General features: G+C 44.6%; 1 long non-coding RNA gene across 1 annotated transcript; it reads left to right on the top strand.

The window, feature by feature from the left end:
- The first annotated feature begins 33,922 nt into the window (after positions 1-33,922).
- LOC132665140 (uncharacterized) lies at positions 33,923-58,455 on the top strand. The gene is made up of 3 exons (XR_009603999.3): positions 33,923-34,034; positions 42,687-42,819; positions 58,243-58,455. It is a non-coding gene; the product is annotated as an uncharacterized LOC132665140 (long non-coding RNA).
- Positions 58,456-72,089: the final 13,634 nt, after the last annotated feature.

Raw genomic sequence — 72,089 nt, 5'->3', positions numbered from 1 at the left:
GAGGAATTTTGATTAGGACGTGGAAAGAGTGGGAGCATTCGGTGAAGCCAGCATGGTGGGTCCCCATCACCACTGCCATCTCTGCGGAGTGCGAGGCTTGCCCAAGAAGGCAGAAGACCCGGGCCAGCCCTGCCAAGGGCACAGGACTGAAGAGCGTCTTTCCCGCTGGGGACAGGTGATCATCTCAAGGGGTGTTCGCGGCTTCAGCAAAGCGAGGAAAGAAACGAGACAGCATCCATAAAATGGAGTGCAGATTAGTGGCGAGGAGAAGTCAGGTTACCTGCGGAATTGGAAAACCCTGAACAGAGGTTCTGACCGCTCACTCTAGGAAAAAAACGTGTCTCCCACTGTCCCTAATGTCCTGAACACAGGCTCTCCTTGCCAACAGAAAAAGTCCAAACCATTCAAAATCCATACATAACCCATGACTAAACCGTTCCCTTCAACGTTTCCTGAAAAATCTCCCCCGTGCTCAGCAACCCCCTGTCCCGCTCTGTAGATGTTGCAGGAGGCTGGGGACCTGACCCTGTGGCATCCTTTAGCTGCTGTGCTGCTGACCGATTCTTGTATTTGTGTCTCTTACGCAAAAGATCCATTTCCCCCCCTCAAACACAGAGTTCCATGAACGCAGCCTCGGTCACTGATTTTATGGAGGGTCTACCTGTTTCTGTGGGTCGTGGGGCACAGTTCCACCTTTTGGAAGGATCGAAGAACTCACCGCCTCCCGATTCTCTCCCGGGGAAGGAAGGGATTTGACTGACTACTTACCTTCAGGGCTAATACTGCGTGAGTTTTCAAACACAGCTCGTTCCTAGCTACATAGGTATTTCATTCCTCCTTCCTAATGGTAAGACACAAGCACTGTTGTGTTGCAGAAGTCTTGTGTGTGGTTCTCTAACCACAGGTAAGAAAAGTCTCCAGTAACCACAATTAACATCACTGTCTTTTTTTTTTAAATATTTTTTTTACATGTATTTATTTTTGAAAAACAGAGTGAGACAAAGCGTGAGCGGGGGAGGGGCAGAGACAAAAGGAGACACAGAATCCGAAGCAGGCTCCAGGCTCTGAGCAAGCAGTCAGCACAGAGCCCGACGCAGGGCTCGAACCCATGAACTGTGAGATCGTGACCTGAGCCGAAGTCGGACGCTCAACCGACTGAGCCACCCAGGCACCCCTTGTCTTTTAAAAAATTTTTTTAATGTTTGTTTATCTCTGAGAGAGAGAGAGAGAGACAGAGTGCGAGTGGGGGAGGGGCAGAGAGCATTTGACCACAAAGAGATGCTAAAATCCGCAGTTCTCTTCCTTCTGATCCCTCGGCTGCCTTTCCTCCTCCAGAGCACATCGTCACGCTCTGCTGTCCACGCGTGTGTCCACACGGACTTCTGCAAAGATTCTCGTGGCGCAGTTAGTTGAGTGTTTTTAAGAACCATTGGAGAGATTGCTAGAAAACATCCCTTTCAGACAACATCCAACTGCAGACGGTGGAAACATGTTCTATGTGGAAAACACCAAGTTCATCTTCGCCAGTTCACTGGGCTCACAGGCCGACGAGAAGCACGCGTACCCACAGGCTCGGGCCCACGGCCCCCAGCCCGGCAGCGGTGTCCCCACGAGAGGCCTGCGGCTGCCTGACAAATGGCACAGGCCCCGTGGCCGGCCCAGCGGAAATCTACTCTCCCACAGTTCAGGAGGCCAGACGTCTGCCATCAAGGTGTCCAAAGGGCTGGTTCCTCCTGGGGGCTCCGAGGGAGAATCCAGCCTGCCCCGGGACCTGCGTCCGTCTCCCCTGCCATGTGTCTGTGTGTCTTCTCTGGTGAGGACACCAGCCATTGGAATCGGGCCCACCCTAATCTCAGCTACATCCGCAGGGATCCTACTGCCAAATGATGCCACCTTCCAGCCTTCCGGGTGGACACGAATCCGGAGGCCCCGTGTGCCCCGGGACAGGCCACCAAAACTTCCATGCGATCGTTCCCAGGGCCGTGGCCCTCTCTTCTTTGTGCAGCACTTACTCAGAAATTTCTGCTGGTGTCTTTCACTCGTGTGGGTTTTTTAAGTTCCCTCGCCTGTGCCTTTACGGTCCAGTTCCCGCGGAATGAGGCAAGCATCTTGCCACCCCCCAGCCAAAGTCCGTGAGGTTTACAGCGTTTCCGTGGGGTGACCTTGTTTGAAATTCTTTAATGGGATCCACGCGAACTGTTACATATTGCAGATAAAATGTCCCAGAGGAGCCCATTAAAACGAGGAATGAATAATGCAGACTATGTCTCTCCATTATTGTGCCATATTGGCAAGTTTTAGCCCCAACCGCATCAAGAAATGTCCCGCTGTAGACTTTCACTTGTAACGCAGATTTAACTTATCAGAAAGACATTTGTTTTTGTTACGTTAGGGTAGGTCTGAATTTTACCCTGTGTTCTCCAGAGGAAGAAACGGAGCATCTGAATTCAGTGAGAACGCTCTCCCTTTTACGAACAGTTTACATCCGCTATGTCTTAACCGGTCTAAAACCCCTGTGATATGACCTCCTGTCTGGAAGGCATGGGCATTAGGAAGTTCCGTACCCTTGAGAGAGATGACGGGGTTACAGTCAGCAAAGCCCACCCTTGTCAGGCTCCTGGCTTGAGACAGTTCCTCCTCCCTGGACGTCTACCATTCGTCACAGTATTTGTTTGGAGAGGGGACAGGGGAGCCGTTTGATGGGTGTCTGCCCACCATGGAAACCAAGCTCTGTATTGTTAAACTTAAGAAATAAGAAACAGGGACGCCTGGGCGGCTTAGTCAGTTAAGCCTCTGACTTCAGCTCAGGTCACGGTCTCACGGTTCATGGGTTCGAGCCCCGCGTCAGGCCCTGTGCTGACAGCTCAGAGCCCGGAGCCTGCTTCGGATTCCGTGTCTCCTCTCTCTGCCCCTCCCCTGCTCGTGCTCTGTCTCTCTCAAAATTGAATAAAAATACATACATACACAACATAAAAATCAGCTTCAACAGTAAAGATCCGGAAGAGGTGCGGAAGACAGAACACATTTTAAGAGAGTTACCTGTGCTGAAGTCACACCTGATTTTTATTTTCTTCTTCCGGCTGGCCTCCGTGTTCCAAAGCTTCTACGCTGAGTCACCAGGACCCAGAGTCAAAAACAAACAGGAACTCCAGAACACCCCGGGGACCTTCCCTACCTCGTGGGGCCTGCAGGTGGCTCATGGTTTCCACGTGCGCCCCGCCCCCGACCCCGCACGCCTGACCCCTTGGCCCATCCACCTGCCGCCAGCCTTCTGGAAGACCTGGGCCAGCGCCCCGGTGCACCTGGACCACACACGCGTGCGCACCAGCAGCAGCGGCGGGCTGACCCCCTCCCTGGGGCCTGTGACTGGGTCAGGTCTCCATAGCTGGACGCGCGCGGCCAGGGCACATCGGGCTTTTTCCGCGGAGTCTGACGATTGCAGAAACACCAGTGATAACTATGAACGAGTAACTCCGCCAGAGCCCTGGGAAAACGAAGTGAGCATTCTGCAGCTTTCCTAATACCCTCCTGTCCCTGCTGGCAGTGGTCGCGGCCCAGTGCAGGAGCAGGGACAGAGGGGACAGGCCTCTCCAGGAGCTTTCCGTGCCTGATTGCCAGGCACACCTGGGCTTCTTTATTTAGCCCTGCGCCTCCCTTCGCTTCCTTCTGCCTCTGTATTTAGGTGGCTCCGAGTGGGGAAACAGCATTTATAAGCCTCCATCAAACACATGCATATACCGTTCCTGGGAAAATATCAATTTGTGGGGTTTTTCTTAACTCTTTACAGAAATCAGTACATACAAAAATAATTTTATACCAAAAAATGCAAATGTAACTTTTTTCCTCTACATGCACCTTTATCAAAAAAAAAAAAAAAAAAAATTGAAGCTGGTATTTAGTAGCCCCTATTCAAACTTGTTTAAAAAAATAGGGAATTATGGTAATTTCGGGCTTCGAAACTATGCGTACCTGCTCCTTGGCGAAGATCACTGTAAATTCTCCAAAGTATTTAAACGCTTCCAGGTTTGAATCCTCCCTCCTCTTATCTTGGGTCTAGTGCCCTCTGGTGGTAGGTCCCTGAAGTGCAGCTCCAGGCCTCTGCACGCAGGGGTCTGGGCTGGAAGTTTTGCCCTCCGCTGGCCTTCGCTCTGAGCTCTCTCATCTCTCTCTAGATGTAGAGGTTGGGTTCATCTTCTTTTCTTACACGGACTAGGTGCTATGGAAACCATATAGAAAATACTGCCTTTCAGCTGCGAGTCCTCAAGCATGGTACCCCGATTGTATTAAGATCATTTTCTCCGCAAAAGAATCATTCTCGTATGCTACATAAACTATATTTAATACAACATATTAAATATTGTATTTAATATTTACTGGGGAAAATATTAAAAGGCAATCCAAGGTGACCTCCAAAAAAGTCAATCAAAATTGTTCATTAAAAATGTTGAAAGAGATATACACCGGGAATATGGCACATTGCAAACCCATTCCCCAGTCTGATGATTCCAACTCTTCCTTGGAAACACTTTCTTGGCGGTAATTCCTACGGAAGATTAGACAAAGACAATTGCTTAAGGAAGAGAGCCGAGAACCTCTCAGGCCACTGGGGTTCTGGCCACTTTATTGCTAAGAGGAGAGCAAAGGAGACAAGGCCCAGAAGATCTGGGCTCAGAGAAGGAGAAGAAACAAAAGATCCATATTTAAAGGGACTTGTGTGCCCAGACTCGCACATGGGGAATTTGAGGGACCTCTTGCACAGAATCTGTCTCGGTAAGCACTAATTAAACGGACAAGTTAATCCATGCGATCTTTTGAAACTCTGCTAAAGAAGATGGGGCTCCAGGACTCAACTTTTTTTAAATTTTTTTTTTAATGTTTATTTATTCTTGAGACAGAGACAGAGTGTGAGCGGGGGAGGGGCAGAGACAGAGGGAGACACAGAATCCGAAACAGGCTCCAGGCTCTGAGCCATCAACACAGAGCCCGATACAGGGCTAGAACTCATGAACTGGGAGATCATGACCTGAGCCGAAGTCGGACGCTTAACTGACTGAGCCACCCAGGTGCCCCATCCAGGACTCAACTCTTGATTCAGCTCTGAAGGTGCTAATCCAGGCATGGCCCATGGAGGGAGCCGCTCCTGTGGACGATCGGGATCTGGACTCTTCCGTTGTCAGTGGGCACAGTTTGGAAATGAACGCATGAAATGGCACTGGCTCTCACTGCACCTCACGTTACGGAGTCTGAGAACCTTTCACCCCTGAGGGCAAATTAGACTTGATGGCTCACTGCCTTGTGTGGCGGCCTGGTTAGAGACGTTGCCAAGATGAGGGCTCTGGGGGGGGGGGGGGGGGGAGGGGGCGGCCTGAGGTCTGAGACGTGTGAAACGACATTGACCAGCACCAACCATAGGCTATGGAGTCGGAATAAGTTCCCATGATGATTAAATTACATGCTGCAAACAGAGAGCCTGGCGAAGCCAAGGAATCGTGGTGAGTTCTCAATAAATTCTAGACCTTCTTTTCCTGTTTTCAGGATTTGATTCAGAATTCCACATTCTTTCCTCCACCAGCTCTTGTGCTGTGCGTCTGTTCACCCATCCACATCCAACCCTAGTCTTGTTGAGCTATGTGACATCCACCGCTGCTCCCTCATTCATCTTCCGGGCCATCAACTTGCTGCCCTTGCTCCTACCAGGACTTGTGGTGTCTACATGCAGTTCCCAAGTCCACTCAGGTCAGCCTCACCCGGGGAGTCCTCCATGTGGCCTGTGCACTCCTCCCTGGCTGCCCCAGCACCCGGGCTTCTCTGGTGGCACTTTGGAAATCAGGCACCTCTCTCACCAGCTCGTAATCCTTCAAGGGCAGTGTTTGTGTTCCTGTTGGTTTTTACGTACCTTGAGATTAGACCAACGCCTTGCCATGGTAGGAAGCACAGTAAAAACACACATTAAGGACCCGACAAATGGGCAGACTAGATATATATCCTAGATATAGCTGTATATGTGCATTAGGATATATATTTATGTATTTATGTATAGTTGTGTGTTTGTATGTGGATATTTCCATAGGTAGACAATAGATAGATAGATAGATAGATAGATGATAGATAGATAGATAGATAGATAGATAGATAGATAGGGTTTAACTTTAATGACAGAATTGTTTGTAAGAGCCAAGGATCAAAACAATTCAAAAGTTTAAATGCAGACATATCAGAGAATAGATATGTAATTTGTGCGATAACAATTTCATACTCTAGAAACATAGGCGTAAATAAACTGGAATCTAGATCTATCCATAACAACATAGATGAGCCTGAAAAACAGTATTTGCAAACTAAGAAAGGCACCAAATAATACAGTATAATTCTGCTCATGTCAAGTTAAGAAACAGGTGAAAAGCACATTATACACGGTTCAGTAAACACGGACATGTGAGGAGATTATAAAGGAGAGCCAGGAAATGGTGGTCCAGGCCCAAGGACTGGCCAGGGCCCCATCTGGGAGATGAAGGCACTGGGGACACCGATGAGGACGTACTTCTTCACCCAGACTTGGATGGATGTTTATTTTAGGTCTTGGAGAACTGATGCTATTGCTAGTATGTGCTTTCTGTATCCCTGAGAATGTTCCTTGGCCCCTGGTCTCCTCTGATATTAAAAGCACTACCCTGCTTTCTTTTGTGTTTGCAAGACCTGTCTTTCTCCTCATTTTTCTTTCAACTGCCTTTGTCTTTATGTTTTATGTTTATTTATTTATTTACTTTGAGAGAGAGGGAGGGAGCGAGAGAATTCCAAGCAAGCTCTGTGCTGTCAGCACTGAGCCCAGGGCGGGGCTCGATCCCACAAACCCTGAGATCATGACCTGAGCTGAAATCAAGAGTCGGACACAAACAACTATGCCCCCCCAGGCGCCCCATCAGCTTGTTTCCATCTTTATACTTAGGGTGTGTTTCTTGTGGGTGCAGGGAGCCAGGCTCTGTAGTACAAGCTCATGATCGTAGTCTGGAGCGTTCTGGCAAGGAGTTCACATCTGAGGTGATGAGTAATTTGACCGACATCTACGATCTTGCCATTTGTTTCTTTCCCTCTGTTCTCTTCTCCCGGCGTGAGGTCTTCCCGGCAAAGTCAGAGCCCGAGTTGCAAACGTTGGTGGAGAGTGTGTAAATTCAGTCCTGGGACGTTCTTATTCTTAACTATCGAGTGGCTCTGATGGAATAATTTTTGTTGCGGAGAAACAAATGATCGCTCTTCACCTACAAGATGCCAGTGTCCGCGTCAAGGTAGCAAATTTATCAGAGTTTCTATGTCCTTAATCGCTTTTCTTCCCGAAAGGTATGGATCCCTGGAATTCTGCCCGCACTGGCACGTGATGAGCAGGTACAACAAGGCGGCCGTGCGCCTCCACGTCGATATCGATAGCATTTCCCCTTCCAGATGTGTGGTCGCTTCTTGCATCAGAAGCAAAAGGCAAAATTAGCTCCCCACACAAAGCAGCTTCTTGATTGTGTGCAATTTAAAGTCAGTTTGACAGTTAAACATCAGTGTTAAAATGTTTCTCTCTCAGGACGCATCCTTCTGCCTACATACTTCATTTATGGTCAATTTGGTAATTTGGGGCCAGTTCATCTTTTCTTAGCTGTTCCTACTTCTGTGTTTTGTTTATGCTAATTTCCTTGTTCACTTGAACAGCACTTGCTAAAATTCCAGAGCCACTCACGGAATGACACCATTGTGCACAGCCTCATTGTTTTCCACGTTCATTACCTCCACTGTATGATGCCTTTTCGGTGTTCACCCTTTTTATAAATTTATGCTGCTTATTTTTTTCGGTCGACTTTTGAGCAGTACTTGTGTGTTTACACCATCATTATGATATCATTGCCTTATTAGTTAATTGTGACTTCAAAGCTTTACGGGAGTCGGAGTTGCTAGTTTTATTTTAGAAAGACCCCGTGAGACAGCAGTGAGTCCCTGTTCACACATTTAATAGCTTGTAAGATGACACCAAGGTTTACGCGACTCATCACACAGTGAGAACCGTCAGTTCAGATTCCCAAATTAGAACCCACGGCACAAGTTTCCAGATCGTCGTTACATCGTGCGATGGAATACAGGTTATGTAACTGTATCGTATCTATCATCCGTCCGTGTCATATGCACGTAAAATATATATGGCAATGAACATAACCAGTGCCACTAGGATCTGTATTCTGCATGATCTCAGAGTCTCCTTCAGTGGATGAGAAGAGAAGCAGCACCCGACTTTCTGCCGTGGGGTTAACTCAGGAACCTTCATGTGCTTACAACATTTACATCCGGGCACCTGGCTGGCTCAGCTGGTAGAGTATGTGACTCGTGACTCATAATCTCAGGGTTATGGGTTCAAGCCCCGTGTTGGGCGTGGAGCCGACTTTTAAAGAACGAAAATAAAACAAACAAACAAACAAAAACAGAAAAACCATTTGCATCACAGCACAGCAGCGAAAGCCATTTTTATTCCAGCTCTTTGCTTTGACAGGGTCAGAGCCAAACCCTCAGCAGCTCAGCATTGTATCATTGTTTGAAAACTCCAAGGAAGGAGATTCTAGAATATCCTTCAATAAACCACTCCAGTGACCGTCAATGTCTTATTCATATTCCAACTGGAAGCCCTCACACTATTAACCAAAGACGTTCTCCTGTTGTCTTCATGGGCACTAAATTACTTTGAAGTCTTTAAAAAAATGTGTCATTTTAAACCACCGAACTCCCCTTCCAGTGTCAGTCAGACCAGTCCCCGCCCTGAATTTTGGTCCCTTTTGTTTCCCATTGTGCAGGTGTTTCCACAGTTGATTGGAGGGAACGTGATCCTTCTTTTCCAGCACTCAGGCTGAGTGGGTCAACGCGGGGCTGTTTCCAACTTTGTTGGAATTTTGAGGAAGTCTCACCGAGAGCCTTGCAGATTTCAGAGAAAGGACTCCATGAACTCACAATGGTCCAGATTCCTGTTAGATACTCTGTGTTAACGGAGTTATGTAACCTGTAGACCACAAGTTCATACGGGCATAATCAGCGTCTTTATTCAGTTAACGAAGGTGAATACTAGAAAGAATCTTCCTTGTTTCTGTTTTCCAAATTCTCATGTCTTTTAATGACAATTTCAACTAAGTGTAAGTTTTATCATTATTTCAGTTGGTTTAGGTCCCTATAATTGACTTTTTTTGTCCCCCCAAACAACATTAAAGGTCAGCTTCAAAATGTATGTCCGTTTAAGGATACTGTGACTCTATTCTCTAGCGTTTTCTGAATTCGGTTAAGCCTACTTTGTCTAACATGGAGCATTCTCGCACATTACTTTAAATAACTTTGATGAAAGCAATAAAGAAGATACAATAACCATACAATGCAGAAAACACGATAAGACACACCCCAAAACGTCCATGATATCTTAAGCTTACATGTTTAAGGTTTGGGTGTTTTAGTTCAATGAACTGGAAAATATGTAGATCTTACTATAGTTTCACCGATCACTTCTCAAGTGATTTTAAGAAAGTCAAGACTCAACTACGTACCAATGACATTTTTCATAAAAGGGGAAAATCTTTTTTCTAGGCAACAGAATGCTCCAGCAAACTATTTTCCTTCAATTTTTCTCATTGAAAATCATTGCATTTTTATAGCTTAAAATGGAAGCCATCTATGATGGGCCCCTTTAGCTACTTTGAGGATAATGCGATTCTGTTTTATTTATGTTCTTTCAACTTGTTGATGGGGAAAAATGTCTATGTCACAAAAATCCGATATAAAATCGGTCCAAATCAAAAACTCTATTTTAATTTTTTTTTAATGTTTATTTATTTTTGACAGAGAGAGAGAAACAGAGCATGAGCGGGGAAGGGGCCGAGAGAGAGGGAGACACAGAATCTGAAACAGGCCCCAGGCCCCGAGCTGTCAGCACAGAACCCAACGCGGGGCTCGAACCCACGGACCGCGAGACCATGACCTGAGCCGAAGTCGGACGCTCGACCGACTGAACCACCCAGGCACCCCTCAAAAACTCTATTTTAAATAACACACTCCCTAATTGTGAGAAAAAAAAGTGTTCTTCTACTAGCTAAATAAAAACTGTTTGAAGTAGCACATTGGATAAGTTAGAGAAAAAGAGGTGCTTTAATGTGATCTGAACAGCTTCTTGTCTGATTAGTTTAATGGGATCCGATGTATTCTTAGGCTCATCAATCACATTATATCTGTGTCAAGATCTGTGCTCCAGATTCAGGACATGCTGCTGACATGTGAGCGGTCAAACAGGTACCCTATGAGCGATTTCGTTTCTCAAGCTCCAATTCGTGCCCTAAATCTGTTATATTGAAATTTTGACTTAAAAAAATAATAATAATTGATAGTATCTTTCTAATGACAAAGATCTGATTGTATGGGGCATTATTTCCGTGGGTTCTATGTAATTCTAAATATGGGAGGAGGATACACATCTCTATGCTTTTAATGTATATTGTTAGATAACGCTAATATGTAGAGTGTGGTATCTTTGAGTTTGTTTTGTTCATCATCTGAGAGTCACTGGACAGTCTCCGATTCGCCAAGTGCACATTTTAATCACCTCACTGGCCCCCCGCAGGCTATTTGTTTTCAAGTCAGATGAAACTTCTCCCCGGCGATTCCTATAACTGCCGCCATTGACCTTCTCTGGGGTTTTCAATCTTAGCTGCGTTTTGGGGACATGGCCCTATTAATTTGTACTTTATACAAGAGTTAGATTATTCTGTCCTTAATTATACTCTGTCAGTTTCCTGGCTCAGTGATCTGTAATTATGGAGGTCTTTCCTTATGACTGGGTACCATGTTGCTATCTTTCCATTCTTGAGAAACAGTTTCTATTCTTGGAAATGCAGAGCCACTTCCTTCAATTTCTGTTCCCTCAGGACACGTGGGTGACTTCCTCCTAAACCTAGTAATTTAATAGCCGTAACTTACACCAAAATACATGCTTTAGGACTTTTCACTCCGTAGGTCAGCTCGCAACGTCCTATGTGACAGGTGATGGCTACTCTCAGAAGTTGTGTGGTCGTATATTTTCCATCATCCGGCAGGCCAGCAGCGAAAGTCTTTGCCTTTTTTTGAGGGGTCCTTTTCTCTTTGGTTTTATTTTATTGTATTTTAGTAAGAATCAGGAGCCTGTTTTCTTTCCCAGAAAAATGCAATGTCACAAAGAGAGGTCTTAATCCAAATAACGTATTTATTTTCTTTCGGTTCAAATTACATTACAAAAATTGGTTTTATATTTAGGAATTTAAAAAAGGTATCTATTTTTGCTTCTTAGGCTTCTCACAAGGTGTTTCTATGTGATAATTTCCCTCATTCGATGCTAAGTGATATTCAAATAAATCGATGCCCCAAAATGTCTTAAAACATCGTTTTCCCTTTTAAAGATGGTCTCACACGTATCCTAATTTCTATCTCACATCAAGAAGGACTTTATAATGCCTTTGATTTTTGCCTTATATTTCCTAGTTAATGAGTTGTATAAATATTTTTTAAATAAGTTTTGACCACTTCACATGATGTACTTTCCTTCATGAAATGGTGGAATTATAAGTACATCTCCTCACATAAAGAAAGGCACATTTTAGGACACGTTAATTTTTAATTCATTTTTAATAAAAATAACTTCTAATTTATTTAACATTTTATTGACTTATTTATTTTTGTGGTCTTTACAAATAATGCCCCCCCCCCCTTAGGAAACTGTACCAATTCTTAAAAAAGATAAAGAAAGGAAAATTATCTGAAGACTTCATTCTCTTTCATTGCTGGTACTGAAAGATTTGTAATTGATCATAATTTCTATGTGTTTTTCAAGATAAAGTCATATGATTTGCTGCTTTTAAAACTCAGTATTTATTTTAAAGATCCAGTTTGAGTTTTATCAGTTAAGTAAGTGAGGGTTAGTCTGGAGTGGAAATGAGTTTACTCAATATGTCACATGAAATATGCTTTTTTCTCTAACATCTTACATTTATTTTTTTTCTGTGTCCCAATTTACTATATTTCAAGGTGTTCTATTGGCCGTGTTGAGATGAAAATGTCTCCACAAAGCACATTCTTCGAGCGTCCTGAGCTACTCATGCACAGATGTGGTAACCCAGTGCTTATAAAAGTGTGACAACATTATAATTTCTTCTGTGCATCAGTGTCTGTGCCAATGACGTTGACTCTTTTTTCTATAAAATGGTTTTCTAGAATATTCCAATGTTTCCTCGGCCCTAGTGTTACCTCTGTTGAATTGTATTCATTAACCTGATCTTCATGGAGTATGCAAGGATGTGCCTTCTTCTTTGCTTTAGAAAATTATTCTCTAGAGCGTCATCAACGGGCATGATGCTTCACGCTGAACAAAATACCTTGAATTAATACTTATCTTGCGAGGAGCTCCAGGTGGGAAGCACAACTTGCCATTTATATTCTCAGCGGGGCCATGCAAAGCTTTGCAAGTGAGAAGCCAGACGTGAAACGGCTTGGTCACTTCTCCAAGGCAGTCGTGGGATTGAACTTTCCATTGGAATATTTCAAGAGTGAATTTGCATTTGGGCGACACAGCCGCACACAGAGGAGAGCACACCCAAGCTTCCAGTTGTCACATCCTGCTGAAGAGCTGAATGAGACAGAACTGAATGTTAGATTCATTCCTTATCCAAATGGAACATTATTCATTAGGAATCTACTCATTCCAAAGCTTCCTTTAGCTAAGGAAGGCTGATGCTCATATAATGCCTGTTGACTCCTTAAACCGTCTATGTAATGACATCTCAAAACATAGGAATTTTGTTTTCAGATACTTTGAAATAGTTCAGAAGCAGAGAAAATAAAATTTATAAATTTGCTATCCCTTTTGTGTTTATTCATATGGAACAGCCACCAAATTACGTGGTTAGCACAGCTTGGTTTATATTTGACCAGAGCTATTTTTGAAACTATCCTGCAATTTAGAACTTCCTAATTCAGTTCTGTTTTCCTTTACATGTTTTATTATTAAGGCCAATTAATTTCATTCACCATTTTTATCAACCTTCAAACAAATACTCCTCCTCACCAGGACACAGTGACAAATGTCCTGGTGTCACTCTTGGTCACACAGCGGTTATCGAGGAGACCTTGGGTTATTCTCTTAAACTCTCTGGCTGTCTTATCTTCAGCTGTAAAGTAAGAGAGATGTTATCTGGATGATCTCAAAGCTTCTCTGAATTCTAGAATTCTATATAGTCATACTTCCTTGTGTGTCCCACGATGTTGGTTTTTGTTTTTGTTTTTGTTTTTGTTTTTGTTTTCAACTCTTCTAAGGTGACATAGAGGAAGGCTACAGGAATCAAACTGGAGATTAAGGAAAAGTCATGTTTTTCCTGAAAAAAAAAAGCAAGGAGTGCCTGGGTGGCTCAGTCGGTTAAGGGTCCAACTCTTGGTTTCGGCTCAGGTCGTGCTTGCGGTTCGTGAGATCGAGCCCCACGTCGGGCTCTGCTCTGACGGAGCGGAGCCTGCTTGGGATTCTCTTTCCCACATTCTCTGCCCCTCCCCTGCTTGCTCTGTGTCTCTCTCTGTCAAAATAAATAAATAAGCATTTTTTTTAAAAAGGAAGCAGAGGGGCGCCTGGGTGGCGCAGTCGGTTAAGCGTCCGACTTCAGCCAGGTCACGATCTCGCGGTCCGTGAGTTCGAGCCCCGCGTCAGGCTCTGGGCTGATGGCTCGGAGCCTGGAGCCTGTTTCCGATTCTGTGTCTCCCTCTCTCTCTGCCCCTCCCCCGTTCATGCCATGTCTCTCTCTGTCCCAAAAATAAATAAAAAGTTGAAAAAAAAATTTAAAAAAATAAAAAAATAAAAAATAAATAAAATAAAATAAAAAAGGAAGCAGAAGGAAAGAGGGAAAGGAAAATGAGCACAGAAAGGGAGAGGGAAGAAAGGTTGGAAAAGGGAGGGAGCAGCTGCCTGTCTGCCAGGCCGGGGCCCTGCACCTGCTCCTTGAGGACGTGATGCCGCACAGCATCTACCTACCCCAGCGCCACTTGGTTTCCCAATGCCAGCCAGGTGGAGGAGGCCTGTGAGCCTTGCAACCAACAAACCTTGATAAGAGCGGATGGAACCCATAAGAAGGTGCATCGCGATGAAGACACAGAGCTCCGGGTGCTTCCTGCATGGATGGCACCCGTGTGGGCAGCGCGAGCCCGCCTACCCACCGACCCACAGACCCACACGCCAACAGTGTCGCCCATCCATGTTTGTGTTTCCTGGGACATAAGGCACAGTCGTTAACCTGATAACATAATTTGTAGTGTGAGGATACATTACAGAAGTGTTTCCTCGATCATAAGACAAATCAGAGCCCAGGTCCCTTCAGTGTACAGAGGAGACCTTCGGGACGGAGACACGGGCACTGGGGCTCTCACAGAACAAACGAGCATTTCGATTGACACGGATGGCCCTTTTTTCATTTCTTCGTTCCTTGAAGAGACTTTCTGAAATCCAAGTAAACATCTTTAAACTGCATCACACAGTTGGTAAGACAGCATTGCCATCTGAGACCCTAAACCTTCTAGGCGTTTCTCATGTTTCCTCACTGCCACCAAAGTCTAGCTGGAATTTGTAGAGTTTTACAGCAGCTATTAAACCAACCAGGCACCAGCGTTGAGTTTAACAACTGTTCAGTAACCTTTCTCTCCGGAGAAGCATTTCTTACCTTCTCTTCCTGACCTTGACCTCTCCACAGACCTTGACGTGTAAGGACACCTGTGGTCTGTGGTTGTGCTAACCACAGAACCCGATCTCCGGAGCGGGCGCGGTCCTCCAGCACTAATGGTGTGCTTGGAATCATGAAAGACAGGCTTTCCACAAGCTCTTTGTTCTGCATTTTTGTCGTTGTGAATAAGAAAAAGTAGATGGAGAAAGTGAGATGTGTCAAAGGACCTCAACACAGAACTCAGACTCCTTGTTATTGCATATTTGTCTATGTGGGGTGTCTCGCCTTACCTCAGGACCAAAGATCAACCGATTCCGTGAACACTATTGCTTTAACATAGTTGGATCCCTTGATTATGGTTCCAGTTATTTGATATTGGCTCTTTGAAATAAAATCTCTCTTTTTTTTTTCATTTTAGAGAGAGAGAGCGCACATGAGCAGGGGAGAGACAGAGAGGGAGAGAGAAAAATCCCAAGCAGGCTCCACTCTCTGCACTGAGCACGGAACCTGATGTGGGTCTCTATCCCATGACCTAGGATCATGACCTGAGCTAAAATCAAGAATCAGATGCTCGGGGCACCTGGGTGGCTCAGTTGGTTGAGCGTCCGACTTCAGCTCAGGTCACGATCTCGCAGTCCGTGAGTTCGAGCCCCGCGTCGGGCTCTGGGCTGACGGCTCAGAGCCTGGAGCCTGCTTCCGATTCTGTGTCTCCCTCTCTCTGACCCTCCCCCGTTCATGCTCTGTCTCTCTGTCTCAAAAATAAACGTTAAAAAAATTAAAAAAAAAAAAAAAGAATCAGACGCTCAACCAACTGAGCCACCCAGGTGCCCCAGAATCCCTTTATATGTTAACAACTGAGGAATATACAAGCATCGGTGACCCCTGAAGTGAGGCTCAGAGATGTTGGTGTGCACAATTTTAAGAAATACTGCACAAGCACCGTGCATGGGGCAGTTACATAGAAAACAAGGATGTTCATGAGTCTGTAAATGTTCCTGGTAGGCAATAGTCAGAAGTGGGAAGAATCATTATGGACATGCCAATTGATTTCATTTATGTTTGTGTTCCCTTCTCTCTCTCTCTCTCTCTCTCTCTCTCTCTGTATACACACACAGAGCCATAAAATATATGTATGTATATATATATATACACATATATATACATATATACATATATATATATACATAGATATATATACCACATTTTCTTTTTTTAATTTTTATTTATTTTGAGAGAGAGAGAGAGAGAGTAGGGGAAGGACAGAGAGAGGGAGAGAGAGAATCCCAAGCAGGCTCCACACTGTCAGCACAGAGCCCAATGCGGGGCTCGATCTCTTGAACCATGAAATCACGACCCGAGCCAAAATCCAGAGTTGGACGCTTAACCGACGGAGACACATTTTCTTTATCTCATTACGCATCTATGCACACAGGTTGTTTCTGTGTTTTGGCTATTATAAATAATGTTGCAGTGATCATGGGAATGAAGATATCTCTTTGAGACAAGGATTTTGTTTCCTTTGGATAAATACTCAGGAGTCAAATTACTGGATCGCGTGGTATTTGCATTTTGAATTTCTTGAGGACCCTTCATCCTGTTTCCGTAGTGGCTGCACCAGTGTGCATTCCCGCCAACAACTGTGCTTACGTAGTTTAAAATTTGTATCATCTACTAACATCTTCATACAATTATTCACTCAAATAGTTAGTCAGCAGCTACTTTGCACATGGCCCTATTCGTAACAAGCCCCTCGGCAGCCAATATACGGCAAATGGCAACAACAAAATTCGCTGCTGTTTCAAGTTTCAAGGGGAGAATACAACAACAAAAGGGAGTAAGATGTGACTAATGAGTAGAAAATTCTGGGAAAATAAAACACGATCTTTCCTTATTAGATTTTTTATTGATTGCAATTCTTCATTTAATTATTCACTTATTTATTGAAAGAGCTTACTTAGACTTATCTGGATCTATTTCTTAAAATAATACATCATGCTGAGATATATATATATATATATATATATATATATATATATATATATAAAATCTAATAAGGAATGTTCAGCACGGTGACTATAGTTAATAATACTGTATTAGTTCCTATTTGAAAGTTGTTCAAACAATGGATCTTAAAAGTTCTCATCTCAAGAAAAAAAATAATTGTAACTATGAGAGTTGTTGATGGATTCTAATTAAACTTATTTTGGTGAAGATCATTTTGTAAGATCTAGATCTATCAAATCATTATGTTTTATACAAAATGATACAATGTTACATGTCGATAAAACTGGAAAGATACCCAAAAGACTATATAAGCACCATCCAATCAAATAGATGTCCTCTCGATGCACATACCCTCCTAGTTTTTATCTAGTTAAGATTATTCACCAGAAAGAAAAATCTCTACGTTCTTCAGGATGAAGTTAAAAGAGCTGACTATGCTGTCATTTCCTACTAAAGTTGTATTTTGAAAAGGTGAAGCTTTGCTGGAGGTTCTTTCTCCAGAAATCACATACTCTGATTTCATCAGAAGAAAGATATTTTAAACTAGGAGATTTTAGAATTAAAAAAAAAAAAAAATCCTTTCTCTTTCAATACAGAGTCTCGTGTACGTAAATTTTGAAGCATATTTCTCCAAATAAAGAACCCATAGTCTGATATCAGTCCTCCCGAGAACAAAACCTCTAAGCCAGTAGTTGTGATAAACAAGGAAGGTGAAATTTTTACAAGTGCAAAGAAATTGAAGGGAAGAAAACTAGGAAAGAAATCCACACCAAACACAGATAACAGGCTGGATACTGGCCATCCTTTACAGACCTATTCTAAATAATTGATGAGGAACTAATTAATAGTGAATTTTGTGTCTCTTATAATTACTAACATTGGTTAAACTGAACCCTAATAAATATCACATTAGCTATTGAAAAGTTCATTTTAGTCAGTATCACTAATCCTGCCCTCAAACATCCACATAAATTATTTCTCTGAAGCTGAAAGATTCTTGCTCTCTTTTCTCCTGTAAAAGGGGGCATTGATTGATTCTTACCACCAATATTTTTTACATGTTTGTAGAAATAACACAAAATTATTCTCAATATTTGAGGTCGCACTGTTTAGTTATAATTAGATGAATCAAATCATATCGATAATGAGTTTTTCAAAAGACACTTTACATTTAAAAGGAGATTTGTACCTTATCACAACACTATCCTTTAAAAAAAAGCAGCTGGGAAGTACCTTCCCTTTGAGATGAAGTTTGAATTGACCTACAGGTAACATTACAATATCAATCATCCGTTTGCTGCCTAATTTTGCCGGGACATCTATTGTTGATTCCAGAAATAGGTACTTCCAGGTTCTGATGAATTGTATTCAGTAAAGCTAATCCCAATAGCGTATCGTTAAAAACCTCATGTATGTGACATGTTTCAAGCCCTGTTAAGGTGCTCACACTCGGTACCTTTGCAGGATGAGGTATAATGACTGGTTCTGGCTGAAATAAATCTTCAAACTATCCTCGAGAAATTAGTAAGTTGGGATTATATAAAATAATAAAAACGTATCTACGCTATTTTTCTTCAGTAAATTTCTAAACAAATTACCTCTTCAATGTTTCAGAACCATAATAAGTCTAATTTGGCTCATCCTGTGTGATGGTCATAGCAATTGTTTTGTAATACGTTGAACACGTGTGTTTTAAACGTGAATTCCATGAACCACGAAAGGGGTATGGGTAAAATTTTGTGAGGGCTCTTCCGATGCTACCAAAGTTGTTCTTGGGCTATTTCTTTATCCATTATGCAAATATTTCAGCTTATTAATAATTAAAATGGCAACACATTAATAATTAGGATCTCCATTACAAATCTGACCTTTAATTGAATTCTATAAGAATAGTCTGAAAAATGAGCCTCTTGATTTATGCTCCGAATAAAGGTTAAGCACCGTTTTGCCAGGCACTGTAGAGCTCTTTCTTGCTGAACCAGAAACACGGAGACAACTTGCCTTCTCTCCGTTATGCTCCGTTTTTACTAATGAGCTAACAACAGGGCAGCATATAGAGAAGCACATCTATTGCACGTTCGGGCTCCCTTGCCTAGAACGGATTGGGAAGCTCCCCCTTTCCAAGGGTTTAAAAACCAAAACCAGATATGAGTTGTGTCTACACAGAGCCCTCAGTGAGGCATTTTAAATGAGTTCAGTCAATTCAGACACAGGCCTGGGGAATCCAATCAATCAATGTGACTGCATTTTTTTCTCATTTAATTAGTCATTGAGGTACAGTGATTGACTCGATCCCTTGTATAGACACAGCTTTTGTTACATACACAAATTCAGGCCGGCAGACCCTGCGGAATGGGCTTATAATCTGAACTCAGTCATGCCCCTACTTGGAGGCAGCATCTGGGACCTCACATCTGTGTGGACGTTGGGGCGGGGGAGGGGCTTGTGTGGTGACAGACAGAATGACAAGGAGGGGCCTCGGATTTCTTTGTCCTCCACTTAGAGAAGCATCTTGTCACAGCCCTGAGCCTTGTCCCGGCCGTGCGTCTACACGGACACCTCACCACCTGCAGGCACCGTGCTGACAGTCAGAATCGAGATAGGGAGGAGGCTACTTCGTACGTGGGAGGAAGCGTATGTGCTGAGAAAGGGGTGCGTCCAGAGGAAGACCAAGGATGGGGCGAGACAGTGCACAGCAATGTTCCCTCTGACGACTTCTGTGGACTCCGTGTTCAGAGGGACCCAGCAAGACGGCCAGTGATACCGCTGTGTGAACGGAAACTAACCGTGGACTGAGGTTGTGTTAAGGAGCTCAGATCTGGGGCGCCTGCCTGGGTGGCTCGGTTGGCTAAGCACCTGACTTGGGCTCAGGTCACGATCTCGCGGTTCATGAGTTCGAGCCCCGTGTCGGGCTCTGTGCTGACAGCTGGAGCCTGGAGCCTGCTTTGGATTCTGCGCCTCCCTCTCTCTCTGCCCCTCTCATGCTCTGTCTCTGTCTCTCAATAATAAATAAACGTTAAAAAAATTTGTTTCTTTAAAAAAAGGAGCTCAGATTTATGTTGTAAAAGAGCTAAGGAAAGGGGTTTAAAAATTGTCAACTCACAAATATGTTTTGTCTGGCCTGCTCAGTTCTTCGTATATTTTAAAAAATTAACCACCGATGTTTCGGTATGAAGATTACACAGTGATGGTTCTTTTTATTGTATCTGTTTTTTAACTTTTAATCTGGAGCTGCAAGTGAATTGACTACACAACACCACTATGATATTAGGGAATCTGCCTGGACAGTATAGTCACCATTACCAGGGAGTTCTACACAGTCCTATGCTTCTGTGATGTTCATTCTCCTCCTTTTATTTCTGTTTTTGATCCCCCAATTTCACTTTTCGGTTTTTATCCCAAGGAAATAAGATCAGTATCTCAAGGAGACGTGGGCCCTCCGACGTTTATTGTAGCATCATTCACAATAGCCAAGACATGGGGACAACCTAAGTGTCCTTGACGAAGGGATAAAGAAAACGTGGTGTTCGTACACAATAAAATACTACTCAGCCATGAAAAAAGGAGGAAATCCTGCTATTTGCGACAATGTGTATAAAACTTGAGGGCATGAAGCTAAGTGAGATAAGTCAGTCAGAGAAAGCCAATGGCTCTATGATATCTCATTCGAATGTGGATCTAAAACAATTGAATGCAAAGGAACAGAGGCCAGAGTGGGTGGTGGGGAAATTAGGGGGAGGGGGTTAAAAGGTGCAAACTCCCAGTTATAAGATGAGTAAGTTCTGGGCGCTGTGACTGTAGTCAGTAATATTGCATTCACATTTGAAAGTTGCTAAGAGAGTAGATGTGACAAGTCTCAGCAGGCACCTAAACAAATTGGAACTTCCGAGGAAAGGGAAGTTACTAACCTTATTGCCATAATCCTTTTGCAATATACATGTGTATAAAATCACTCTGACCTTAAATGATGCAAAGTTGTATGTCGATTACACCTCAATAGAGCTAGGAAAAAACCTTTAAAAAAAAGGAAAGAGAAAGATTACGTAGTGAACTTTGGATTTCTGCATTCTTTGAGAACATTCGGGTAATTTAGCAACATTAGGACCCTCGTTTCTGCACGTAACAATCGACCCAACTTGGGTGGAGGTGTGTCTCATCTAGAAGGTTCACAGTAGGCCCTCTGGGTTCATTTCATGCTGTCTGTCTGCCTTCCTGAGACGCCTGGACTTGGATCGTAAAGTACCTGCTATCAAGCTCACTGATCTACTAGCATGCAGACCTGTCCGAAATTGCACACGGCCACTTTTGGTGTCTCCCTTGTAAAATCGGCTGGGCACAGGTCACTCCTGACTCCCTTCAAAGATGATCCAGTGGCCGTGGGCATCTACTCATAAAATGGATTTTAATTTGGGGGCGCCTGGGTGGCTCAGTCGGTTAAGCGTCCGACTTCGGCTCAGGTCATGATCTCGCGGTCTGTGACTTCCAGCCCTGCGTCGGGCTCTGGGCTGACAGCTCAGAGCCCAGAGCCTGTTTCGGATTCTGTGTCTCCCTCTCTCTCTGCCCCTCCCCCGTTCATGCTCTGTCTCTCCCTGTCTCAAAAATAAATAAACATTAAAAAAATTTTTAAAAAGATGGACTTTAATTTGCATCTCCGCCCTGAAAGTACTGCATTAAATTAAATTCTAGGAAATGCAGTAAATTAGTTTTCTGCGTGCAGAAAAATGTAGAAGATGTAAACAGTCACAAAAGTAGTTACGAAGAACATTGTGACTGATCACAGCCAGCTCTTTCCTCACTCAAGGAGGTAATTCTGGAATTATCTGAACAAATGATTTGTTGGCATTGCTCATTAAGGGCGATGAGGAGTTACCATCTTGGACATCATTTCCTTTCTTATTTCTTCCCAGGGTGATTCCCCTTAGAACCAGACTTGCTCCCAAAGAATTCCCCACCCCTGGTCAAAGTTCACTTAAAAATGAGTGTTTCTCAGCTCTACACACATTCTATGAATAGTTCATTATGATAAAGCTATTAATATTAATGTGGTATTTATTGCACACAGTCAACTTCGGATGAAGCCACTTATCTATCGTCCCAGACGAATAATAATTCGTGTTGAACAAGTAGATAAGCTGGTAATTTAGTTAAATGAATGACTTCTCTGATGTTACTCCCATGAGGGAGGGGAGGCTAGATTGTGGAAACACAAAAGACGTATCCTCTGGTATTTTCCCTCCTTTTTCGGACAAGTGTATGATGTTCTGCGTACTCGTGGCAAGAGGCACGGGAAGTGTGTCACAGACAGCACGCAGGATTGCTTGACCTGGTGATGGTCAAAGCGGGTCGACCAATGTACAGGCGGCTTCATTACTATTTTCACATTCTCTATAAACCACCTTTTCAAAAAATTTTTAGTGTTTATTTATTTTGAAGAGAGAGACACAGAGCGTGATCAGGGGAAGGGCAGAGAGACAGGGAGACACAGAATCCGAAGCAGCTCCGGGCTCCGAGCTGTCAGCACAGAGCCCAACGCGGGGCTCGAACTCACGAACGGCGAGATCATGACCTGAGCCGAAGTCAGAGGCTTAACCGACTGAGCCCCCCAGGCGTCCCAAAGCACCTTTCTTTCATTCGTGTACCGGGATCCACGGTCCCACTGACTGTTTCTCTGCATGCTGCTGGCACGGGGCTCCTCGACACGGAGGGTGAAAAGGAATCGGGGCCGGGGCTCTGTGCCCAGAGCTGCAGGGAGATCAGGTCTGCCCAGGGCACTGAGCATCGTGCTTTGTTATCTCACTGATCACGGTGTGCCATGTGTCTTGCAGACGGCACGACAGTGTGTGTGTGTGTGTGTATGTGTGTGTGTCCAGAGGGAGAGAGGAAACTATGCGAAACAATAAACAGAAGGAGTCACATGTCACCAAATTCCCTTTAGGGACATGTTGTGGGACACGGGGAAAATACATTAAAGTGGCTTCTGGAAAGTCTTTCTCTTATGAAAGCTGAGCAGCTTATGCACATGATACAATTTTTCAAGGGCCATTCTTGACATCAACCTGTCACCATGTTCTCATGACTTCACTCTTTGCAAGGCTGCATTTTGACACGGCCGGCTCCCCGCGTGGGATGCGGTCCCACAGCCTGAACCCACGAACGCGGCTCACTCCTGCCGACGTCTGGAAGCCCCGTGCTCACCTCTGATGTAACCAGGAGCTCAGCATCACTGCTCACCGCCGCTCGCCCCGCTCTGGGCGTCTACGCGGTCGATGTGTGCTTTTCGCGGCTTTTGCAAAAAACACTAACCAAAAACAATGAGAATGGATAATTAACTGGGGTCCAAAGTGACTGCAATCCAGTTGGTGGTGGCCACGTGTGCGTTTTAACTCTGTTCTCTGTCTTGTCCTGCGAGTCTCAGAGACGATGTGGCAAATACGGAATGAAGTCTTTTCTTGCTTCCCATGTCGACGGGTACTTTAACAAATACGATAGAAGGACTTTGTTCATTTAGTTACCAAGATATATGATAACGAATGAAAAGAAGTTAGAAAACTCTCCAAATGATTCAAAGCATGAGAATGGTCCCAATGTGGATTTCTACTGACCTGCACTGTGCTACGAATCCTATGTGGAAGGACGCAGGGTCTCAGGCGACTTACCATAAACATGGTTCGTTCATGTTTGGTCATGTAATAATATGTTTAATTTTTCTTTGTTACCAACAATTCCTACTGAATAAAATTTGACCCAAATGGACATCCTCTTTAGTGTCTGAAGCAGAGACAAGCAGGAGGCCGAATTTTTACACCCTGAGGACTTGACTCTCCTACTTTTTTCTCTCAAGGCAAAATGGTTTGCCTGATCGGGATTCTTTTTGAACCAAAAGAGTAAAAGTCTCCCCAGACCCAGCTTGTCATTTCCTTGTACATCTCGTTGGCCACAAGAGCTGGGTGGCGGCCTTCCCGGAAGGGGGAGTGGGCCCATGGGCCCTCACAGCACCTGGACCGGGGTGGCAGGGCGGCAGGGGAAGGGGTCTGTCACAGGAAGCTGGTTCATCCAGCCTCGGCCACCATCGGAACCCCCACTCACGACACACTCTACGCGTGGTATACGTTGTGGCTCATTTGTGTTACTTATTTTTTTTCCCCTAAGAAAATATTCAAAATAACTTTTTGAAGCTCCCAAAACCCGCTAACCTCAGAGTTTTAACAATTCATAAAAACAGTTTTCATAATCTTGATTTAACATAGCAAAACATACATTTTATTCCAAATCTGTAGCACAGCTAAGTAGATGTATAACGTTTGACAATATTTAAAAATCCAGCCTTACCATGCAATTGTTATAATTTAACTTATTCCTTTTGTCTTCATTCTTCAAAAAGCTGTAACTTGATACATCGTCTCAAAACAATGAACTCCCAACGCATAGCATTGATTGTGTTCAATTCAACCTTTTTCAACAGCATGTGCGTAAGAACCTGTGCATGGAGGGAGGGAAGAGCTCAAGGAGCTTATGAGAAAGAATGGAATTAATGGAATGAATCCATGAAAAACTGAAGTAAACTTATAAATAGTATGATTTAAGAATGTGCAGGTGAGCTTCGAGAAGTACAGATAAAGTACGCTTGTGATCGTGGTAATAATAACGAGACAACATTTACGGCATTATTACAACACCTCATCAGCCTTCATAACAGCCCTACGAAACTACCATTATGGTCACCACCGCCTTTCCGGTGAGGAAGTTGAGGCACCGGCTACACAGGTAATTCCCCGAAGGTCATACAACCCAAAAGCTGTGCAGCTGAACTTGAGTGCTAGGGGTCTGCCTGTAGGGCTTGGGCGTGCAGCTATAAGACACATCACTTCTGAGTAGTGGGTTCATGGCTGGAATGGGTGGGGATGTGTGGAGAGAAGCAAGGATCTCCCTCCCCCTGTATTTTGGAATCATCTTTTAGCCACGTGAATAGAGTGCTCACCTATCCATCAGTCCTCTGCTTAGTGGGTTGCAAAGGCCTCTGAATAGTTTTTGTGATCGAAGCCACTCTCCAAATAGGGCAGCTCCGAGCAGGTCTATCACAGAAGGTCCACTGTGGATGCTGGAAGACTCAACGTGGGGCGGGTGACATTTATTATCTACACCCCAAACACCAGGCAGTGTGCAAGCATTTCTCATAGCGACGCCGTGCAGGGTGTCATCTTACAGGAAACCAGCTGGACCCAAAGAACAGGTGCACCCCCAGTGTCTCAGAGTCATTAGATGCCGAGCTGCCACGGAGCCCCCCCACCATCTGATGCCAAATCCTCAACTCTTCCCTCTCGGTTCTTGTGATGTGTCTCATTGCTCACATACGAGCCCAACGTCTTTTCCCCAGATCCTTTATAGAAAGTGCATTTAGAGACACTTTCTTCACCAGGCAACTTTGCTTATCACTAGGACAATTGTTGGAGGAACCCCTTGTATTGGCGGGCTCTGTTGTTATGTAAAGTGTTACAGGAACACAGATTCAAAACAAGCCTTCCGCTCACCTAGTTGAACAGTATTGCTGGTCTCGAAGGCCAACTTATACAGAAATTCTGGAGTCGTCGCACTCACAAATTTGTCCAGCAATGGCGGATTGGTGTGTGCGGACTGACACAGCAGAACTCTATGAGGTGTTGTCGGTGTGGGGGAGCAACGAAGACTCATGGGCTCTTTGTTTGATGTTTTTAGGCAAACGTGAGATAGCTAAATAGGCAGAAAAGTTGCTGGAAGATGGTGATATTCACCGAGACTTCATAAAGGTAGACTGTTACTTTAGACTGTCAGAGGGTGAGAGTGAAAACACGAAGCGCAGTGATGGGCATGACGGTGGCGCTGGCCACGGAACATGGGTGGAAGGAAGCACCTGCTGGTTGAAGGGCAGGCAGCGTCCACAGGAAATTTCACGCCCACTGATGAAAAAGAATGGGAAAAATGTCCACAGATAGGTAAACCTAGAGTGTTCTCAGCCACGGAAAGTTTAAGGTTCTGACTTCATTTTTTACAAAAATGTTTATTTATTTATTTTGAGAGACAGAGCAGGGGGAGGGGCAGAGGGAAGGGGAGAGCCCGATGCGGGGCTCGAACACATGAAGCATGAGATCATGTACTGACTGAGCCACCCCGGCGCCCCCTGACTTTACTTTGAACAAATGGCCTCAAGAGCCAGAATGAAAAGAGGGAGAAGTCAATTGAGTCCCTGATGTCTGGAGAAGGCGATTAGTCCTTGATATGGGAATTGGAGGGCATTTTGTCAACCACCTGATGGATGGATACACCAGTGAATTTAAGGGGCAAGGACTCAAGTATAAGCAGAGATTTGGGATTGCCTTAAATGTGCTATTTTAACCTGTGCTTGCCATGGATCTGCAGATCTGAGTACAGGAGTCTACTGCTCAGCTGGGGGCACCCCACACCCCTGCAGGCCAGTTCCTGTGGGGGATTCCACTTTGCTCACTCAGCACCAGGCACCCCCAGAACCCCTTACTCTGGGTCACACACAACCTCGTGCTGAAGACCACCCTAGGACTTTCCTTCAGAGGGTCTAGTCCAGCGTTGCCCAGGGAACAAAGGGAAGGAGACCCTTAACGCCCCCCAAATGCAACAATTACAAGCAAGCAAATACATTCTGAATATGATCTTGGATCCTTTGGGGATGGGAGTGTGTGTGTGTGTGTGTGTGTGTGTGTGCACATGTAGGGTTTTTCAACAGTTTAAAGATAGCCAACCTGGAAAAGAAAGCCCAGGTTTTATGACCCTAGAAAGCGATTCGACTCTGCTTGTCCCCACATCCCCAGTCCTCATCTCGCAAATAGGGATAGTTGCACGAGCGACTTCATGGTTTGGGAAGAACTGGTTGAGTTAACCCATGGAAAGCCCTTGGAAGAGTGCCTGGCATATGGAAAATGCTCAACATTGGTTAGTTTATGTTAAAATTAAGTTCTGAGAGAAATTTGAACATGCATTTCTTTAGATCAGATGAATTACCATGGTTCGGCTGGACTTGTATAGGAAATATATATGAAATACGTGTAATATGTGTACACGCACACACACGCACACACACACACACACACACTACTGGAATTAGTACCATTTTCATCACAATTTTAAATGTAGCATCACCTGCAGCCAGTAAGCAGCAGGTTGGACATAAACTGATATAATCGGACTGTAAGTCTGTGCCTTTATATCGTGTATAAATAAGAAAACACACTATTAATAATAACAGCACATGACAACTTAAATTTGTACAAGACAAGGCTTTTAATTTTCTTTAGCATACCTTTTCAATGGTTACCTTACTTGATGCAACTGAGAAAATAATAAGTGTTTAAATAATTTGAGATTCAGATGATGTGAGTGAGGTTAATTCTTTAAAAAATTTTGTTTAATGTTCATTTATTTTTGACGGGGGTGAACAGGGACAGAGAGAGAGGGAGACACAGAATCCGAAGTAGGCTCCAGGCTCCGAGCTGTCAACACAGAGCCCGATGCGGGGCTCAAACTCACGAACTATGAGATCATGACCTGAGCCAAAGTTGGACGCTCAACCGACTGAGCCCCCCAGGTGCCCCCAGTGTGATGTTAATTCTACAAATGAAACCATAAGATCCAAAAGTAAATCATCTGAATTTTGCATTGCCACTTCTGCTCTTCCTTTTTCCTACTATTCACCCTTGAGCCATTTCATGTGACAGAGGAAAGAGAAGGAAAGGAAGGTAGGGAAAACGTCAGGTTTTATATTGCATTGGTAATGGTTCTTCCTATAAGAAACTCGGTTTTTGACCCAGTGACCATTATTTGCCTACTGTGCTCATGACACCGTACTGACTGTCTGCATTTCCGGGCTAAGAATTTCATCCAGTTCTACCATTTCCCCATACCCTACATTTCCTTGTAAGAGTTATTTTTTATTTCTTTTAACTTGGGGGTGAAAACATACCACTTTCTCTGCGTGGCTTAAGAGGACCTGAGAAAACTATATAAGTTGTCAAAAAGTATGTAAGTATCGTGTACTCCTCACCGGAGAACTGAAGCTTTCGTTTTATATCAACAGCTCTCTGCTCCTTTACTGATTTTGAGAATCAGGGCCACCTCGAGGACAGAGGCGGTGGCGTCTTTCTCATTGTATCCTTAACCCTGAGCAGAGTGGCCGGCGGTCACTAGCGCCTCCAGATGGGCGTGTATTTGAACTACAGCCTATCTGAGGAGAACTGCCCATTCTCCATTTTGATAGAAGTCAATACTGAGAAATGAGATTGGATATCAAATCAACATCAGAGAACCATGGGCGTTAAGTTCATGTTCTGATCTCCTGAGGCTAGTGAAGGGTAGACCATGGTTTAAATAGATATTTAATGTGAACAGATGGTTGGTTTATATATATTAATAACTCACGAATCCTCCCCCTAAACCTAAAACATAACCAAATATGTGACCTCAGGGGCACCTGGGGGGCTCAGTCAGTTAAGCATCCAACTCTTGATTTTGGCTCAGGTCATGATCTCATGGTTCGTGCAGTCGAGACCCACTCTGGGCTCCGAGCTGACGGCACAGAGCCTGATTGGGATTCTCTCTCTCTCCCTCTCTCTCTTCCCTCCCCGCCCCAAAATAAATAAATAAACTTTAAAGAAATATCGAGGTGAACTCAATGTAACTGATCTAGTCATAAATGAAGTTTGAAGGAATATCGATTCTTTTAATCTCTTCTCATCACAGTTAATGAAAGTTGTTCTTTATTCGTTGTTTCCTTTCTAATTAAAATTGCATGCCATCTAACTGGGGCCTGGCATCTGTAAATTAGAAAAAAAGCCTGTTCTTTTCCTTCCCGTAAGTTGATTTTTCTCAAAAGGTGGGAAAATTCTGAATACTTGTGGGGGATGTTTTACATTTAAGTAGGTACCAGTCTTCGATAACTTTGGATAATGGTATTTGTCACGGAAAAGTATTACATGTGCAGAGAGAGGACCCTGTGATTGTAGAGCAGTGAGGCCAAATCGAACACCTCGGAAACAATGCACTAATCAGCAAAAGGTGGGTTGGGAAGGCAGACGAGCATGAGGGGCGCTTGCAGATTGAGGCCACTCTCACAACCGCAAATGTGGCAAACGCATCCTGAGTTAGAGGACGCGATGGGGGAGAATTACCACCGGGAGAGTGATGGATATTTCCTGTATGGAACTGAGTAAATATGAAGCCTCTGAGTTGGTTGTTGTATATATTCTTTTTCCTTCGTTTTCTTAATTCTACGTACAGATGGTTTTACGTATGGCCACAGACCACTCTAGAAAGAAATAAGAATTTAAATTGCTTTTTTGAATGTTTGGACGTCCTTTTTATCTTCTCTGGGGAGACGTTCATTTACAAAGCAGCCTAAATGATGTGTCGTGTTATTTATTATCGACGAAAATAATAGTGACAGAACCAAAGAGTTTGTTTATGACCAGAGGTGGGATATGTGCAGTGAAAAATTTGCTACCCCTCATGAGTTAGGTCAAATGGAGTTAAGTTTTTTTTTTCTATTTATAATATTCAAATTATATGGATTATTTAATTTGAGGAAGCGCGACTTTGTAAATATAATTCCTACGCCAGATGCAAAACCTTACCCCTTCGCCAGTGATCTGAGCAGCACCCAGGGTGTGTGGAATTATCACCTGGAGAAGCAGATTTAGTCATTTTTCGACTTTGATCTATCAATTTCACTAAGCTCTGAAGCAGAGAGAATACAAAATAATATTTTAAGGAAATTTGATTCTTGTGGCTGTTGTGCTTCCGTATACATAAATTACCCTTAAACCACAGTGGTTATTGAAATAAAAAAATCCATTTCCCTTCCATTGACAGTTCCTTTGGGGGGCAGGGAGGTTTCCTTCACCGAGTTGGATAAGCAAAATTGGCTGTGACACCAATGTGATTATTACAGTCGTGCTTTTTATTTTTAATATTTTCCTCTTGACAGATTTATTTCTTTTCAAATCAGAAATATTTCTTCTTAGCAAAGAATATATAGCCCCCTTATATTTTCTGATACTGAAAATTACCAGATGCCAAGCTGTGAACATAAGGAAATTGAAGACCTTTGAGGGTGACCTTAAGAACCACAAAGGTGGAGAATTGTGATATAGTGGTTTAGGCAATTTCATTGTAGCTGCTTGGTTCGTGAAAAATGAGAAATAGGTTTTCTATTACTAAATATAATGAATTTCCTTTCTACCCTGTCACAAATTGTCAAACTTCATTAAATGGAAGAAAGATCTGGACCAAACATTTATGGAGGGGTGGTATGAATATCCATGTTGTATGGTAGATAAAAGCCGTATAATTTTGGATAACTGCTTGATTTCAGCCTGAAATTTTAAACTAATGACGTTAGTCAATGAGGTCATACTGGACACACTTTGACCTACAAATAGAATATTCTTAAATGCCCTGCACTAACGTTATATATGCATATATTATGTCACATATATTAAATATTACATCGAAGTGGTTCCACGAAGAGGTTAATCATTTTCTAGGCAACCACAGGGGTTTTATTGAGTACCTGTCATGAAACAACACCGACAATTTCATGGGTAATTACATACGATCCAATGATCTATAATACTGTAAGGAAGGAAGAAATGACAATGTTAAGTACCTGGTCACCAGCTGATATATGCCATTTTACTTAAAGGTCAATAATGTCCAGTGAGTTAGAATACTTGTATCATCATCTTTGTGTTCCATATGCTCTCAAGGTTTGCAAATTAGCCTCAGTGAAAATAAAGCTTCATAGTTACTTTTGGCCACTTCATCCCTTCAGAAATATTACGTTTTGTTGTTAACTTTCCATCTCCTGTGTGATCACCTCCTAAGAGGGAAAGAGTGGGACTGGAATTCGATGACCCGATTCCCGTCCCTGGTCTGTCTGTGACCACCTTGCCAAGATTCTTGGAGCCCCAGCCTCCTCCTGCGAAACATATGGGAAGGACAGGGCCTTTTTCTTACTTGAAGGACAAATGAAATATTAGCAGGTGCTCCTCTCAAGGTTCCCGGCACCTAGGGAACCTTCACACGTCTGATGGCTATAGACACATTTTAACTGAAATCAGAAGGAGTAGGGGAATGGGAGAATTTTACCCAAACAGTATTGAAAAGCAGATTGAATAGAGCAGTTCAGATAACCACTAATTCTCAGAAAATGATAACGTAGAAGACTATTGTTACTCTTGGACAAATAACAACTAAGAAGCGTTTGGTTATACGACAGTCATGAGAGGCTGGGAAGAAACTGATGATGTCCCTCAACTACGAGTTATGCAATGGATGTCACGTGCAACTCAAATATGTGAGCGTTATACTTTCCTAAAGGTAGATGGTAAAAAGTCTGGAGGAAACATCAAGTTGGCTCCATATCTAAAGGCTCTGAAAGAGAAGACAACTTATGAGACAAAGAGAGACAGAGAGACAGAGAGACAGAGAGAGGTAGAGAGAGAGAGGAAAGAGAGAAAGGAGGAAAACGAGAAAGGAAAGTTATAAATATTGAAATGTTAGAATACATACAACACAAATGAATGGAAAGTAAGGGAGAGTTGTCCAAAGAGATCAACAAGGCAACAAAAAGACATTTATTTTGTACACAGAGTTTAAAGAGGCGGATTTCATAAACATCGTTTCATCTGATCCACAAATAAGACATGAGCATTTGTAGCATTTTACAGACAAGATCACAGAGACTCGGAGAAGCTTGGATCATCCCAGGGCACACAGACGAGCCACGGTTAGAATAAACGACCATGCATTCACCTGATGCCAGACCCAGTAGCCTTCAGTGTGTTATCTTCAAATTAAAAAAAAGAGAAGGTATACAGAGGGGCACAAAACTAAAAATACATTCCAAATTTTTCTACCGATATATCCAGTCCCACGATCCATATAGTTAAGCATCCAGTAAATTCTAGAAGCGGAGATTGTCAATTAGCAGCAATGTCAGGAACTGGAGGGACCCAATTTCAGGATTTGGATACTGACATTAGGATATTTATGAGTCTTTCAGTACCAATAACAGAGGCACCTGCTTAGCATTTTAAAATTTTTATTTATTGTATTATCTTTCTCTCCTACTGGACACTGGAACATTCTCCCTAAAAGACAGCCTCAGACAAAGGGCCCTGAGGTTCATGACCCTGTCTCCCTAATTCTCATTCCTAATTTGCCTACCTCACTCCACCAAGCACCTGTTTTTAAACACACACCCCCCCCCGCCCCGACATCCCCCTGCTCAAATTGGTGGCTGGCTTCATAACAAGAGGTTGGAGGGGTTCCCTCTTCTTCACTATTTGGAAAAATTTTGAGAAGGGGTGTCATTCTTCATTCAATGTTTGGTAGAATTCACCTGTGAAGCCAACTCTTCTTGGACTTGTCTTTCTGACACGTTTCTGATAATGATGCCGTCTCCTTATTTGTTATTGGTCGGTCAGTTTTGCCATTTCTTCATGATTCAGTCTTGGTTTTATGCATTTATTGGTATTATCCAGGAATTTGCCCCTTCCTTCCTGGTTGTCCAGTTGGCTGGCAGGTACTTTGTCATAATAGTCTTCTATGACCCTTGTGTCCCTGTGGTGTCATCTGTAATGTCTTCTCTTTTATTTATGACCTTGTTCACCTGAGTTCTTTCTTTTTCTCTTGGTAAGTCAAGCTAGAGGTTTGTCAAGTTTGTTTACTTTTTCAAAAACCCAATATTTTCTGTTTTCCCTGGTTCTATTTCATTTATTTCTTCCTTGATGTTTGTTTTTTCCTTCCTTCTCTAATACTTTCTTTGTTCCTCTTTTTCGAGTTCCTTCGGTATACAGTTAGGCCATTTACTTCCGGTTTTTTTCTTAACGTAGGTGTTTACGACCATAAACTTCCCTCTTACAGCTATAGTTGCTGTATCCCATAAGTTTTGTTACAGTTTGTTTCCACTGTCATTTATTTCAAGACCTTTTTTGATTCCTCTTTCAACTTCACCTTCGAACCATCGGTTATTCAGGAGCGTGTTGTTTAATTTCTATATACTTGCGAATTTTACGGTTTTCCTCCCGTTACTAACTTCTAGTTTCGCACTGTTGTGCTCAGAAAAGATACTTGATATGATTTCTATTTAAATCTTCTTAAATAATAAGATAATCTTGTGTGTGATCTAATATATCATCTCTCCTGGCATATTTTCCGTGCGCACATGAGAAGAATCTGAATCCTGCCACAGTTAGACGAAATATTCTGTATCTTCCAGTTAGCTCCATTTGGTCTAAAGTATAGCTCAAGTCCAAAATTTCCTTATTGATATTTTTGTCTGGATGGCCCACCCTTTGTTGCAAATCAGGTGTTAAAATTGCCTCCTGTCATTATATTGTCTGATTTTTCACTTTAGATTTGCTATTATTTGCTTACTAGATTTAGGTGCTTCGCATTGGGTGCATATCTAATTGTTATATCCTCCTTATGAATTGACTCCTTCATTTTTTATATAATGACCTTGTTTGTCTCTGGTTAGAGTTTTTTGTTGTTGTTGTTGTTTTACTTAAAGTCTATTTGCTCTGGCATAAGTATAAATACTACACCTACTTTACCTTTCCGTTGTGGTTGTCATGAGGCTTTCATGAAGCATCGTATAGAGATTTTAAGCTGGTAACAACTTTGACTGCATACAAAAATGTGACCCTTTTAGGCCCCCTGCCTTTTATGTTTTTATCACACATTTCACATCTCTTTATATTACACACCTATTAAAATTATTGTAGTGATAGTTATTTTTAATACTCTTGTCCTTTAACTTTTGCACTAGAGATAAATGATTAAGACACCACCATTGGAGAGTATCAGAGTATTGTGAATTTGACAATGCCCTTACCTTACCAGTGAGTCGGACGTATTGTTTAAGATTTATTTATTTTTTAGAGAGAGAGACAGACGGAGACAGAGCATGAGTGGTGGAGGGACAGAGAGACAAGAGACACAGAATCCGAAGCAGGCTCCAGACTCTGAGCTGTCAGACACAGGGCTTGAACCCATAAACCATGAGATCGTGACCTGAGCCAAAGTCAGATGCTTCACCAACTGAGCCACCCAGGTGCCCCTACCAGTGTACTGTATATTTAACATGTTTTCATGTCACTGATTAGCATCCTTCCATTTCAGCTGGAAGAACCCCTTGCAACATTTCCGGTAAGGTGGGTCTCGTGATGAACTCCCTCAGCTTCCATTTGTCTGAGAAAGACTTTCTATCTCCTTCATTTTGAAGTATAACTTTACCAGGTAAAGTATTCTTCGTTGGCAGTTTGTTTGTTTGTTAGTTAGTTGATTAGGTAGGTAGTTAGTTAGTTAGTTTTAGCATTTTGAATACGTCATGCCATTCCCTCCCACTTGCAAAGTTTCTGCTGAGAAATCTGCAGATAGCCGATGGGGTTTCCCTCATCTGTGAGAAAATTATTTTTCTCTTGTTGCTTTTAAATCCTTTTTTTTCTTTGATTTTGGACAACTGTATTATAGTTTCTAAAACATAATTATTTGGGGCACCCGAGTGGCTCCGTCGGTTAAGGGTCCAACTTCAGTTCAGGTCACGATCTCGCAGTTCATGGGTTCGAGCGCCTCATCGGGCTCTGTGCTAACAGCTCAGAGCCTGGATCTGGCTTTGGATTCTGTGTCTCCTTCTCTATCTGCCCCTCCCCTGCTCGCACTCTGTCTCTCTCTGTCTCTCAAAATTGAATAAACGTTAATTTTTTTAAATAAAATAAAATTAAATTAAATTAAATTAATTTCTTTAAATAAGCCCTCTGTCTCTTTCTCCCTCACTTCTTCTCCTGGAACTCTCACAATGTGTAAGCTATTTCTTTTCGTGGCATCCGTAGACTTTCTTCACTTTTTTTCTTTTTGCTCCTCTGCCTGGATAGTTTCCAATGAGCCGTCTTTGAGTTCACCGTCCTCTCCTCTGCTTGGCCAAGCCTGAGGCTCTCTATTTAACGCTTTTCGTCAGTCATCACATCTCTCCTTTCCGAGACGTGTGTTTGGTTCCTCCTCCAGTTTTCTCAAAGTTAGATGGTGCTAGGTACCTGATCGGTGACTTGGCTGGCGTGGGACGTGGCCTCTGTGGCCGGGCTTCCTGGTCACACTCCATTATTTCTTTGCATAGTTTCTCTGCAACCGTCCCTCCCAGCTCTCCTTCTGGTGTTGCCATTACACTGTGTTGCTGGGCTAACTGTGCCCTACTTGATGCTAAGGCTGCCCCCATTTGCCTCTCTTGTCTTTGGATTCTATCCCCAATGACCCATCTTCAAGTTTACCGATTCTTTTTTTCTTAACTTAAATCTACGTGTCATCCCCTTAGTGAATTTTTCAACTCAGTTATGGTGCTTCTGAAAACTAGTATTTCCATTTGGTCTGTTTTTTTTTTTTTTAATACAGTTTATATCTCCTTATATTGATAGTTTCCATTTGATGATTATCAGCAGCCTCATACGATTCTTTTTAATTTTTTAAGCATGGATCTCTTCAGTTATCAGAACATATTTATAACTCTGTTTGGAAGTTTTTGTCTCTTAAATCTAGAGTCAGGTCTCTGTCCCGGGCAACATGCTTCAGCCCTCCCCCATGTCTAGGTTACACTCTCCTGTTTATTGAAAACTTGATGATTTAGAGAATAGATTGTAGGAACGCTGGGTACTGACCCCTTCTGCCCCTTCTGCGGAACTTGTTAACATTGACGCCTAAAAATGAAAAAGCCTGCTCAAACACATTGACAGATATAGCGATATACGGATGCTTATGTAAAAAACAAATGTCTATCAAGTTCACATCACCTTTTCCTCTGCCGTTTAAAATTAGATGAAAGGTAAATAGTGAAATCGGTGTGAGTACAGATCCCATCTAAGAACTCACATTCTGTGTGCCATACGTTGTCCCTAATGTTTTCAAAGTAATCTTGGAATAGTATTAAATTATGAAAGAGCTGAGTTTTGGAGTATCAGTAAGGCATTTGTTCATCAGAGAATTTCAAATTCAAGAATAATTAGTGCTGATCATAACTCCTGATAACCAAAGAAAAGGTTAAAGACTCGTGATCGTGTAAACATGTCTCAGAGCCACTATTGACAGTGAGGTAAGAAATCAGGGGGAAAACAGTATCTGGAGATGTTCAGACTTTACTATTTCTTGGTTTCATAAAAAACAAGTTATCTTTGAGTATTAAGCTAAAATCACCGAGAGATTATGACTGGTAAGATGGCAAACGTTTGAAGTAGCTTCGAAAGCTAGGATTTTAAGAATTTTCTTTTATCCACAGGGCCCTCTAGTGGAAACAAGGGTGCCAAACCTGAATCTGCAGAGAAATCAGGCTTCCGTTTCCCACCAATATAAAATCTGGGCTCGGGAGACCTCTCTAGAAGTAGCCAGCTTCTGGGTCATCCCTTTCCTCATCAACAATGCATTTGCTTAGGGAAAAAAAAATGCCAATGTAGGTAAAAATTATAAAAGCTGATGTAATTTAGAATAAGAGATACTGTTTACATAGCAGGTAAACATATGACAATGATCTGCAGTTTTCCGGGAAATCTTTAAGTTGTAAGTTGTCTGTTGCTGAGTTTTTTTGTTGTATTTTTAAGACAAAGGATATTAATATCATTGGGCACACATAAATCACCTCTCCGAAATCACTGACTAATAAATATGCTGACCCTTTTAAAGTTATCAAACAAATATTTGAATTTTTTGCTCAAATTTGTCTCTTAAGTTTGTCCTTGTATTTCTTTGTAACCTCTTATTGTGGAAAACTTCCAACACGCATAACATCTGCCTATTCATTATCTGACTTCAAGAACGATCAATTCACCCACTCCTTCAGCGCATAATAATTTCAAGTCTGGCTAGACCTTCTCATAAGCTAATGGGTGAAAAATATTTCCGCCCCTGCTGTGCCTCTATATGCTGCCTGAAGACCAGGCGACCCTGAGTCTAGACTCAAAGCTCTCTGGAGCCTCGCTGGTCCCTCCAGCAGTGACTCACTGTGGCTGCAGGGTCTGTTCGCCCTCCCCTGTGGGAGGCCTCCCATCTTGGCCAGTTGTTTCTGCAAATGCCTTTCTCCCTTGCTGCACGGAAGGACAGAGGTTGTGCCCTAGGCTGTTCTCCGTGCCCCACGTCTACTGATGTACACAGATACCGGGCACGCGGGGAATTTCAGGAGACCTGACCTTTGCCTCAGGGAGCTCTTAGAAGGTGTTTCTCTGCCAGCGTTAGGGCACCTGTGGGTTGTCCAAAATAGAGCTCTTTTCTCTCTGGAGTCCAGTTAGGAAGAGACACTTCTTGGCAACCGGCCTCCAGCACGTCCCTTCCGTCACTACAGCGTGAACTCGCAGACTTGACAAGAGGACGTACGCCTATCAACAAGGCTGCTGGGGGGCACAGAGGGCACAAGGGCCAGGCAGATTGCTGTAGGGTAGCAGAACCTTGCCCTCTGCCCACAGATCAGACAGAAGTAATGCTCAGAGAGGATTCAGTGGAGAGAAGATGCGTCAGCACGGAGCACGAGTCTGCAGTCAGGGCCCTAAAATGGGAGCTGGCCTCCTTGCACAGGTGTGTGGGTGAGGGAGGCAGCTCTAGACTGTTCCCAAAGCCACCCCACGACACTCGCCCCCAGCCTGTCCCGGAAGCCTTGGACCCATCACTTGAGCTTTATGGTGTCTTCTGACCCGTTGCGTGTTTTCGGCGCGGTGTGTGGATTCCATCCCTCTTAGCAAATCCCTTGCCTTCATCAAGCTCCAAGTTGAAGGGCACTTCCGGGAGATCATATTAGAGCGGAGCAGATGCCTTTGCAGGTATCCCTCTGTACTCTCCTCAAAGTGCGGAAGCTGGAAGACACATTCCCTCGTCCCACAGTGGCCAGGCTCCTCGGCGATGCACAGGCGTGGCCGGGAGGCGAGCTCTGGCGGTGAGCGGACCCGCAGGCTCCCGCTGCTGGGGGGGCTGTGGTGGGCCCGGCACCCCCACAGCTCTCGCCCTCGGGGACCCCACTGTGGGCTATGAGGCGGTGCTGCTTCCAGACATCTAGGTCACCGTAGCGGTGACATGACCCCGACGGCTGCTTTCCGGGTTTTCCAACAGTCTCGAGACAACTTGCTGTCTATATGAAGCCTTGTTTTAAGTTTGCATTGTTTGTGGTCCTGCGACGGTTGCTGGCGAACGCACAGCTCGTTGGATCCCACTTCCTAACGATCGCCACGGCGCAGGGCGCAGAACTGATAGAGGCGGGTAGGAAGGAGGGGAGAGGGGCCCGTTAGGAGGTTATCCCGGAGCCCTGGGGAGACTCCTTCACGACTTGTACTGCTGTGCGGCCACAGAGCCGAGGAGGCGGACCGATTCCCGGGCGGCTGGGGGACAAAATCAGTTGGGACTGACGGGGCGTAAGGGAGGCGCTGGTTCCCAGGATGCTTCCTAGCCATCCAGATAAAGCAACTGAACAGGCGGCCGCTTGCCACCGAGATAATGGATGATTAATTCAGCCTCGGACGTGGACTGTGGATTCAAGGTTTCATCGAGTCTTGAGAGTGGACAAGCCATCTAGATCGCGCCATACGCCCACTTTTGTAGCTCGGGGGAGAGGTCAGGATGTGATAAACATCCGAGAATTATCATCAGGTGAAGGCGGGCGCAGTGGAGAAGGGTGAGCGTAGACAGAGAGACGGTGGCCAGCGGGCTCCCGTGTCATCGGCCCAAACAGACGGTTCTTGCGTTGGTTTTTGTTCTTCCAACTTCCCGTCTTGTCTCTGTCTGCCTTTATCGCCATGATCCGCTATCCATACCGTTGGCCGCTACACTTTCTGAAACTCTTTTCCTTCCTCCGGTCCCTCCTAAGCATTTGACGAGTCCCCCGAGGTTAACTCAGAAGTTTTGCTTGCTCTGCTCACCACCGAAGGGCTGGTCTTGCACAGGGTTCTGAGCCCCGCTTGCACCTGCCGCGGCCTCCAGACCAGCACCGACTCACCTGTGTTCACCCTCTGCCCAGTCACTGGCTCACCCGTGCCGGACGGAGCACAGCCCGCAGCAGCAGTAAGACATGGGGCTTGTCACAGACCGGGGCTGGCATCGGTGACTCGGGGTGGGGTGCAGGGAACGCGCAGGGGGCGATGGCAGTCATTCTGCCTCCAGCGGAAGGCCCCGGGCAGGACCCAGGCGGTGAGGCAGTTGCTAGCTCCGGTCAGCAAAGGGGGGCCGTCTGGGCTGATGCTCCGGGTCCCGTCCTGCTGGGACCAGACCAGCCCCAGCTCCCAGCCTGCCATAGACTCTGCCTGGCCACGCACCTGCCGTGTGGCTCACTTGCCTCCTGTGCGCGAGGCACTCCGAGTGGCCTGTCCAGCCTCGTTGTGTCACCGCCCCTCCCTGCCCGGTGTTCAAAGTCTGTGAGTCCCAGAGAGAAGGACTCACACAGTTACTCCCAAGACTCTCCGGCACAGCACCGGCCTCTGGAAGGGCAGCCTGCCGACACCGGCTCTCCTGGCTTCCCAAGCGCGGTACGCACCTTCAGACCCCATGGTGCGGGCAGCCGGGGCCCCATCTGGCGGGCTTGCTCCTGGCCTCCGTGCCTGAAATACTTCTGCTCATTGTGCATGGCCTCGTCTGATGTATTCCTCATATCCAACTTCGTCCAGCAAAAGTCAGCTGCTCTCCCCCACGTCCAGCCCGGCATCCACACCTCTGCATCGTTGGAGACATGTTGTTAATCCCGTGTCCCTAGTCCTCCGTCCTGGGAATGTGAGCCCTCGGCAGGGGCGGGGGGAGGGGGGGAGGGCAGTGCCACCGTGCCCAGGAAGCCCTCCCGGCCTGAACACACCCTCTCCTACCCCAGCCTTGGAATGAACCCTAACTTTCCCTGACTTCCTCTTGGTCCTTTTTGCTTAACAATGAAGCAGTGGACTGTGTGTAAGGCGTCATTTTATATTTTACAGTATTTAACCCTGATGTTTAAAACATATTAAATACCTAATACGTACAATACTTCATATTAAAGACGTGTCAATGCATTACACCAAATGTCACTTTTGACCATACGTTTCACCCTGTGTGATGATAACAAGGCTTCACCAGGTTATCTCGAGTCTACTGAAGGTACAAGTGCCTTCTCTGTCATCAACAAATGGCACCGATAGTCAGTATACATGTGGATCTTAGTTTATTTTCTGATACGTTGTATGTTTATATTCTTAGGAAGATTAATAAAGGCCACACTCTTTGGGACTGGGAATAGATTTTTCTGGAAGCTGAATAAAACCTACAAGTACATTTGTCAAGTGCCCCGAGCCAGCAGATGGCAGTAGTTACACACGGTTTTGGAGTGAAGGCCCCGGCGTGATCAAACCGGAGGTGACGTTGCCTTTCTCCAGAAAGCTTCAATGCCATTCATACCACAGTTGACTTTTCTAGTGGAATTAGAACAAACTATAGACCAGCGCTCGTCAAACCACCTAACTGTTATTTGTTCAATGTCCATTGTTGGGAATGAAATTAAATGATCAAAACCCACCGAGGTTCTAACTTTGCGATATTTCCCATTAGCGTCTGCTTGAAGTCATGTTATCTATCGCCCAGGCACGTGGACCGCACGCAACAATGCAGGCCAGAGTCGTTCCCAAATCTACTGTTTATGCCAACATGGAGATGCAGTTGTGTGTCATGTGCGATTTGGGGGAATAATCATTCAAATAATATGTCCTGGGTATTCCAAGAGATCTAGGTAGTCTTGCTGTGATCATTTGTCTCCTTCATGATGTCTTAATATTCAAATAATCTTGACAAAGTGTAAGATTTATTATAATGGAGCAGTTAACGCACACCGTAAAAATATTTAGTAACGACTGTGCCGCTGTGTTCTTGAAGACCTTGCCCCTTTGGAGTGACGAGATCATGGAACCAGAAGGGAGTTCCAATTCTTCACGGCAGATGCTGCATTTCCCCTGGACTGTGCTGGGTCCATGCAGCCCATAATTCCTTCTCAACCTCCCGGAAGAGTGCCCACCACCCCCAAAACGTCAGCACTCATAAACCTTAGTTCTAGTTTTATTTGTCTTCATCTGTGTGCCTTCCCTGGTACATATGTCTTCCCCAGCTTGGTTACCAGCTTAAATCAAATCAGATCAATTTTTTTAAATCGGTTCATATTTTCCCCCAGCAATTAAGAATATTTTCTATTGGGAGGGGTTTATCATAACTCTAGTTGCCACACGACCAGAGACAGAAAATCTTATTATTTTTAACCTGTCGATCTGATCAGAGATATAAATAAAGCAATTGTCTTAAATTTATTTTTCTTTGTCTATGTAGAGCTTTAACATCTTTCCATGGGCTAACTGAGCCCTTATCTGTTTGAATGCATATAATATTTTAATATATGTTTGTCACATTGAAATTAAAACAAAATCCATAGTTGGTTAAACAGATAAGTAGTGAACTTGACGATGAATCTGAACACATTTCTAAGACTAAAACACAAAAGAAATAAAAGGCAGGGGGAGACAGAATAAGATTGAGGTCCAAGGACACAGAGGGCAGAGTGAGGGTGCCCAACACATCTAGTCAGAGCTACCGTAGGTGTTAATGGGGAAGATGGAAATGGGGGAGAGATTATATTTCCAAGAATAATGTTGAGAGCATTCCAGAATTAACAAAAATATTAATTTTTGATGTATCCAAAATACTACCTCACTGGATAAAGCAGAAAAAAATCCACAACCAAAGACTTAATGAAACTTCAGAAGACCCCAATCCCCAAAATAAAGGTCTTAGTAGCAGCTTGAAAGAAAAGACAGTTTTCCTGTGCCTGACAGCTGGCTTCTCAACAGTAAATATGGAAGTTAGATCCCCGTGTAATAGCGTCGTTAAAATACTCGACAGAGTAACTATCAGCCTACGATTCTAAACCCAAATAGACGGAATGATGAAGCAAGCGTGAAATAAATATATTTTCTGGCCACAAAAATGGAGACCATTAGCTGCCATAAACACCCTAGAAGTGTAAGTGTTGTCTGTCCTCCAGGAAGAAGATACATGAGGACTGTGACCAAAGAAGGTGAAAACCTTGCAGGCAAATAAACACCAGGCGCAAAGTTGTAGTGACGTCTTTGCCACACCGACTAGGATGGCCGTTGACAGTGAGTCCCGCGTTTGGATCGCTAAGTGTCCCGCAAGGACAGAAGAGCTCTGGGCAGTGCCTGGTCCCGCTCCGTGCTGCAAACAGGTCCCCACTGGGAACCACGTCTGTGAGCAGACCAACCTGAGCGGACCGAGCAGGCTCGGCCGTACTGGATTTCTGAGGCTGGCGCAAAACGAATGGGTAGACAATTGAAAAGCGCGTCAATCAGGGGAGCAAATTTATGTAGTGCTCCCTAGGGCCTCTATGTGGGAGGAGAGAAAAAGTATTTTCCCATAGGGGAAGAGTCAGCCACTGCACCACAGGAGGTCCTAGATTCAATTCTGTCAAAGACAGGCAGCCGTGAACGCTGTGAGGCAGCTAGCATCCGGGTTACTGTATTACTTATTCGTTACTATATTACTTATTTTCGTTACTATTCGTTACTATTCGTTACTATTACTGTTTCGTATACTATTTCGTTACTATTTTGTTACTATTCATTCCTTCCTATTCGTTACTATATTACTTATTTTTCTTAATTTCCACACATCTGTGTCCTTATGCCTCACATATGCATCATCTAAATACTAAAAACTGTAGTTTCCATCTGTGTGTGAGTGTGTGTGTGTGTGTGTGGTGTAATTAAATTGCACAAATTGCTTTGGAAATCCATTCTGATTCATTGTCTTTGTTGATAAATGTGAACTTCCTGCTACGCTTACCTGTTGTACTCTACCTTTGTCCCACTTTCTGCTTCTTTTTATGCTCATCGTTTGCTTTTTTTAATCTTTCAGGTTGAAAAGGTACATGCTGCTTGTTTTATTTGAAAGACACGCTGTGTAATCTCACCACATATAAGACATCCTATAACTAATCATCATTCTCTTCCTGAAAATATGAGAATATAATCACCTCCTCCCAGCTCAGGTATTGTTGTTAGTATTTCAGTTCTCTTATGTATGTATGTATGTATGTATGTATGTATGTATGTATTTACTGAGGGAAAGAGAAAGAGAGCGCTCTATTTTTTAGAGGGAGAGAGAATCCCAAGCGGGCTCCGGGCTCAGTGCGGAGCGCAACGTGGGGCTCGATCCCACGACCCTGGGATCATGACCTGCACTGAAATCAAGACCCAGACACTCAACCGACTGAGCCACCCAGGTGCCCCACTCCTTTCAAAAATAGAATTGTTTGACACAGAAAACGGTTCTTTATCTTTACCGATCTATTCCCTATTTTCCTCGCTTGTCATTCCTCCTCGTTTCTCAGACCATCTAACTGCCAAGAGCTTCTTTCTTTTACAGGCAATTTCTTTACGAATCGCTTTAGAAAAGATTTATTTTTATGAACTCAGTTTTCGTGGAGCTCAAAGTATTTTGTGTGAACTCAACGTCCAGCTTCCCGTCTTTGTACCTCTAAGTGTGCCATCACTGGAACAGTGTCCCTTCTGTGAGCGTTCCCCACTTGTCTCCAGGTGCTGTAAAGTTAGGTGTCTGTCGTGAGCGCCACGGGGCTTCACTAACACGCGGAGGGATTTGGGTTCGTTTGGCCTGATTTGATGTAAACTGTACTCTCTGCACTTTAAGGCATCGACGGCCTCCCAGACAGGGCCCAGGAGGGCCGCCAGTGCCGCTCTCTTTTCTAACACTGAGCAGGTGTCCCCAGCCTGCTGCCTTCCTTCCCAGGAGCCTCGCCCTTGGTCTTCCTGGCACCTTACATCTTCGTGCTGCTCTGAAACTTGGGGTGGCTTGTTTACATCCCACTCTCGCCCCTTTCTCAATTTCCTATTCTGTCCACTGTGTTTCCACTGGGTTCCCGATGTCACTAAGCGTAGCTTGAACACTGTATACATGTATTTCACCATTTAAGATTTTTATTTCATTTTTTATGATGTTCTTGCTAAGTTCTTATATTTTTGCCCCTTGCTCATTTTACAGAGTCCATCGTTTATCGCTTTAGATATTTTACCCACTTTCTTTGTACGTGCTGTCTGAAAAGGGAGTACCTGAGGTTTCTGAGGGTAAGTGTGACACCTGCTGTTTCCTCTGTCCCCTGATAGCAGTGTGCCACTCACTGTGGTGACCTCATCTGCGTTCCGAGCCACCGGGGAGGCTGTGCAGGTGGACTGGGGTGACAGCAGGCCAGTGCCAGCCCCAGACCGCTCTGGCCCCTGCAGTCCGGGCCACAGGGCCCTCACGCCTTCACCCCCAGACTGGGCTCCGTGCCTCCACGCTGTCACCTGCGCCCGTCCCCAGGATAAACCGGCTGTGCCTTGGCCGGCTCAGGCTCACATCACAAGCTTCCAGGGCTGTTTCGTGGCTGGTGTGGCCACCTCGGTGGTTTCAGTCACTTCTGTGCATCCGGTGTTGTGTTACCCCCGCCCGTGGCTGGGGTCTGCTCTTCCTTACTGTTGGAGGGAAGGGGTCTCAGCGTGCTGCGTGACCCCAGCCTCTAGAGCTGCTGCTGGGCTCGGTTCCCTTCCTTCTCAAGGAGTCCTTCACGGAGCATCCGTGCGCATACCACGTCCGACAACGTCTGTGCGTTACCCTCAAAATAAGAATACGGTGTTAACTATGACGAAAGCTTTACCTGGAATGACAGCTGTTTTCCACCAGCCCCGGAACCCAGTTTCTCTGTGCCTTCACGGCCTTAGTTGTCGTGTTAAAAAGGCTTATTGCCCTAACCGTCCTCCATTCCCAGTTACAGGTATTTTCTCACTGTGCATTACCTGAGTGTAAATTCATCTTCATTCCTTTCTTTTGGTTTTCATCACGCTTGCTGGGCCGTTGATATCACATCTCCCATCAATTCCAGAAATTTCTCAAGAACTGTCTCCCATATGCCGCCTATCATCTCCTTCGAACATTCTCACTAAGTTGATTTTGTATCTTTTCTTTGTATCCACTTTTCTCTTGAACTCTCTCTAATATTTTAATCTCGATCACGTTTTATAGTCACACACTTTGTTGTAGGTGATGCTGACGTGCCCCGGCTGCTCTAACAAAATACCACAGATTGGTGGGCTCGGACAACAGAAAGGTGTTTCTCATGGCTCTGAGGCTGGGAGCCCAAGATCAAGGCCGTGGCCCTGGTGAGGGCTCTCCAGCTGGCATGCAGATGGCCACTTTCTAGATGCGTCTCCATGCGCCTTTCCCGGGCTTGTGCACATGCGTTTCTCCCCTCTGGTGAGGACACTGAGCCCAGCTGGAGGGCCCCTCCTCAGGACCTCATCTAAACGTAATCACCCCCTCATGCCGCTGCACCATCAGGGCTCCACATGGGGTGTGGTGACAGATGTCGAGTCCGCACCACAGCTGGTGTCCTTGCCCACATCCGGCAAGTCACTTGCTGTCTCCCCAGTCACTTTCTGTCATGCGACCCATCTGTTGAGTGTTTTAGCTTAGTGACTATATTTGTATTTATTTCCAGAAGGCTTTCTTCTAAGATTACGTGTGCATGTTTGTGTGTATGTAGTGAACACGAGATGAACTGTTTCACACAATCTTTTTCTCTGACGACGGGGAGATATTTTCTGTCTATTCCACACAAAAACCGAGAGCTCACAGGCAGACGTCGAGGATTCCCACTTTCGATCTGGTCCTGATTTCTGCACTCAGGCAGGCTCCCGTCCCAAGCTTTGGTTCCATCAGGGGCTACAAAACAGAAGCTCTGGGTCGCCCCATCTGGAACCGCCCTCCCGGTGGGCTCGCTCTCCACCACGTGCCCATCTCCTTGCAACGCAGTCAAGACACTGGAGTTGCTAATCAGCTTTTCATGTGGCTTCTAGGGAAGTCCTCTCACTTACCTATGTACGGACATGTGCTTCTTAGTGTGTGTTTTGAATATTATTTCAAAATACCCGTAGAAGGTGACGTATGACACCGGATTTTCAGTTCTGACTTTGCTCTACAGCAAGAAATACTTTTTAAATTACAATTCAGAACATAGGCACACATACCGTGTGATGCTTTCTGATATTTTGTATTTTCTTCTCCTTCGTCTGTACTCGTGTGGTTGCTGTCAATCAACCTAATTTTATGACCCATTAATAGTTTTGACCCACCAGTTGAAAAGCACTGATCTCTCTGGCTGTTTTGCTGGCGTTGTTCTTAAGCAATTAGTTTGTTTACCATAGAATGGAGGTTCTCCCAGGAACAACGGACAATGGCAGTAAGGAAAATCGGCCAGTATGGGAATCCGTGTAAAGGAGCAGACAGGGAATCTCTTGCTCTGTGCACGACTCATTGAAAATGGCCGGGAAGCAAAGAGTTTTCAGTTCATTTCTTGTGTTTGTGGCCAGTGTGGCTTGAAGTTTAGAGGCCATGAGGCCAAGGCTCAACCTTAAATCTTTACTCAGCCTTGAATAATAAATGCAGAAGAAAAGTACACTTCTGCCTGGGTCTTCCCACACAGCTGACATAGGGCATTGCTCAACAGAGAGGACCTGACGGGAGGGTCGGGGATCTTGACCAACATGGAAGCACTGGTCTTCGCTCGGCGGGTGATGTGCGCAGCCCTCCCAGTGCCACATGGCCTTTTGATCTTACGACACCTAAGAGAGAAAATGGACACATTTGCAGTGGCCACTGGAATAACTAGAAAAGGTTGCTGGTGATGGAAAGCGATCGGCCGTGGTTTGGGGAGACCCAGGCACAACTCAACTGCCAAGAGCTGAAAAGATATATAGCCACGTAGCCCAAGTACATTCAAGACTGTGGAACGTTGGTTAGGAAGTTGTGTCAGACTCCAAGTGTTACAAGTGCCAGATTTATGAAGAGAACCCTACCCAGCATTTGGGGAATGCATTTTTCTTGTCCTCGAGTTAATGGCGAGACGTATAACATATAATTGTTTATATTTATGTCATAAATATAAATGTGATATAAATGCCATGTAACATAAATGTTATAAATATAAATGTGATATAAATGCCAGATAACATAAATGTAAATGTTATGTATATGTCGGCTTTGTTCTAAGTGCTTCATTAGCATTTATCGTTTACGACAATCTTACGAAGTGGTTACCACTACCGCTCTATCTGACAAGTGGATATATCTTACTAGAAGATAGTAAATGGTATAGATGGGATCAAGCTTTGGGTTACTGAGACCCGAGAACAGAAACTGAATCCTAGGCTGGCTACCTCTGATGGAGCATACTTCTCACATCAAAAAAGTCCATGATGGAAATGTGCTCTTACATGTTCAAGAACTTAGAAATACTCTACCACAGAAGGTACCTTCAACAGAAGCCTTCAAGGACGCCCTTATTGGATATGAACAGACCTGCAGCTCCTCCTGGGGACTGCCCCCTTTGTGGGTGGCTGGGAAGGGAATTGATTGAGTCTGGGACACTAGACTCATGGTTGAGCCAGTGCTTTCCACAACAGGTAAGGTTGTGATACAGATAAGATACTTTTGATCAGGACCCGGGGAGGGTCTATAGCGGCTTGACGTGCCTGGTCCCTGCTGGGACAGAGGTTTTCACAAGTGTATACAGAACCAGGATCACAACAGAAGACTGGAAACTGACTGAGACCAGAGCCTGGACAAGGGCTTTAGGGACACCTGGAGATGGGCTTAACCTTCATGGGCATTAGAATCACCCAGGGGCTTTACAGGCACAGGTCACTGAGCTGCACCCCACATGCTGCCTCAGAGGGTCTGTTGCAGGCCACGCACCTCATTTGGGAGCTCCTCAAATGTTGAAGTGGAACCCAACTTTGAGAACAGTTATCCTAAAGAGAGAAATTGGTGGTTGACATCCATAATAAATTGAATGTTACATTAGAACTTCGTTATGTTAGAAACTATTAGAAAAAAAGAAATAGGCCAATAGGAAGAGAAATTCAGCTTATCACGGCAGTGGAACAGCTCCTGTATAAAACGTCACCACGGGGCAGATAAAGGAGGCAGAAGTGAAGCGCAGACAAGGAGACTGTCTACGGGTGCAGGACCCATTCCCGCAACATGATAAGGCAGGATCAAGCCGTGGGGTTATGTCAGTGATGAACTCAGAGGAATCCAAGGCCACAGAAATCTGCAAGGGGGCGATCACCGAGGATAAGGCTGGGCACACGTGAGGGATTTTTCCCTTGACTGCTTTTGCGTTCCCCACGCTTCTTTCTCTGTTTGTCTACGTTCATCAGGTCCTTCTGCCTCCCTAGCACCATAGTGAGTCAGAAGAAAATGGCAGCCAACAGGTGTAGCTGCCCATTATTAGTTATTATATGCAGTAATGGAGGAGAAAATATTGGCTGCCTCCGTAAAGATCCACATTCCACAAATAGACAGGTGTCTTCACAGAAACACAGCTTGGCTTGTGGCCACCACGAGTGATGAGAGATGGCCCCCAGCTCGGAGGGTCCAGAGCGGGTCTGGGGTGGCCCATGAACATGGCATCTGCCGTCGGGTGAGCCATGTCCTGAGTCATCCATCCACGTCTGAAATGCAGAAGAGGAACAAAATGGCGCATTCCCTTATTCCACTTTCCCACCAACTTTGTCAGCTTGATGATATTGGGAAGAAAGTGACAGACATAATTGCAGAGGAGACTTTAAGTTTTTGTTTTATTTTTGTTTGGAATGGTTGTCTGGTTCTTTTTAGCATTTTATGCTGCTTAGTGTAATGGCGCCTGAGAGCTATTAAGACAGTCATTTGTGTCTAGATGTGAGGGAACATGGCATAATCATTTTACAGATGAGAAATCTATAATAGAAAAAAATGTGATTTGCCTAAGGTCACAAACTGAGCCAGAGCCGGAGTCTGAAGGAGTTCATCTGCACTTGTCAGAGAAGCAGCGTCCGCGTTATGGGAAATGGAAGAATGCGCATTAGCGTTCCTTGAATTGACTCAAGAATATATTCAAATTCTTATGCTTAGTCAAATCTGTAGCTTGGGGAAATGAATGGGCGATTTGCGGGATTCTGCGTTGGGAAAGTAATGAGTCTGACTGTCGTTTTCCCCATAGTATTGTTCTTCCCCGTGTCGACTTGGTTGCCCATTTCGGAGCTAATCATCTCAAAAAAAAATTTTTTTTTTTCATTTAGGGAAGAAGTTAAACTTTTGATGAGGAAAAAAATCATAATTTCTATTGCTTTTGAAATTTTCGGAGTCTCCGTTCCAGACGTAGCGGAACTACGGTGCTGATATTCTGAAAACAGAGTACGAGCTGAAACTCTGTGTTCATCTCTTTCCCGGTTTAGTGATCAGTGTGACGGGGAGAGATTAGTATCAGCGCGATAAAATTACCATATGTTTGGAACGCACGTGTTTTGTTTTCCAGCACTCAAGTTCACGGTCCTGAATCCCTACGCCCCACACCGATAATAGGTGTGACATAAACGCCTCTCCACATGGCCTGTGTGCCAGAATTCATTTCCAATTTCTGTTGCCTCCTACCTTGACTCTAGCAGGAGGGTGAGAGATGGTGTCAGAGCCAAGGAGGGGGTCACGGGCAGGAAACAGGCGTAAGTAAAAAGTCGAGTTTACCATATATGTATTCGGGAGGTTCCAAGTGCAAGAACCCAGTTATACCTGGACAACATCAAACTTCACGTTACCTCATGTATTTTAGGATTAATAAGCTTAAAATAGCTTCTAATGAGTCTTAGTCAAATAAAAAATGTGTATCGATCACATCCTTCTCTTTTCCATTATGAACCAAAGCTGATGCAATGAACCAAAAAGCCTATTTACCTGACGTGTTTATGAGCATTTATCCAAGTGCCCCTAAGATTTTCAAGACGGAGCAATGTGTTTGTTGCAGAAAATAAATAGGTTATAAGGATAGAATAGAAATTACTCTTTCCCAACTTGTAAGAGCCTATAATAATGTCCATTTTATCACATCGAATAATACCCTCAGTCTAAAACATAGGGGTGGCCGTACCGTCATTCGCTTTAAATGTGAAAAACTCTGGGGCAGCTCGGTGGCTCAGTCGGTTGAGCGTCCTACTTCGGCTCAGGTCATGATCTCAGAGTTTGTGAGTTCAAGCCTCACGCTGGGCTCTGTGCCGATGGTACAGAGACGGCTTGGGAGTCTCTCTGTCTCTCTCTCTGACTCTGCCTACCCCCCGCATGCTCTCTCTCTCTCAAAAATAAATAAACTTTTTTTTTTTTTAATGTCACAAACTGAAAAAATAATTACTTGAATTCACTAGGAACTAGTGTTTTGACCTTGCTGAACCTAGAGATGTGGGCGTGGACATCATTTTCCCTGATCTACACCACAGGGTCCAATCCCCATACAACCTTGAGATCTTTTTCTCACATTTCCTACCCATTCCTGCAGGAAACCTTGTTGCTCTGCCTTCGAGCAACATCTGGAATGTCACCACTTCCCACAATTCCCACCGCTAGTGGGCACCGCAGCAGAACGTCTGCAGGGCTAGGGCACCCCATCTGGATAGTTGTCCCCACGTCAACCCTGGCAGTCCCGCCTCTTCTTCCCAAAGAGAAACCAGAAAAACGTGAGCCAAATCGCGACCCTCCCCTGCTCTCCCTTTCAGAGAAAGGATGGACTCGTGTTCAATGCGGTCCGGGGGGCTCGGCCCTCTGCCCTCTAACCTCTGCTCCCATGTCCCCGTCATCCCGCCTTCTCCAGCAGAATGCCTGCTTCGCCCTTTCTCAGATGGGCTGCCCTCTCCTCCCCTAATGACTTCCTTCTGCAAAACACACTCACTCAGATGCTGGTTTGGCTAAGTGTCGGCTCAGAGGTCACGTCCCGGGCCAAGGTCTTGTCCTGCGTTACTCGCTGATGTCTCTTAAGGTCCTAGGACGATGGAGGTATTCAAGCAGCATTTAAGGGGAGAACGGAATGCATATTAGAACTGTTAGTAAAAAAATCTATATCAATAGTTTCTGGCAAAATCAAACCAGATTGTAGTTCTGTAGCATTTATTTCGGAAGAGCATTTTAAAATAGAACTTCAAAGGGGGAATTTGAGAGCTGCTCTAAAACCTGTCATTATCAATCTCCACTTGACCCACGCAGAAATGGGCACTGTTGGTTCTTTGTAGTGTCCTCTGGTGAAAGCTAAGCGAAGAACAGGCAAAAAAAAAAAAAAAGTCATAATTGACTTGTGCAAGAGGCTATTCACTCCCGCTTGTTTTATTGTAATGAGGCTGAAAATAGCCCCATCAGCAGGACCATGACATTCGAGGAGCTGTTAAGTACAGGACGGGGAGATCCCTTGTCACTGGTGGGGAATAACCTCTGGGACACACTGCTAACTGATTAGCAAGGGCTGTATGATTGTCAATGTCTAGAACCGTATTCTTTCCCCATCCAGATCCGTGCTGCATCTGTACATGCAAGGAGTTCGAGCCCCATGTCAGGCTCTGTGCTGACAGCTCAGAGCCTGGAGCCTGCTTCGGATTCTGTGTCTCCCTCTCTGTCTGCCCCTCCCCTGCTTGTGCACTCTCTCTCTTTCTCTCTCTCTCTCAAAAACAAATCAGTGTGTATTTTTTTTTAAAAAGTCACACCTAGATAAATAAGTAGATGGAAATTGTTTTAATTTTTTAAAAAAATTTTTATGTTTATTTGTTTATTTGTTGAGAAAGAAAGAGAGAGCAAGCCAGGGAGGGGCAGAGAGAGAGAGGGAGAGAGAGAATCCCAAGTAGGCTCCGTGCTCTGAGTGCAGAGCCCCATGCCGAGTTCCAACTCACAAACTTTGAGACCATGACCTGAGCCAACACCAAGAGTTGGACGCTCAACTGACTGAGCCACCCAGGACACCTGAGAGAGAGAGAATTTTAATTATTCTACCAATATTTACACATTTGTTTGCCTCTGAATAAGATAAAAATTAGGGACAGAAACCAAAACCATACAAATGTTTCCCTCTAAGAAAAGAGAGCAAATCGTGGAGATTAGAAACCTTTAGAGTCTGTATTTTAATATTCAGAACCATACAAATGGTTTACATTTTTTAAACTGTGATTAAATCAAAATGAGAATGAGCAAGTCCTGAAATTTGAAACTGAATCCCGATGAAGGCACCAGTGGGTCAGGATAGTGGCCGACCCACACCCACCGCAGGGGAGTGTCCCCAGGCCTTGAGAGCGTGGCCGAGCGCACGTCCACAGCCCCATGCACCCAACGCCAACAAGACTGACAAATCAGTATATGCTCTGTGTGGCTGTTCTGGTTATTTATGGTGATGTTGGTCAGATGTTTCTCTCTATATCTATCTATCTATCTATCTATCTATCATCTCTCTCTCTCTCTCTCTCTCTATATATATATATATAGAGAGAGAGAGAGAGAGACATACATAGAGCAAGAAAATTAATATGAAACTACTATAATACATCACGTTAGCAACCAAGCCATTTTGGGTAATGTTCAGATTTCTCTAAAGTGAAGGAAAACCTGACACTTAAAACTCCATGCTGTTCATAACCCTCTTGACGTTCACACAGCCCTCGACTTTGCCAGGATCATTCCTTCCTTTCGCGAAGATCCGCTAATAAGACCTCCATTTCTCAAACACCAGAATTTGGGCCTGTTTTTTTAAAGGATTTTTTTTTTCATTTTTTTATCAGTCTTTTGGAAGACTAGAAACATAAATATGCACATTGTATTTTTTTTTTTTTTTGGCTTTACTAGTCACACATTGTCTTCTGCATCCATTTCTCCTCTACTTATCAGCAAGCTCTTCTCTGTTCCCCAGGGACAATTCCAGGATTTCTAAAAGTCGATGACTTTTCTCCCTATTGGCCTTATTTCTAAATTTTATATGTTTAAATGGCTTCCTCCTAACGAGAGGTGTTCAAAAATACTTGCCTTCTACAAAATCGAGCGAGCTGTGTAAAAACAAGTTCTCTAAAAAGCAACATTGAGCCATTTATGTTTTTTAATTTTTTTGTAATGTTTTAATTTATTTTTTGAGACAGAGAGAGACAGAACATGAGCAGGGGAGGGGCAGAGAGAGAGGGAGACACAGAATCTGAAACAGGCTTCAGGCTCTGAGCTGTCAGCACAGAGCCCAATGCAGGGCTCAAACCCATGAACCGTGAGATCATGACCTGAGCCAAAGTCAGACGCTTAACCGACTGAGCCACCCAGGCGCCCCCAACATTGGGCCATTTCATCCGTTAATCAGAGTCTGAGCAAACAAAGTGGAACCATGAGGTCACTTTCCCAGAGATACTTAGATTACGTTCAAAGGTTATTGCTAAAGTGGAAATTATAGTTCAAAGTCTGTCTGAAACCCTGAGCACGATCTTATGAACACAATAATATTAAGTAGATTAAATTAATATCACACATCGTAAGGAAATTAAATTCTAAAATGTATACTTAAAGTATCTTTATAAAGCTTTCTTTGTAATCTGGATAAAAGCGACCTAAGATATAATTATGGGTTTAAGAAGTAATCATATTAAAAAATGCTACATAAAATATGTGACAGGCATCCCAGATCATTCACATTTTGTGCAGATTGCTGACTTATAAACTGCACAAAATCTGTGAGTATACTCTCTTATGTGTTTAGTAGGAGCTAAAAGTTTATTTTTTTCTGTTCCACAAATCAAAATGGAACAGGAATAAATGTTAACAGAACTGAAGTGGCACTTTTTCAGAACGAAATACAAATTTTCGCCAGTTATGGGAAAATTACCAAACTGGAAGCAAAGTCAGGTGTAGACGTTCGCAAATCAAACAAAATCAGCTACAAATCTAAATTGATCCAAAGCTTGTGCGTGAAGCTCTCTGAAATCACTCACTCAGACTCATTATTTCTGGGACAAGTGGCATCTCCTGAGGGCACATTAAGTGACGCATCTCCACAGTGCCTTCTGGAAGGATTGGACATGCGGCCCCGGGAAATGTTTTAATGTCCTCCAGCGAGGAAAAGTTTATGAGTCAGTGTTACATTGGCGCAGGAAGATGGCCTCCCCGGCCGGTATGTTGTTAATATTATGTCTGATAAATCTGCTCTGTGGAAAGCTCTGATCACTTGTGCAATTGGGGTACGCACTCCTGGGGCACACGCGAAACTCCCCTGGCTGCCTCCTCATTTACCCCCTAAATGCCAGTAGCCGGTCGCCCCGGCAGGCGTGCCCTTAAGCAAAGACTGAACACAGTTTAATGAAGGTGAACTTCTTATGTCTTTCGTACATAGACGTCAAGTTTAGAACCTTGTTGACAAATCGCCCATGAAATTAAAAATAAATAACTTCTAATACAACGAAGGCGTCTACTCGGGATTACACAAATTTAGGGTGTTATAGAGACACTCATGTTGATGCTTCAGTAAATATTTTAAAATGCTGGGGGTCGGTTTTGAGAGCAGTGTTCTATGGTTGACAACGTATTCAAATTTCTATTCAAAAATCTTTTTTACGGATAACATCTTCTGATGACAAAATAAGTATACGCTTATTTCAGAATATTTAGAAAAATTAGAAAGATGTAAAACGGAACACTGCGCGATCAAACATCCCGTCACGAATCAATAATCGCGACTATCATCTTAGTTTTCTCCTAATTTCTTTCCTCTGTGCAAATCTGTACATATCTGAAAGAGATTGTGATTCTGAGATGCGATGGTGAACTGTGTGGTTTTCATTTAAGAAATCATGGATATTTTATATTGCTACTGGAAAGCATTTTTAAAAGACTACTTAATATCTCAGTATTAGGTAAAAGATTTGCTTATATTCTTTTGTTGGGTATGATGATGGTGTGATAATTTAATTTTACAACTTTTCACTGTTGTGGGTGCATATTGGAGAATTATTTAGGTTCACGTGATGATGGATTTGCTGGAAGAAACACAAGAAACAAGTAGGATGACAGAAGAATAAGTTTGCCAAAATGTTTGTAATTGTTGAAGCTGGAAGATGGCCTCACATTCTTTGCAGATCTGTGTTTGTCATAGTATTTATGTGACGGTGAGAATCCAATGTTATCCACAAATATAGTCCATTATGCTTATGCTTTAAAAACAATATCTATTTTTCATGTCTAAAATGCACTACTCCTTATAATTCTAAAGTTAATTTCTGGGGCGCTGGGGTGGCTCAGTCGGCTAAGCGTCCGACTTCAGCTCAGGTCATGATCTCACAGTTCGTGAGTTCAAGCTCCATGTCCGGCTCTGTGCTGATGGCTCAGAGCCTGGAACCTGCTTCGGATTCTGTGTCTCTCTCTCTCTACCCCTCCCTAGATCACATTGTCTCTCTCTCTCTCTCTCTCTCTCTCTCTTTCTCAAAAATAAACATTTAAAAACAATTTAGAAATTTAAAGTTATTTTCTGATTCTTTCTTTGTTCCACTGACCTACCTGTGTTCGCATTAATACTGTGCCCTGTTAACGTTACAGATTTTAATTAAGGTTAATCAGATGAGAACAAGCCCCACGTTCAGGGCAGGCCCCTTGCCCTCGTGTTCGGTCTCCACGGCTCTGGTCTGGCCTCTCAGCTTCTGCCTCTGCCTCCCGTTTCTCAAAGGCCGGCGTCCAGTGTGACGGGTGGGCTTTGGCAAACCCTCTGGCCCGGTAGCAAATCGTCTCCGGCTCCAGGTTTCCTTCTGATCTTCAGGCTGGTGTGGCCTTCTCTTTCTGGCCCGAAGATCGGTTGACTATCCCCTGTTTTCAGTTTGCTCAAAACTGAACCACGTGAGCTCTCCTCACGCCCAGGGCTTGCTAGGTACCCAGACGTGCGGCTGCCTGACCTCAGCCTTCCCGTTAAGGTGCTGAGCTCCTCTGGTCCCACCACTGCTGGTCTGTTGACTTGAGATGCTCACCAGTTAAACCCACATCCCTGAGTGTCCTTTATGGCCACCCTTTTCGATGGAGAAGGGATGGTCTCTGATTCCCCCTCTCTGGTCTCCGTCACCTTGGAGTATGGACTGTATTTGCGAAAAATCCAATCCCCCGACCCCAACGCTCTTGCTGCTTGCTGCAGAGCGTGGTTTGCAAAGATCACATCCAGGCATCACCCACCTGTCTTCCTCCTGTTCGTTTCTGGAAGATGCAGTTTTCAGTGAGATTCTATTTGTTTTCTCTCGTCGTGGACAAACTAGCCCGTTGAGCAGCGTGACCACAACCCGCCCCTCGGGCATCCAGCTCAGTAGGGCGCGTGTCCCGCCGGGCTCTCGGGGCGGCTGGGAGTGCCATCTGTGGCTGCGGCTCCCTCCCCAACTCACCCCTGCTGTTGCAACAAGTCCCTCCTCATGGCTGTAGGACGAGTGTCCCTGTTTCCCGGCGGGTGTCAGCGAGTCATTGCTGCCCCGTGTGTCTCCATCCGCAGGGCCGGACACCTGGGTCCTGCCCACACTGTGCATTTCTGGCTTCCCTTTCTGTAACCAGACAGAGAGAACTCTTCCCAAGTGGCTCCTGTGAACAGGCCACGCCCACACGGAGAACCTCCTCATTTCGTGGTCAACGGTGCCTCACAATCTAAATTGGCCATGGGAGTAACATCCCTCACACTCCCAGCCCTGGCAACGTTGTACGGGTTGTGCACATAGGAACGGAACACGATGTGCATTGGCTCCGACGGGAACGAAGCTCTGGGAGGGTCTTGGCTGACTCTGGAAGTTGGTGTCACCGGCTCTGCTCTTCCTGTGCACATCTTCATAGAGAGAGAAAGGTTGTACAGTGGGTATGAAGTGAAGCTGCCCACGAAATACTTGTTTTTTTTAATGTTTTAATTTTTATTTATTTTTGAGAGACAGAGAGAGACAGAGCATGAGTGAGGGAGGGGCAGAGAGAGAGGCAGACACAGGAACCGAACAGGCGCCAGGCTCCGAGCTGTCCGCACAGAGCCCGAAACAGAGCTCGAGCCCACAAACCGTGAGATCATGACCTGAGCCGAAGTCGGCTTTCTGGAAGTCCTTCTGGTTGGCTGCCTGCTCCATTCTTACCTGGGGCAAAGGAGCTCGAAGCCCGCCTACATGGGGTGGGGCGAGAAAAGGCAGATATAAAGAGACAAATACACCCGAAATAAGACCTTGCACGGCTACACGGAGGCGGCTTCCCAAATGTCAACTTAAACCAGAAGCTCCTGCACTACAAAGTTGCACAGAATTTGTGCTGTTTTCATCGATCGCCAGGCGCCTTGAGTGCAACCAGTGCCGGCGGTCTAGGGAGGGGTGAGAAGAGCCCCGTGTGTCACAAAGACGTGTTTGTACCTCATCGCGGTCTCCAGGGCACTGCCACGGAGGTTCTTATTCGAAACCCCCAGTTATCCTGAGAAAACACATGAGATTGCTTTTCTCATTTTACAAGTGATACAGATTAGATTTAGTGATGTACTTGATACGTTTATGTAAGACAGAAAAACATAGATAAATCTTCTGATATTTATTCCAGAATTTATTTTTCCATTATCACTCCATCTCAGCCAAAAATCTCATTGGCTTCTAATATTGTCAAAGTAAATAATGGTCGTTTCTAAGGAAAATCAGAACTATTACCAGATATGGCTTTTTGAAAGGAAAAGGAACAGACATTAGCGTTCTTTGGAATAAAAAAAGAGAGAGCTATAAGAAAAATAATTACATATAAACAACCCAAGTTTATCCCATGAATATTGGTGTCTCAATATATTGTCAGGTGTACAGGTACATAATAATACATGTGTACAGGGTGAATTGTGAAAGAAACAAAGTTTGAGAATTAAGTATGACTACATACTAAAGATCTAATTAAAACACAGAGAAGGGTTACCAATATTATGTTCCACAGTTATGCAGTTATAATCTGTTCTTTCTTTCAAGTTCAAATGAATATAATCCAACATAGAAAATGCATTTAAAATCTTGCCATGTTCAATCTGATATATCAAGAGAACAGCCTATTCTTCTATAGTTTTTGTGAATCCTTTGGACACAAAATTCAATAAATGTTTAATTATTAATCCTTTTAAAGTGCGGACTTTCAGCCATAAAATTCTGACTCCCCATTTGGCTTGTGTGTCATCCTGAAAGCGTATCGAGTGATGGTCTCACCTCTCTGGTCAGGTCAGGTCGCCTCACAATGGATATTGATCACCATTGGCACGGCTCGGGAGGAGCCGGACTTGTTTGGGAGCCATTCACTTGGGGCTTCTAGAAATGACCTTCAGATAAACTTGGGAGATTGACAGTGATGTACCTCTGTCAGTCTCCATGGAAACAGCCATGTGATGTCCCCCCCCAGAATGTCCTACCATCCAATGTCCTTTTCCAACACACGCTAAAGGTAAAAATCTCAACATCTCAATAGAATCCATTGTTTTCATAAGTGTGAAATGTATGCCTTGTAAGAAACAGATATTAAAATAAAACCTTTCTCTGTGAAGTTCAGTAAACTTAACTGTCTCTTTAGCTTTATCTGACTCATTTTTTCTAATGCTTAGATAACCTCCCAAGCATGGAGAATGGCATATTTAAGAGCGGTAGCAAGATGGAGAAAATACTGACACTGATACAATTAAAACACAGATTACTTGGGATTGATTTTCTTCTCAAGAAGCCTCCCAGCGACAGAAAGTATCTCCTTCATCACTGACTACAAGCTGCAAATCTATTTTCAATGGTTGCAACTATATCCCAAACAAAATAAATATAATGTGAACAAGCACATCACGTACTTGTTCATCCTATTTAATTGATGTAACATTTCCCAGCCTGGTTATTATATGCTCCTGAAAACATCTGAACTCGCCTACAGAAGGCAATCTCCCTGGCTGAGTAGGTTGAGCAATTATTTATTTACTTATATTTATTAAACTGCGTTACATGTTGCAGATGCCACGAGGCACGGAGACAACCAACTGGAGAGGGGATTCCCTGCAGGCACCTTGGGAACCAACTGGGAGAATGAGAGGCAAGAAACAAATAAACTGTTCACTACGCCACAAGTTAATAAATGAACACCGTAACCACGGTTACGGGGTGGCTTGGACGCACGATGATGGGGACCTGAACCAGGGTGAGAAGGAGAGGAGACGGCGTCACATCGATGCTTTTGATGCATCAACAAAGGTTGATAGAAATTGCTGATGCATTCAATGGGGGGGGGGGGGTGAGGGAAAGAGAGGACGGGGGGCTCCTGGGTTCCCCATGAGCCACGGGGAGCTACCAGTACCATCCGCTGAGACCCCAGTAACTCCCGCTTGAGTGTGGGCACCACTCCAACCACCGGACCACGGTGAGGGGAAGCATAGACAAGGGAAGCTGCTGTGACTGAGTCCCCCTAAAACCTGACCCCGATATTCCTGGCCACACGGGAGCTCCGAGCCTTCTGTGTCAAACGGTGCTTGTTGGAGCAGAGCAAACACTCTCCAAGCTCCCTGAGGTTGGAGATGAAAAACACTTAAATAACATAACTACCCACACGGAGCCACAGGAGAAGCCACCCAACTTATTAGAGAAGGTCACTGAAAACCACTACCTCTTGTAAAGAAGAACGTACCCAGGAAGAACCAAATGGTTCTAAATGGTTTGGGGAGAAGGCGATTGGGAACATTTTTATATGTGAGCTTCCAAGAACCTTATAGGCCACTTGGAAGTCTGACCCACGGGCATTTCTCCAATGGTAGAAACAGAACAAATTAAAAATAAATAAATAAATAAATAAATAAATAAATAAATAAAATAAAGTGATAGGAAATAATTAAAATAAATAAAATAAAATAAAATAAAATAAAATAAAATAAAATAAAAATAAAATCTCCACCCTCGTCAGAAAAATTGATGAGGCTATTAAAATGGGAATCCTCTCCAATTTGGGTGCCTTTGTCTACTGCCACACTGTAATATAATTATCACATATATTAAAATACTTTTGTTAATAACAGAAAGAAGCAGAACAAATGAATAATCAGGCAACTCTCTCTGCTTTTTGTCTATTCATATCCTTCAGACACATTTCAGGGTTTAAGAGAGCTGAGTGCCCATCATTTTCGAAAGTTAAATTCTATCCCACAAGTAGATTAGATTATTCAGAGTACTAGAATACTAGTATTATTCAGAATACTAGAGCATTCAGATTAAATATTCAGAGTGACTTTCTTTCTTTCTTTCTTTCTTTCTTTCTTTCATCTCTTCCTCTCTCTCTCTCTCTCTCTTTCTTCTTTTCTTTCTTTGTCAGTAACATTTCTAATTATTTGGTAAAACGGAAGAACATTTTCAGTGGGGAAACGATGAGCAAGGTGCTTGAAGGCATATTGGTTTTTACCATCGGACAACCATTCTCACCAGAAACTGTAAAATCTCACCCGATCCATTTTCCTTTTTACCTCCATGTGGTGTTGGAAGCATGCGGAACATTTTCTGAGGGCCTCAGGTGGCCAGTGCCTTCAAAATGTAAGGAAAACAAAAGCGGTTGAAAACAATTTTTCTGCCCTGAAGGAAGGGATTCATGACAGCCTCCTTCCCAAGTGAGAGAACAGGCACTTTCTGCAAACTCTCACTGAAAATAATAGGATTTGTGGGAACAGAAAGGCGGGGCCAGTGCTCAAAGTCTGGCGGACCCAACAGAAACGTGGCCATAGGAATGTCCCCACAGCACACCATTCACTGAAGACTTAAGCACAAGGTTCACCCGTGTCCTTTGTCTCCTGGAAACACTGTCGCTAACGGAGACCGTGTTTGAAAGAACTGAAATTCTCGTCCAGGTTGGACTTCCGTCATCAATCTGTGGCCTTAATGGAAAACGTCTTTGCTGCTTATATGAGTTTCCTGTGGCTGCTGTAACAAATTACTATCAATGGGGGGTGGGGGACTTAACACAACCAAAACTTATTCTGTCTCAGCCTGGGGGACAGATGTGCCAAATCATCGCCATGCTCCCTGTGAAGGCTCTTGGGGAGAACCCCCGGTCTCCTCCCGCTTCTGGCGTCTCCAGAAATCCTCGGCATCTCTCCAATCTGCCTACAAGTTCACATGGCCTTCTCCTCCGTGTCCTAGACTTCCAGTGACACCGATCATTGTGTCACGGCCGCCCTTCTCCAGGAGGGCCTCGTCTTAACTCGATTACATCCGAAAACCCATCTCCAGATAAGATCGCATTCACCGGTTCTAGGAGGTGGGCACAGACATATCTATTTGGCGGACGCGGTTCCTACCAATCTATTTATCTTGGTCTGTCCTCAACGTCTCTCCAGGTAGCTTAAGAGAGTGAGAGGCACTGGGTTTTGAAGCCTCCAACTTAGCCAGGATTCCATGAAACAGAAGGCGCTTACAACTCACCGACCAAACTTTTGAGAGAAAAGGCAGTCCAAAAATTTACAAATGTACAAAAGACGCAAACCAGACGTGCCCCAGGCAAACAGGGGGCAGAGTTGTCTTAGCCAAGAAAAAGTGTCTCTATGGAGTTTCACCTTTTTTCTTGAAGCCTTCTTACACTGTCAAAATGTTTCACGTATTTGTGAGAAAACGTATAAACATTGCCTAGGAGCTGGTTATCTGTCACTGGGGGATATTCCTCTACAAACTTAGTGAAACAAAGCAGCCTCCTTTGTGGTCATGTCTCACGGTACTAGGGTGTGGTGTGGGCTCCTCCCTCCCTCCCATCAATGGTCCATGAGGATGTGTTCCTGTGGGTGAGCGTTGAGTCAAACCCAAGGCTTCTTTGCTCCTGTGCTGAGCTGCCTGGGGAGACCCCCACAGCAGGAGATCCTGGGGTGTCCCTCCCTCCCTCTCTCTCTCTCTCTCTCTCTCTCTCTCCATCGCTCCTTCCTCTTCTTGTTCCCTTTACCCCTCCTCTCCCTCCTCCCCTTCCACCTCCCCTCCTCCTCCTCCTCGTTCTTTTTCTCCTTCCAGGCAATTCACAGAGGAGGCAATGAACAATGAACATGGAGTGACAGTGAATAAGGTCCCTAACTAGATCCACATTAAATCGCAGGGAAATCACTTGTGTTACAATGATGGGCATTTTTTAAAAAGTTGAATAACATACGGCATTGACAATGGGGTAAGGGTATCATTTGTTTTAACCCTTGTTGGCAGGACTTCTGTGTAACTAATCAAGCGTTCGGAGAAGTAGAATGGTTTCTGTACGAGTCGGGATAGGCTCTCTGCTAGAAAAATAATTTCCCAAATCTCAGTGGCTCACCCCGCCCACATGCAGTCCAGTGGAGCTGGTGGGAAGGGGTAGAAGAGGAGCCCCTTGGGGGTTGCCTCCCCTTGGGCACCTCACTGGGTGCTAGCCCGCCCCCCGCCCCTGCCGAGTTCTCCACTGGACTCCTTGCAGCCAGCGGGTCAAGAAGGAACAGGTGCAGGGGTCTGGCAGAAGGTTCCAGCAGTCTCCAGGCCAGACTGACCATGGCCCAGTTCATCCTCCAGAACTCAGTCTCATGGACCGTCCACGTCCACACACAGGAGGCTGTGGCTGAGACTCGGAGAACCAGGAAGGAGATGTGATGGAGACACGACGTTGCCCCGGGCACACCCATTAAAATGCTCCTGTCACTCATTCATGTATTCACTGCTTCCATGGCATTTATTTAATGCTTACTGTGTGCCAACCACTCCTCTAACAAGTACATTAACAGAGGACAAGATGAAATGAAATGAGCGTAGAGCCAAAGCATTCCAAGTGGAGGGGCAAGTCACAAAACAGACGGTATTATTCTAGTTTAGTCATTATCTCAAGTATGTACCCGTATGGGGATGATGGAATCGTGAATCTGTACAAAGTATTCACAGTGTTTCGTATGAGTGGCATTCTGGCTTCTTGTACACTTTACATTTCACACATCTTTGTTGTTGGGTTGTGTCTTCACAGAACAAGCAAATGTTTCGTTTGTGATGCATTCGTGGTGAAGGAAGAATGGTGAGCAGAGATGAGGCCTCTGTGGAAAGAGCCCTGGATATGGAGAAGGAGCCAGGGGTGTGCAGCCAGGCTAGTGACTGAGCAACCCCCCTTATACCTCCTTGTGGTTAAGGCCGTGGAGTTAGGGACAGACTCTGCCCAGCAGCTCGGAAGCCAGCAGCCCTGGGTCAGCTGGGGAATGAGGACAGCCGGGACCTGGCCTTTTACACACAAGGTTTTCTTGTGGCTAAAACAAACCACAAAACAGACCTTTACAGGGCCGCCTGGGGGGCTCGGTCAGGTAAGAGCCTGACTCTTGACTTCAGCTCAAGTCCTGATCTCACAGTTCCTGAGATCGAGCCCCAAGTCAGGCTCTGTGCTGACAGCATGGAGCTTGCTTGGGATTCTCTCTCTGCTTCTCAGCCCCTTGCCTGCTCGCTCTCTCAAAATAAATAAACATTAAAGATAACAGACTCTTAGACACAGAAAACAAACTGAGGGTTGCTGGAGGGGAGGGGGAGGATGGGCTGGATGGCGGACGGGCACTAAGGAGGGCGCTTGTTGGGATGGGCGCTGGGTGGCATATGAAAGTAATGAATCACTGGGTTCTCCCCCTGAAGCCAATACGACACTGCATGCTAACCCACTAGAACTTTAGAAAGATTTGAAAAGAAAATAAAAAGTAAAAAATAAAAAATAAAAATAAATAAATAAATAAATAAATAAAATGGAAATCGTAATTTTTTCACGAATGGATTCCCTCCTGATGTTCCCGCTCCTACCGAGAAGGAGTGAGACCACTCGAGGGGGGTGATCTTCCTAGTTTTTCAATGTCCCTGATGTGACGTTGGTCCCTTGGGACCAAACTGTTGAGAGTTTTCTGACAAATGCAGATTGCCAAGAGACACGTGGAGAACACAGAAATGTGTGCGAGACCAAAAAATACATGTAAGCGTCGAATGAAAACACGAAAGGACCACGTCAGGAGGTTGGGTCTCCAGTCAGAAGTTCCCGCGTACGTGCTGGGAGGGGGACGTGGGCAGGCCTCTGTCCGTGGGGTGACATTCCGGAGGCTCGGTTTCGAGCAAATGTCCCCACCGTGGAGATCGGTCATCATCACTACACGCCTTGGTCCTGGGGAACAGAGCTCCCTGATGATGAGGTTTTGGGTGTGGTGGTGGGGTTTGGAGCTGACGGCCAAGAGAGAATTCTCGAAGACGTCTTTGGCGCAAGCATGATTGTATTAAAGCATGGGGACGGGACCCGTGGGCAGAAAACGTTGCACTATGGTTATGAGGAGTGACTGGTGATATACTGTGGGGTTGGGGGAGGGAAAGGCACAAGGGAGGCCTCCAGAAGGACGTTCATGTGCTAACGAGGACTCCTGAGATACCTGAGGCCCAGGGATTGGCAAGCTGAGATTGCTTTTCCTCTAGGAAGACATTAACATTAGGACAGTGGGGGTTCCTGGAGGAATGTTAGCTACAAATAAAAATTTACAATGATCATATGCTTTTATGAAATTTTTAAAGTTCTAGAAGCAAAACGTAAATCGTTGTTGGGTAAATCAGCGTTAAGTCAAAAAAAAAAAAAAACTGCTTCTAAATGGACAGATCTGAGAAAAGGTGACGTTTGAGCGAGATCTTATAATATCAAATAAATTATTCCTTCAACATAGTCCCAAAACACAGCAGCACTGGATCCAGAGGCTGTCATGAAGCTTCTTTCCCGGTAAGTGAAACCCCCAAGCATAATAATACCTCCCCGAGTGTAAAACACAAGGCAATCTCTGTGTTTGCCCAAGGATTTGGTAGTACCCTCAAGGTAACTCCCCGTTGTAATGGAGCAAAATAATCATCTTTATCAGCAAAGCTTCTCTTGTTATCTTGTTTATGCTGGGAGGCTGAGGAACATTCTGTACTGTCAGTTCTCCTCCACATTTCCTGTAACACTGCAGTGTGTCTGCAGGAAGCCGGTTAGTTCCAAGCTCTTCTAAAACCTCACATTTGTAAGCAAATGCGCCTCCCCTTCACTCTGGGAGGCGGGGTCTAGAGGTGCATTAGGCCTGATTCACACAGTGAGGACACCAGACCTCAGCGGATCTTTGCCTTCTGGTGGTCGTGAGGAGCCCGGGCCTGGTCCCCTAGCAGAGGAGAGGCTATTTTCCATTTTCCTTCGTAGGCAACAAGCATGTCCACCCACAGAGAGAGTATCCACGAGGAGCATTTCCCGAGTTCATCATCACAACTTAATCGTTGGTCATGGAAGAGTATCCAAGAGCAAGATGGAATCTACAAGCCCATGACTGAAATACATGAGGACTTTTGGTGGAAATAGTGGAAGAAATTTTTCCAGCCCCAACCCACGTTGGGCTGAGGCGAAGCCCTAAATGTTCCCTACAAGCCTCAGAACATCCTCTTGAGCCAGTGACACTGGCTGCCTTCCCCCTGACAGCACTGAGCTCAGAAGACCCGACACACCCAGGGCCATGGGAAGTCCCAGCGTCAATGTCAGGGCGTCTGAGGCAAAGAAGCCAAGGCGAAAACGAAAAGAAAAAGTGTTAAACAGTTTTCATTGGAGCGGACTGCTGCATACTCGTTATTCACATCTGTAAAACTAGGGGTTTTTTTCATAAGAAAAATTTTATTTCAAAATGCTTCAATCCCATTATCCTAATGTCCACTTGTCTTGCCTGTTCATGTGTTTCTGCACGAATATGAGCTGCATTTCCCCACGGCTGGGGTATAGGTCCACACGGGCCAGCGTGGCGTCTTCCCTGCTCCCTGGGTGTTCAGCGCCAGAATTCTGGCACAGGGAGCGTGGACACAAGATTCCCAGGGGGCCACGCCTTCATTTCGAACGTACAAGAATGTAGCAACTCAGGATGAAAGACAGTGATGAGTGTGTGCTGAACAAAATATAACCCCTGGCTGTACTCATATTTATTTGAAAAGCTGATTTCTACTTAATATTACTTGGAATTTTACAATGAAAAAAGGGACTTAGTTGCACGGCTTTTACAAAAAGAAAATAAGCCGTTAAAATTATTTAAAATCGTCATCTAGGCTCACAAACGTGTAGCATTTCCCCTTGAGATATTGCACGTTGTCTAGATTTCCTTTCGCCTCATTGCCTTCTACTTCCAATTACTAAAGCACCGACATTTCTCAGCTCTGCCAACAGGGTCCCTGAACTCATCACAAACAACTCTGGACGACGGCATGGTGTCTACTCCGTGCTCGTCCTCCTTGGAAATGTCCATCGTCGCTCTCTGTCCACCTTCTTCAGTTTATCCACATGGATATTTCCCGAGCACGACCTAGTCCCTGTCAACCGCTCTGAGCATCTGTCCTATCACTGCACCCCAGCCTCGGACCCCACGCTGGCCTCGTGGGAAGCCCGAGTCCGCGATCAATGCACGATTTATGATTTGGTTTGATCAACAGTCTTATTCCTTCATCTTTGGAGCCTTCACGGTCTGACTTCTAACTTCTGGCTCCATCTTTAAAAGACATTTTAGAATATACTAGAATATATTACCACTTTAATAAACCATGTACAACATTATTATTTCAAGAATCAACTTTGATGTCGAAATCTCTCTGAAGTAACTCTTACACAGATCCTGGAATCAGTAAGAAATGGTTTCTCTGCTTTGATGCATAATACTCCCTAAATTTTATCTCATGAAGTGTATTCAAGTCTTTCCCCAAAGTCAATGTTATATACTAAATGACCTTTTATCTAGTTTTGCCTTCGTTAGGGAAAATATACACACTTACTATCAACTGAAAGGATATTCCTTATGTTTAATCTCGTTTAAAGTATTATTAAATATTATTATAATGTTCTAATAATTGATCAGATAGTGAGACGCCTGTTAAATTTCTTATGGCGGCCTTGAAATCCCAGGACTAGAAATTGTACTAGAGAGTGTCCTTTGATTATAAGATTGTTGCTTTAGGAAACTGCACAGGAAGCACTATGAGCTTAGGAAGCGAGACACAGGCCCGCCTTCTGAGAGCAGGATTATCCTGGTGCAAAACCTCAGGGCCGCGTTGTTGCCCTGCGGCCGCTGCTACCCCCTTGCCCCGCGTCTGCTCAAGTGTGTTCGCGTGTCTCCAGCAGCATTTACAAGTCTGCTGCCTTTCGAATTTTTGCTTTGAGAAGTTGGGGTGCTCGGAACATTTTAGCATCAATGTAGTTAAATGTGACGGCCTCTTCTTCTCTAAGTTTGCCTTTGCAATTATCCTTGACAATCCTTTTAAATTTCCTTTTAGTCTCCTACAAATTATTAAATATCCTCCTGTTGGGCTCCCAGGTAGTTTTGTAACTTTAAGTTTTACACTGACATCTTTGGTTCAAATGGTATTTCAAATTATTATTTGAAACGAAATGGAGAATCGGGGCCCCTGGCTGGCTCGGTTGGTTCAGCATCTGATTCTTGGTTTTGGCTCAGGTCATGATCCCACGGTTCCTGAGTTCAAGCCTCGTGTCGGGCTCTGCGCTGGCAATGCAGAGCCTGCTTCAGGTTCTGTGTCTCCCTCTCTCTCTACCCGTCCCCCACTCACACTCGCTCTCTCTCTCTCAAAAAAAGTAAACATTTTTTAAAAAGAAAAGCGGGGCGCCTGGGTGGCTCAGTCGGTTGAGCATCTGACTTCAGCTCAGGTCACGATCTCACGGACCGTGAGTTCGAGCCCCGCGTCGGGCTCTGGGAAGATGGCTGAGAGCCTGGAGCTTGCTTCCAGTTCTGTGTCTCCCTCTCTCTCTGCCCCTCCCCCATTCGTGCTCTGTCTCTCTCTGTCAAAAAATAAATGAACGTTAAAAAAAAAATTTTTCAAAAAATAAAAATAAAGAAAAAAGAAAAAAGAAAAAGAAAAGCAAAGAAAGGAGACCAATGTTTTGCTTTTAATGTTTATTTCTTTATTTTTGCTTTCATGGTTATTCCCTTCGTCCGATCCCATCTGTTTGCCACAGGGGTGATACGCTACCTTCATCATACATTATATTCTTATGTACTTCGGTTTGAGTTAAATCATCCATTCTGATCCATTGGTCTGTTTTTGCTTTGGCTGCTGTAACTTTGTAGCGAAGTTTAGTATTATCGAGAATCATTATCTCCCATCGTTTCTTTTATTTTTGGAATTTTCTCAGCCATTCTGGATCATTTATTGTTACAAATGAACTTTACTAGAATCGACATGTCAATTTTTTTTTAAAGGATTTTTAAAATTGTTTCCGAAAATGACTTCAGTGTTGCAAGAGACTATTCCTGTCCTGGGAAGAAGCGCGTGGTCAGGGTTTGGCATCCAGCACAGGGAAGCGTCCGGCCGCCCCACCTGCTGGCAGATGGGGAAACAGAGGCTCCCAGGGGCCTCCTGGGTGGACTGGAGAAGAGTAGGTGCTATTCCCCGGGACCCCTTCCACCAGCCTCTTTCCCCTGGCCTCTTGCTGTGTGAGCTCCGGTGTTTCTTCACTCTCTGTCTCTGCCTTTCCCCTGGGAGGCTGCTCTCTCTCTGCCTTCAAGGTCACGGGTGCTTCCCTGAGCCGCAGTGAGTCTGTGGGAAGCCAGCTCCGTTGCTGCTTGTGCTCAGAGCCCGAGGTCCGTCTTCAACCCCCGTCCTCTGGCTCCAAGGTCTCTGCTTCCCTGAGTCCAGCCCTGATGCCGCCTTAGTCCCGGCAGCCGGCTTGTCCTTGCCTTTGGCTCACCCTGTAATGCTTGTGGGAGCCGGGCGTGCCGCCCTGGGGACGGGAACCGGGGACACCGGCTTCAGTGTGCCCTTTGTGTCAGCCCGTCTGGAGCCGGGCGGCTGGTGCCAGGGACCTCAGACCCCGGGGGCACCTCCCCTGCCCCCTGTCCTGCCCCGGGCTTCCTGAGGCCTGCCCTTCCGCTGCAGCTGTCGCGGCCCGGCAGGTGTGACTGGGGACAGAGCTGGGGGCGCTCCCCACAATCTCTTCATCACACCTCAACCCCTCGGTGGCCCCCGGCCTGTCGTCCCCCACCTCCCAACCCTTTTCCTGAAAGCCGTGCACCTTGCTGACTGCGGTGTCCTCCCTCAGGTGGGACAGGAGGGCTGGAGGGAGCTGCCCAGGATGGAGCCCCTTCCCCGCTGGGAGAAAATTTCAGGGGACCAGTTTCCCTCATCGCTCAGTCTGAAGTGGTCCCCTGCCCGAGAGCTGAACCACAGCGTTTCTCCGGAGCCACAGGTCCTGTGGACCTGTTTCAGCCTGTCTCCGGTCCCTAACCGTGGACTCCCAGCATTCTGTGAGGGGTGCCACGTACAGAACCCAGCTCACCCAGCAAGAAGTTTCTCGACAGACAGGTCTGTTCCATCACGGTTATTCCATTTCAGTGAATGCGAGAGTTTCTCACTCCGATCATCCATTCAGTTGGACCGAGCTCAGCCCCGCTCTTTTTGTTCAGTGCAATGAAAATTACTAGAAAACTACAAAAGGAAAGAACACTTGTCGATTAATACTTTATTGGGGAAATATTACGATATTTAAGATTGAATGTGTGGTAGCTGACACAGGAAGTGCTGATCCAACATATAGAGTAAGTCTTTAAAAGTTCAGGGATGTTTTTAGAGGCTAATTTGCTCATTTACTCCTGAATTACCTCTAAAAATAAGAATTTTAGGGGAAAGCTATTTAAAAAGCCCTTAAAGCAACTTTAAAAAATCACCTAAGAGGGGTGCCTGGGTGGCTCAGTCGGTCGAGCGTCCGACTTCGGCTCAGGTCATGATCTCGCGGTCGTGAGTTCGAGCCCCGCGTGGGGCTCTGTGCTGACAGCTCAGAGCCTGGAGCCTGCTTCGGATTCTGTGTCTCCCTCTCTCTCTGCCCTCCCCCGCTCATGCTCTGTCTCTCTCTCTCTGTCAAAAATAAATAAAACATTAAAAAAATTAAAAAAAAAAAAAAATAAAAAATAAAAAATAAAAAATCACCTAAGAAACTAAAATGTGGACAGAAGGGTGTCATGGACACAACGTGTTGTGTCACTCCCGGAAGCACTGATGAGCAGACCTCATTTATAATGCAGCTGTGGAAGGTGGGAAATGAAGCTCTGATCGGATTCATCACTTTGTTCTCCGGGTAATAGTATTGTCTCAGAGCTTAAAGAAGGCTGAAATAAGGTGCTCTTTCTCCTTTGCTTTGGGTATTAATGGGATCTTGCCTATCTGTTCAGGTGTTTCTTCTGAAACTTTGTGCGGATGGGGAGTACAGACAGGGAGATAAAGTTTAAAGAATGTGTCCGTGAACGCCCAATTATTGTGTCTGATAAGACAGATTGATAATCACGAGGCACATCACTCTTACTTAAACGAGAAGCCGTTACAATTTTCTTTAGACCGGGACACTGTGTGGCCATATTCATTTGTCATGAAAACAACCAAATAAACATGGATTGAGATGACTTTTTGTTTACTTTCAGAAGAAGTGACATGCTAAATCCTTTCCTTCGATGCTTATTTACTGCGCGTGCTGCACTGTTTGTAATTAGAAAGTGCATTGTACCTACTCACCCAGAATGGCTGCTATAATTCACTTGTGAGGCAATTAGGAACGTTATCCCTTCAGCGCATACGGGATATTTTTTCAGCGTATTTGATTTTGACTGTTCTACTCCTAATGCCATATTTGACGTAGCTTTTGTATATTATGTAATATGCAGCAGTAATTTGAGGGGGGGAGTAATCACTCGCTACCTATTATAAGCCAGGTACTTCCAGATATTTCCTGCACTTCCTACTTTGAGTTCTAAAAGATGTCAACCACTTGGTATCACCATCTTACAAGTGAAGAAAACTAGCGTCAGAGAGACAAAGTAATTTCATCTGTGTTGTTCTGCCAGTAGACTTTGTGGACAATCGCTCTTAGCCACGGGGTCTGTCTCTACCTTTAGAGCCACATAGTCAGAAGGGGAGCCATGGTGTCTGCTCGTTGGCCCAGGACAAGTAGGAAAGAGGAAGACGGAAAACTTGCCTGATTCTTTGCGGGGCTGGACAAAGACCACCCACGCTTTGCTTACAGCCCAGTGAGAGTCATTTACCGGTGTGGCCGCTCCAGGTCTCAGGACGCTGGGAGAAGTGACCTCAGGCTGCAGAGGTCGCTGCCTCTGGGGTGAAGGTCTTTTCTGTAAATAATAAGAAAACAGATACCGAAGTGCATTCATTTCTGCAACACCCGCAGATACATCACTAAACCTGATCCTAGACTTGGAAGTCATCTGATTTTTCTTTTCCATGCAGAAAAATAAACATCTGTCTTGTTTCAAAAAAAAAAATGGGGGCCACAGACAAAATACCATTGGAAAAATATTGACCATCAGTAAGACCAGTGATAGGTGTACGAGTTCTGTCATACCCTTCTCTCTACTGTGCTATTCAAACCTTGCACAACGAAACTTAAAAAAAAAAAAAATCAGACGCTCTGGTCAGTGCACTGCCTCCCTCTCCTACCTTTAAAGGACCCCGACTTTGAAGCTTTTCATCTTCAAAGGACAGCAGCCCTATCCACCCAGACGGGAGAAATCAAAAGCACAGACGCGGGAGGGGCAGCCACGGAGGGGGCAGGCGGACCAGGGATGACGAAGTCGCGGATATAATAGAACAAGAGGAAATAAGGCTGCAGACACTATCACAGACCTTCTTCCCTGAAATGTGGTAGATAAGGCAGAACAGGTGGAGGGGGCTTCCCCTCCCCTAGCTCAGGTGACCGTCAAAGCCAGAGACTCAGCCCCATTCCTCACGTATCACTGAACACGGGCAAACAGGACTGGGCATTTCTGGGCACCAGTCTCCTCACTGGCCGAGAATTCATCCCAGCTGCCTCACCTGCCTGGGAGCGATGCTCAGAGACCGAGTTCAGCTGGACAGAGCGTCAGGGACCAGGTACCTGTGTGACGTTACCTGCACAACTGTTCTATCTTTGGATAAAGTTTAAGGAGGCTTGAAATAGGGGCACCTGGGGGGCTCAGTCAGTTAAGCATCTGTCTCTTGATTTTGGCTCAGGTCATGATCTCAACGTTCTTGGGATCAAGGCCCGCGTCGGGCTCTGTGCTGACAATGTAGAGCCTGCTTGCGATGCTCTCTGCCTCTCTCCCTCTCTCTCTCTCTCTGTCCCTCCCCCACTCACTCTCTCTCAAAATAAATAAACATTTTTTTAAAAGGAGGCTTGAAATAATTTAACTATATATTTGAATGTTTATTTCACTAGCTGTTCATAATTTCAATGAATAAAAAGACTCATGTAAAACATAAGCATGTAAATAGATCTTAATTAAATATGTCATTAAGTAATCAAATTCATTATCCTATAACTTACACCATGAATTATCATGCTTTTCCAAAAAGAAATTGGAAAAACGAAGACAACAATGAACTAGATTTTAAAATTAAGCTGAGACCTTCGGGTCCAATTTTGAAACATGTTCTTTTTTTTTCTTAA

Source organism: Panthera onca, chromosome D3 (genome assembly GCF_046562875.1).
Source record: "Panthera onca isolate mPanOnc1 chromosome D3, mPanOnc1 haplotype 2, whole genome shotgun sequence".
NCBI lineage: Eukaryota > Metazoa > Chordata > Mammalia > Carnivora > Felidae > Panthera > Panthera onca.
This window is presented reverse-complemented; position numbering and strand designations above follow the sequence as displayed.